The sequence below is a fragment of the Rana temporaria genome, chromosome 1 (assembly GCF_905171775.1).
Source record: "Rana temporaria chromosome 1, aRanTem1.1, whole genome shotgun sequence".
Classification (NCBI taxonomy): Eukaryota; Metazoa; Chordata; class Amphibia; order Anura; family Ranidae; genus Rana; species Rana temporaria.
In genome coordinates, this window is record NC_053489.1 from 16,460,347 (window position 1) to 16,532,435 (window position 72,089).

Sequence of the window (72,089 nt, forward strand, 5' to 3'; positions counted from 1 at the left end):
TTTTACAGTGCTGATGGATTCTGTGTATTTTAGGTTTGGCCTTTTTTTTTCCTGCTCTATAAGTAGATTCATATTCCAGTCTATAGTAATAAATAACAGAATTATTCTTTATAAGCCTGACACTCTCACAGCCTTCAGCTGAGCCATGAAGTCAGTGTCAGGATCCTGGGCTGCTGTCAGTGATGATGAGGGGGGAGAAGAGGAAGGATTCATTGGAGTCTATCAGAGACTCGGCCATGTTGTCTTCAGATATCCACTCAGAATATTGTGCTTGTTGTCTTTGTGTTTGACCCCCTGCACATCTGACACCCAGAACTCTGCTCACCGCTGTGATATGACTATGAGGAATGGGAGAAATCTAAAGTGTTAATTTGAAAGGCTAATATGCAAGTTATTGTCCTAAAAAGTGTTTGGGGACCTGGGTCCTGTCCCAGGAAACATGTATCAATGCAAAAAAAAAGTTTTAAAAACAGCCGTTTTTTCAGGAGCAGTGAATTTAATAATGCTAAAAGTGAAACAATAAAAGTGTAATATTACTTTAAATTTCGTACCTGGGGGGGGTGTAAAGTCAGCATGTGGAAAAGCACATGTTTCCCATACATAGAACTGTCCCTGCACAAAGTGTCATTTCTGAAAGAAAAAAAGGCATTTAAAACCGGCTTTGCGGCTCTAATGAATTGTCGGCTCTGGCAATTCAGAGATGATTCATTCATAAAAAATAAAAAAAAAAGCCTGGGGGTCCCCCCAAATTCCATTAACAGGCCCTTCAGGTCTGATATGGATGTTAATGGGAACCCCGCTGTCAATTTAAAAAAAAAAATGACGTGGGGTTCCCCCCAAATATCCATACCAGACCCTTCAGGTCTGGTGTGGATTTTAAGGGGAACTCCACCCCAAATTAAAAAAACAATGGCGTGGAGTTTCCCCAAAAATCCACACCAGACCCTTATTCGAGCACGTTAACCTGGCCGGCCGCAGAAAAGAGGGGGGGACAGAGTGCGGCCCCCCTCTCCTGAACCGCACCAGGCCACATGCCCTCAACATGCGGAGGATGTCCCCATGTTGATGGGGACAAGGGCCTCATCCCCACAACCCTTGCCCGGTGGTTGTGGGGGTCTGCGGGCGGGGGGCTTATCAGAATCGTACGTCACTGGGAAAGACCTTAATGAATGAATCATCTCTGAATTGCCAGAGCCGACAATTCATTAGAGCCACAAAGCCGGTTTTAAATGCCTTTTTTTCTTTTAGAAATGACACTTTGTGCAGAGACAGTTCTATGTACGGGAAACATGCACTTTTTGACATGCTGACTTTACACCCCCCCAGGTACAAAATTTAAAGGAATATTTCACTTTTATTGTTTCACTTTTAGCATTATTAAATTCACTGCTCCTGAAAAAACTGCAGTTTTTAAAACTTTTTTTGCATTGATACATGTCCCCTGGGACAGGACCCAGGTCCCCAAACACTTTTTAGGACAATAACTTGCATATTAGCCTTTAAAATTGACACTTTAGATTTCATATGTTCGAGTCCCATAGACTTTAACAGGGTTCTAAAGTTCACACAAACATTTGGTGTGTTCGCAAGTTCTGATGCAAACCAAACAGGGGGGTGTTCGGCTCATCCTTATGGGTCACCCTAACACCTTTTACTAGTTCCTCTACACCAAACTGGAGGCTGAATCCATTCTGGTTATCTATATTACCGGATACAGATAAATTGAATACAGAATGGAAGTTTTTCTTTAACTTTAAATCCGACACAGCAATCCCGCTGGAGGTATGGGAAGCATTTAAAAAATATGCCCGTCTTCTACTAACAGAGCATATCTCTAGATATAAGCAGTATTCTAAATCTTCCTATGTTCAGGCAGTAGCTCAGGTAACCTCTTTGGAGGTGCCATATGAAACTGTACCCTCTGCAGATTATCTTAGACTCAAAATTAAAGTTGTATACCAGATGTGTTATGAGTGGTCTAGCCATAAAACATTTTTCAATAAGCAAATAATTTTTAAACATGGAGCTCACCCAGGTAAATCGATAGCTCATCTGGCTCATATAGATTACAGACCCCCAGTGGTTTTTGATTAAGACCACCTCCGCATGGTTTCAATACAGACCCAGAAATTATTACAAGAGAGTTTGCCACTTTTTTGGAGTTGTTTGTACATTTAAATTCGATTACACTGCCCAAACTCTACATGACTTTTTGGATGCTCTTACCTTCTCTAAATTGACAGAGGCACAGGAAGTTATATTGGAGGCTCCTGTTTCAGTAGATGATACATAGCTTGCTATGGCTCACTTTGCCATGACCAAGGCTCCGGGATCAGATGGCTTGCCTATTAAGTTCTATACCCTCTTCTCTGACACATTAGTACCTAAATCATTGCCACTTTATCACGCTATATATGAGGCTTCTACCCTTGATGATTCCATACATGAAGCTCTTATAGTGCTAATACACAAGCCCGGAAAGGACCCCCTTCAACCTGAGTCACATAGGCCTATCTCAAAATACTAGCCAAGATCCTAGCCCTTTGTCTAAACAAGGTAATGTTTTCTTTAATTCATCAAGATCAGACAGGTTTTATGCAGGCCAAGAACACAGCATTTAACACCAGATGTCCATTTATGAATCTTCAGGCCTCTCACAATGAATTTGGCTCCATAGTGGTAGTCACACTTGATGCTGCCAAAGCTTTTGATTCAGTAGAATGGCTTTATTTTCTGTATGCCAATTGAACCCCAGACTATGTCATGTAGGTCCCACCCTGGAATTCAAGGTATGTGTTCTGGTTCCTTAGTGGAAAAAGTGGGGCTCAATGCTGATTATATGATTTTATATATTTTTTACTCAGGTCCCTGTTTATCATCAGCACTTCATATCATTGAACAATTTTCTAGGTTCTCAGGTCTTAAAATCAACTGGGGTAAATCCCAAATCCTCCCGACTGATGTTTTCCCTCCATCAAAGGCAAATGTACAGTAGGTGAATTGGATACTAAGCGCCCAGAGGCGATTCAGTTCGCATGTGTTGTGCTATATGAGTTTCTCACTCACTCATCACTGGATCAGGCAACCCTGCCCTCAGTGAGTCAATTCCTTTAAATATTTGGGTATCCGGGTCTCTAGGACCATATCAGACTTCATTTATCGAATGTGGAGCCCCTAATACTATTGCTTACATGTAAAACTTAGATATGGGCAAAATTGCCATTGGGTGTTATGGGTCGGATAAGCCTTGAAAAAAAATATCTTACTGCCTAAAATCTTATATGTCCTCTGGCACTCTCCAGTGTATATTCCACTAAAATACTTTAAAATTATGGCTATTTTGTTACAGTCCTTTTTCTGGGGTGCCAGTAGATACACGCTGTCATGGAAGGTCCTCAAAAACCCAATGTCTCTCAGTGGATTGGCAATCCCTGACTTTGGTTTATATTGCCTGGAGGCACAACTCTCCCACTTTTGCCATTTTGATAAATATGATAACCATAGATACCTCTCTCTGGTCTGTCAAGTTCCTGAGTCACATCTCTTGCAACCGTTCTGTGATTTGCTGAGGGGTCTGGGTTGCTCCCTTGTTTCTTCAAGCCACTCTGGCTTCCTTTTCCAGCACAGACGGATCTGGTACCTGGCTGTGTCTAAAATTAACTGCTCTATGTTACATAACAATACTCCATTGTGGGATATTAAACACCTGGGTGAAATTCCACAGATTCCCTACCCAAAGGTCTGGATCTCAAAGGGTATATATATGATTTCACATGTCTTTCATGATGGTAGACTCAAAGTTTTTGACCAACTAAAATCAGTCACTTTTCCGAACCACATGCTGTTTAGGTACCTCCAGCTGCATCATACATTGCATGTGCAGTTTAGAGGTAATTACCCAGTTCTGTCTACTCTAGATGCCTTGGCCATGATAAGCAGTGATGAGTCCCGTAAGTTGATATCAGAATTGTAAGATATGCTAATCACCCCATCTGCATCCCAATGTGCTTACTGCCTCAAACCTAGATGGGAAGCTGAGGCAGGGGAACTTGATAATGAAGATTGGAGTGATTTGTTGGAGGATGGTAAATGAGTGTCTCCTAAAATGTCAGATAGACTTACTTAAATATACATTAGTCCTAGATCATATCTTACCCCAGAACGTATGGTTAAATTTTGTCCCTCCCCAAGCCCCAAATGTCTAATCTCCACTGGTACCTTTGGGAATTTACTCTGGCATTGTCCTCATATTCAGGGATTTTGGGCGCAAGTTGTCCAATTCCTTCATGGTCAGATGGGCTCACCAGTGACAACGAATCCTAGACAATGCTTGTTGGGTCTATTCTTGGACTCCAATATGGATAAACACACTCCTGGATTAATGTAATAAATAACAATTTATCTTACAAAAAGGTTATTTATACCAATAGGGGCTGTCAGGGCAAATAAAACAAAATCTTATGCCGCGTACACACAATCTGAATTTCCGATGAAAAAAGTCAGATGGACTATTTCAATCTCCATTGACTTGTACTTCGTAGTGGTAACTTAGACTACTACTCCCTCCATTGTATAAATTAACACTTAGGTTGTCCCCAATATATCACTGAGGCTAATTGTGATATTGCTTCTTTAATAATTTATACTGCTGATTGTGACTCTGCCTCTTGCCCGAGAGGCCCCCCTCTGTGTCAATATTATTCTTTTCTGTTATTTTTCTTATTGTGTCACATTGTGAATTGGTGCTGCTGCATAAATCAATGTCTTCAATGTGTTCTTTGCTATTGGGTTTTATGTTAATGTCTAGTATCCTTCTTATACCTATATGTTGTATTTTGTGTGGAACTCAATAAAGCTTAGTTTGTTAAAAAAAATCATGTGGTAGTGATTTAAAATACTGTGGTCCACATTCAGATCATTCCCTTTTTTGTCATATAGAATTATTATTCACAGTTAAAAGGTTTTCATTTCCTGAGTATTTTTATAAAAAGTTCCTTTAGTAACCAAAATGTCCATGAAATGGTCGGGTTGTGGGAAATGATGTCCCACAGGTGCTCAGTAATCCTCTTCTTTATGTTCTTTTATTGTGTCTATAAAGATTCATTCTTTTGTTGTAACAACTGTCCTGGCTCACCAATGTATGACCCATGCTTGCACGGAATGAAGTACATCCCATTACTGGAGGCCAAGCTGTATGATCCTGTAACACTGAAGGCTCCTTTTGTTTGTGTGACAATGTTTAATACATTTATGTGGCTGCATAGTTTGCAACATTTGCAGCACTTGTTGTTGGTTTTGTTCCCTTACTTGATTCCCGGTCCTCAGAATGAAGCTTCCCGCTGATTAATTGATGTCTGAGGTTGGGTGGTTGCCTGAAGGTCAGCACTGGGGGTTGTTGGAATATTCCTTTCAGGGTTCTGTCCTCTGTTATGATGGGTTCCATCTATTTCATTATCTTTCTCATCCCTTCTAGTGCCGGATTGTATGTGATTACTAGAGGTACACGGCTATTTGTTTTCTTCTCTTTGTATTGTAGGAGATTTTCTCTTTGGGTTTCTAAGGCAGCGTTTATACTGTACTGATAGTTTTGTTGGTGTAACTTTTCTAATGAAAGGATTCTGCTAGTACTCCTAGATGTCTATTTCTGTCTTCTGGATCAGAACATATTCTGTGGTATCCAGACTAATGAAGGGCCACCTTTCATTAATGGTCCATGTGTTTCCACCAAGGTATGCATTCTACATCATTGTATACATCAGAAGTTTGGATTACTTATACTATTATATCTGGAGTTTTGCTCTTGAATAGATCATATCCTTCTATATTATCTCAGGTCCCAAGAGGTCAATGCTCCGAGGAATGTCTTCCGGGGTTCAGAAAATCTGTATGAGAAGGATATCACCCATGTTGTTATAATTGTGCTCTGTGTTCAGAAGGAGAAATATCAAACCAATCTGGTAAGATTTATGTTAATTTAAGTACATATATGTATAAATTCTGATATTAAATTAGAAACTAAAAACGTTTAACCACTAGCTGACCAGCCGGGGTCATTATACGGCGGCAGGTTGGCTCTCCTGTGCTAATCTTTGTAGCTGTACATTGGCTTGTGCAGGAGCGTGCCCGCGGGTTGGGTGGACTCGGTGTCTGACAGCGACCTGCGATCGCCTAGTACAAAGGCAGATTGGGGATCTGCCTTTGTAAACAGGGCGGATCCCCATTCTGATAGGAGACATGACAGAGATCTACTGTTCCCAGTGATCAAGAACAGTGATCGGGAACATTGATCTCTGTCATGTCCCTGGAAGTCCATCCACTACAATTAGAACACAAGAAAAGAATGAAAAATACAGTTAACCCTTTGAGTAACCCCTACTGTTAACCCCTTCCCTGCCAGTGTAATTTTTACATTGATCAGTGCATTTTTATAGCACTGATCAATGTAATACTGTCACTGGTCTTCAAATTCGGGGACAAATTTGGGGACAAATTTGTCCATAGCAATGTCACAGTCCCACTAAAAATTGCAGATTGTTGCCATTACCAGTAAAAACATTTAAAAAATAACAGTCTCTAAATCGACCCCATAGTTTGTAGGCGCAATATGTTTTGCACAAACCAATCAATATACGCCTATTGCATATTTTTTTTACCAAAACTATGTAGAAGAATTTAAATTGGCCTAAACTGTAATATTTTTTTAGATATATATTTGAATATGTATTATAGCAAAAAGTAAAAAAACAATTTTTCAAAATTGTCATTCTTTGTTTATAGCGCAAAAAATAAAAACCGCAGAGGTGATCAAATACCACCTAAAGAAAGCTCTATTTGTGGGAAAAAAGGACATATGATTACTAAAGAGTAATAGTCTGGAAAATGATTACACTGAAGAGGCTAAAACTGTCAAATAGTTGCATTCTCGGTATACCGTGCCTAATGTTATTTTCACTTCTTTTTACTCTACAGACAGTGAACTCTGCAAGAAGTGTCCTGAAAATGAATGGCCTAACAAAGCTAAAACTATTTGTAGTGACAAGGTCAATGAGTATTTATCATACGAGGAGGATATTCTAGTTTTATTTTTTTCTATAACTTCAGTCATATTTGCTACAACATCTCTCCTTATACTTGGACTATTTGTTTGGTTTCGGAGCACTCCCATAGTCAGAGCCAATAACCGGAACCTCAGCTTCATTCTGCTCCTCTCCCTCATACTGAGCTTCCTTTCTGTATTCCTGTTCCTTGGCCGTCCTGTGGATATTACCTGTATGCTGCAACAAGTCACTTTTGGAGTTACCTTAACCATCTCAGCATCTTCTATCCTCGCCAAAACCATCATGGTCTTCATTGCTTTTAAAGCCACCAGACCTGGAAGCTCCTGTAGAAAATGGGTGGGAGTCAAACTTCCCAATACAGTCATGTTATTCTGCTCATCCATTCAGGTTATGAATTGCATTCTCTGGTTGTCCATCTCGCCACCATTTCAGGAGTATGACATGGACTCCTATCCTGGGAAGATCCTCATTCAGTGTAATGAAGGGTCAGTTATCGGCTTCTACTCTATGTTGGGTTATATGGGGTTTCTGGCAGCTGTGAGTTTTCTTCTGGCTTTCATGGTGAGGACGTTACCAAACAGTTTTAATGATGCCAAGTACATCACCTTCAGCATGCTGGTGTTCTGCAGTGTCTGGATTGCCATGATCCCGGCCTATCTGAGCACCAGAGGGAAATACATGGTGGCTGTGGAGATATTTGCCATACTGACCTCCAGTGCTGGAATATTATTGTGTATGTTTTCTCCAAAACTCTACATTTTACTTTTCAAACCTGAACTGAATACAAGAGGGACAATGCTGGGGAAGAGAATGATGTAAATGTAACACATTGATTCAATGTATAATGCTGTAGATCAGATTAAACAAATTCAGTCATATTGTTACCATCATCATCATTATGAATGACATCATCATCAGAATTATGATTTTTGGGGACATTGACTGCCTTCTGTCTGCCTATTGTACATAAGTGGGTGGAAGGTGGATGTCACAGGATTGGATGATATTTTAGAGCTTAATTTTTTTCTTGCTCATACACGCCCCCCAGCATGCACAAGCAAAGTACTGTCACTGCATTGTCCATTGGACAAATAAAATACCCTGACCAATCAAAGCATCACACAATGTTACCAACACCTGAAGATATCAGCTTGCCCCCACTTTGCGTTCACACACTGATTGGAGAGTGACAGAAAAGAAAGATTCCAGATCACCAGCCAGTACAAGTGGAATCCAGTACCAGCAATACCAGAAACAGCTTCAGTCTTCCTTCTATTTTCATTCATCCCTCTACAGCACAGATATCAAACACAAGGCCCACGGGCTGAATACGGCTCGCCAGGCCCTGACATGTTATCCTCCAACCCAGTTTTGCAGCCAAATACAAATGATAATATAAATAATATATATAAATACATTCTGCTATAAAACACATCCAATAAAAACATTTAGAAAATCAAACTTCTTTATCGATTAAGGCCAATATGCATTCTGTTACAAATTTTTGATAAATAAAATCCCAATAAGTGCATATTGATTGGTTCGCGCAAAAATGTTATAGCGTCTACAAACTATGGGTTAGACTTATGATTTTTTTTTTCACTAGTTAGCAGGATTGCAACATTGGCATTGGACAAATCTGACACTAATTGAAACTTTATGGGTACCAGTGACACCAATACAAAAAAAGGCTCTGTCACTGTACTAATGACACTGGCAGGAAAGGAGTTAACATCAGGGGTGAGCAAAGAGTTAAATGTGTTCTCTGGGAGTGCTTTTTTACTGTGTGGGGGATGGTTTAACTGTACAAAGACAGAGATCTGTGTCTCTCACAAAATCTATGTTTTCCTTACTAGCAGAACGTCAGTCTGCCTTGTTTACATAGGCAGACTGTTGTTCTGCCTCTCTTAGAATTATTGCCAGACCCACTGATTGGCTCCCACTGTGTCCAATCACAGGGGAGCAGGTCTATGGTGGGGCACACGCACCCAAGACCTAAAGACAAAATTAATGTATGTGGTTTTGCGTTTAAGGGCCACCCTGGGTTCTTAGGCAGTTACACATATCTGTTGAATGTAATTTCCTGATGAATTTGCATTTCTGAATAATATTTCTGTAAACATTTCTACTTATATCACATTGTGCTGCTGGATTCCTTCCTTGTCTCTTTCACAAAGTTAGATTCATAATTTTTCAGTGTTGATCAGTATGTAGGGTGGCCCATACCCACTTAAATCTAGTGAATGGGCTCAGGATGTTCAGAAAAGCTCCCAGTCACCTCTGTAGGTGCAGACACTGTGGAGTATTTAATCATCAATGTTTCAAGCAGAAGTAGTTTCATTCAGATCCACCTTCCATGCTTCACAGCCTGCCAGACTTCTAATCTCTAATATAAAACACAGATCAGGTACACAGGAGGAGGGGAGAGCAGAGTGCTGAGCCCTGATTAATGGCTACATTGTTTCTATTAGGAAATCAAGGTTGAATTGCTCCCTGATGTTAGATTATATTGGGACAAAAACAGAGCCCCCCCACCCCAAAGCACCCCCCATGTTGAGGGCATGTGGTCTGGTATGGTTCAGGAGGTGTGGCACTTGCTCTTTCCTGACCTGCTGGGCTGCATGCTCAGAAAGGGGCCTGGTATGTTTTTTTGGGGGACCCCACACCATTTATTTTAAAACATTTTTGTTTTTCCGGCATTTTGTTGTTTACATTTCAGCTGTCGATGGGGAAGCCCGCTGACAGCTGATGAGTCATCGGTTGTTAAGGACGAGGTGGCCGGCTTCCCATGCCCGCTGCTTAATAACCAGCTATTCTTCACACAGAATTTTAATCGGTCGATCATTTTTCAACTGTTCCGAATTGTAATTGTTCTTAAAATGTACAAAGTGAATAAACAAAATTAAATTTAATGAATTTCAACAAAATTTGTTACTATTTGTTACAATTTTATTCAGAGATTCAGATACAACCGCATCTCTGAATAACCAAAAACTTCCCAGAATTTGTATTCACACCGAAACAAATCTCACATGTGTAATGAGCACTGCTTGGTTTCCTCCAGACATAACATTTAGAATTGAGGCCAAACATTTCCATTTTGGTTTCATCAGATGAGAGAATCTCGGTCCTCACAGTCTGAGATTTCTTCAGGGGATTGTTTTGTGATCTCCAAGAGAACCTTTATGTGTTTTGCACTGAGGAGAGTCTTCCATGTAGACACTAGACATGTGCAATTCATTTATTTACACATCAAGATTCAGACAATATTTTCATTAATTGGAGATTCGGATGTCTCTGAATTTACAGATCACAATCATAACAAATGTCAACTAATAAATTATAACAAAATGAATTATACAATTTTGCAAATAAATGTTAATTTGAAATAGAAACATATTACAATAACACTGGACTACAAAGAGTAGAAATGAAATGAAAGTAGCAAATGTTACCAGAATTGTGTCCAGAATTGGCTCCAGTTTCCAAGATACAACTTCAGGTCAAAATTGCATCAAAATAATTCTAAATTATGAGGGGGATGTGCGATTATACACCATGGGGTAAAAGACGCAGTGCGGAGGGAATGTTTGGATATTTATTTTTTAAGATCCCTTTTACAATTAGGGGAACCATGAAAAAATATCAGTCACTACTATGATTGGTGGGTTCCTCCACACCATTGGGACTGGGAAAGACATGGAGGGCCAGATTCAGGTACCTGCGCTGCGGAGTAACGTATCTCATTTACGTTACACCACCGCAAGTTTTCAGCCCAAGTGCTTGATTCACAAAGCACTTGCCTGTAAACTTGCGGTGGTGTAACGTAAATGCGTTTGGCGCAAGCCCACCTAATTCAAATGGGGCGTGTACCATTTAAATTAGGCGCGTTCCCACGCCGAATGTTCTGTGCACGCCCTGATGTGTTTTTTGAACGGCGACGTGCGTTACGTCCTTTCGTATTCCCGGACGTCTTACGCAAAAAAAAAATTGAAATTTGACGCGGGAACAACGGCCATACTTTAACATGGCTGGTCTAAATCTAAGCCATGAAACAGCAGCCGTAAGTTTGCGACAGGAAAAGCCAACTAGCGACGACATAAGAGAATGCGACGAACGCGCGTACCTTTGTGGATCGCCGTAAACAGCTAATTTGCATACCCGATGCAGAAAACGACGCAAACTCCACCCAGTGGGCGCCGGAGTATTACACCTACGATCCGAAGGCGTACGTAGCCGTACGCCTGTCGGATCGAAGCCTAAAGCCGTCGTAACTTGGATTTAAACGACGCGGCAAATTTGAAAATACACCGGAGTATCAGTAGATATGCCGGCGTATTACAACTGTGAATCTGCCCCGGAATTTTCTTTTCTTTTAGCCAAGGACTCAGATAAGTTGCACATGTATTGCAACAACAATGAGGGGCCCGACTCTTGTCCTGATCCCCTATTTTGCATCCAAAATAAAGGTGTTATGTCTTTTTTAGCACTGCTGTCACTTTTTGGGGTGCAAATGTAACATTCCACAAATGTATCAGAAGTTATCTGTGTTGTTTACACAGTTTGGAGGCATCTTGTCTAGACATGTGCTCTGCCGGAAAATCTGTTTGTTTTAGTTTTGGTTTTCAGATCGTTATGATCGCAATTCATAAATTCCAAAATTAGTAAATTCATAAATTCAAAAATTTGAAAATCTGAAAATCCAAAAATAAGAAAGAAAATCAGAAAATTCAAAAGAATAACTAACTACTAATAACTAATATTAAATTATAGATATTGAAATTTCCTTTCAAATCTGGCTGTTAGTGAACAGAACAAATAAAAATGTATCCAATAAATGCTGCATCTAAACAAATGGAACAGAACAATTTAATAATAACTAATAATAAAAAGTTATTATTATTATTATTATTATTATTATTATTAATTTGTCCTGTTATTTTTGTTTAGATGCGGCATTCGTTGTTTCGGATAATTTGTAACTTCAGATAAATTTGTATTTGTTGCGTTCACTAACTGCCAAATTTGAAAGGAAATTCCAATACCTATAATTGAATAGTTAGTAATAGCTAAGGGCTAGATTCACAGAAAAAGTACGCCGGAGTATCTGCTGATACTCCGGCGTACTTTTAAATTTGCAGCGGCGTATCTTTATTTGTAATTCACAAACAAAGATACGACGGCTTTTGGCAAAGATCCGACAGGCGTAAGGCTTCATACGCCTTTGGATCCTAGGTGTAATTTTCCGGCGGCCGCTGGGTAGAGTTTGCGTCGTTTTCCAGCGGCGTGTATGCAAATTAGCTGATTACGACGATCCACGAAGATACGCGCGTTCGTCGCAATCTCTTACGTCGTCGCTAGTCGTTTTTTCCCGTCGCAAACTTAGGCCTGCTTTTTCATGGCTTACATTTAGAACAGCCATGGGAAAGTATGGCCGTCGTTCCCGCGTCGAATTTCAATTTTTTTTTTGCGTAAGACGTCCGGGAATACGAAACGACGTAACGCACGTCGCCGTTCAAAAAATACGTTGGGGCGCGGTAATTTCGCGCAAAGCACGTCGGGAAATTTTCACACGGAGCATGCGCAGAACGTTCGGCGCAGGAACGCGCCTAATTTAAATGGTACATGCCCCATTTGAATTAGGCCGGCTTGCGCCGGACGGCTTTACGCTACGCCGCTGCAAGTTTACACATAAGTGATTTGTGATTCAGGCACTTACGACAAAAACTTGCAACGGCGTAACGTAAAGGGGATACGTTACGCCGCCGTAATTATTTGTGAATCTGGCCCTAAGTTATTATTAATTAGTTATTATTTTATATTTTCTAATTTTGGGGTTTTCGGATTTCAAATTTCAAACTACCGAATTTCCGAGTTTTCGATTTTACCAATTTATCAATTTTTTAATTTTAGAAATTCTTGATTTTCCAAATTTATGAATTTTCAAACATTCAAATTTACGAATATTCAGGAAAATGTGTTAAATGGGTTTTCATTCATTTTGGATATTTCTGGATTAACGCATTTCTCTAAATTTGTTAAAAAAAAACAATTTGCACATGTCTAATTTTGTCTTCTGAGGGAAAATATCACACAATTGTCCCTTGGAAATGTTCGGCAATGACACTTTCACAAGTCACCAGATGTAACTGTATGAGGCGTAGATCTGACCAAGACAAATGTACCTTGTAATAAAAGAAGAATAAATTACAGTCAGGTAATAATCTTTAGTGTCACAGTGAAGATACATTTATACTTCCATGTGGTGCCATTTTCATTGTTCTCCGTACTTTGTGGAGAAGTTACGAGACATCATGACCATCAGACTCCTCCCCCTTGTAGGGAAATATACTCCTCTGTGTATAAATCTTTATTGTGAAATATCTGGAAAACTTTAGCCAACCAGCACCTTTATCATCTGTTTTCTAATTCATCTAATCACAATATGTAAGAATTATCACATTTAATCTCAGAGGGTGATAATTTCCCAAAATATGTAGAGGTTTAAAAGAAAAATTACGATTACTACTTGGGCTGCTTTATAGAATAGAATAGAAAATAATAGGGTAACGCTGAATAAAATATAATATATTATAAACGAATAGAATAAAACTGGATGAGATAGAATATAAAAGAATTGATAAGAACAGAATAGAACAGAATAAAAAAGAATAAAACCGAATAGAATGGAAAATAAAATAATAGAATAGAATATGATAAGAGAGGATACAATAGAATTAAACATATTTAAGGAAATACATCTAATATAAAAGAATGTCAATATTTGAATTTCAAATTTCAAATATAATTTAATTAAATAAAAAGAACCATCTTCTGAAAATCAAAATTTGAATAATTTAAAATAGAATGGAGTAGAACAAAATAGAAAGAATATAGCCATCTTCCCAAATTGCAATTTTGAATAGAATAGAATAAAATAAAATTTCAAGTTAGAATAGAATGTAATAAAATAGAAAGAATATTGCTGTTGTCCGAAATTAAAATATTGAAATTTGAATCTTGAATAGAATAAAATAGAAAGGCTCTGACATCTTTTAAAGTTTAAAATTCGAATTTAGAATAAAATCGAATGAATATAATCATCTTTCAAAAATCATTTTATTTCTACTGTGTTCTATTCTATTTCATTTAATTTGAATTTGAATTTTTTTCACTCTGAGACATAATCAATTTTGCGTTCAAATGCAATTTGACTTTTAAAAGATGGTTATAGTATTCTATTTTATTCTAAGTTCAAATTTTAAACTTTAAAGATGTCAGAGCCCTTCTATTGTATTCTATTTTATTCAAAATTAAAATTTCAACATTTTCATTTCAGACAACAGTTATATTCTATTCTTTTTTATTCCATTCTAAAGTTGAAATTTTAATTTCAAAATTCAATTTTCGAAAGTTGTCTATATGTTTTTTCTATTCAATTCCATGTGAAATTAGCTATACTTTTTCTCTTGTATTCTATTATATTATATGAAAATTCTAAATTTTTATTTCAAAATTACATTTTCAAAGTCAGCTATTTATGTTTTCTATTTTATTTATTTATATTTGAATTTAAAATTTCAGAAGATGTCTTTATTCTTTCTATTCTATTCTATTATGTTTGGAATTTAAAATGTACATTTTTTTATTTTAATTTTACAGGACGGATATATGCTTTCTTTTTTATTCAAGATTCAAATTTTGGATGGCAGTTATGTTTTTTCTATTTTATTTCTATTTATTTCTTTGTTATTCTATGCAAAATTTTAACATTTCAATTTCAGAAGGGTGCCATAGTCTTTATATTTTATTCTATGTTATGCTATTATTTTCTATTCAACATTTGAATTTTGAAAGATGGCTGTATTCTTTCAAAATTCAAATTTCAAAATTTAAATTTCTGAAGACAGCTTTATTATTTCTATTTAACCTTGTTTTATTATATTCAAATTTTGAAGATAACATTTCACATGATGGCTTTCTATTTTATTATATTCTATTCTTTTGTATTCAAAATTCAAATTCTGAAATTTTAAATTTGAATGTTAAAAGACAGATATATATTTTCCTTTTTTTATTATTCTATTTGAAATACACTTTTGGAAACTAGCTACATTCTTTCTACTTTATTATTTTCTATTCAAAATTTTTACTTCAAAATTCTTATTTTGAAAGTTTGTTATGTATTTTATTTTATTCTATTTAAAAATAGAATTTAAGAAGATGGCTATTTTCCTTCTTTTTTACTTTATTCTATTTAATTCAAACTTTGAAATTCAAAATAAATTTTTTGGATGAAAGATATATTCTTCCTATATTATTCTATTCTATCCTAAGTTTGAAATAAATTTTTTTGGAAGATGGCTATATTATTTCTATATTATTCTATTTGTTTCTATTCAAAATTCATATTTCAAAATTACAATTTTCAAACATAGATATATATTTTTATATTTTATTTTATTGTATTTGAAATACACATTTTGGCTATATTCTTTATAGTTTATTTTATTCTATTGTTTTCAAATTTCAAATTTGGCAAGATGGCTATATTATTTATATTTTATTCAACTCCATTCTGTTTTAATCTATTCAACTTTTGATTTTTAGAAGACAGCTATATTCTTTTTATTTCTATTTTAGTAAATTCTTTCAAAATTAGAATTTTGATATTTCAAATAGATTTTGAATGACAGCTATATTCTTTTTATTTCATTCTATTCTATTCTATTCAAAATTTAAAATACAAATTTTGAACTTCAAATTTGGGAATTTGGTTATAGATTTTATTCTATGCTATTGTATTTAAAATTTAGGATTTTAGAAAGTGACTTTCTATTCCATTGTATTCCATTGTATTCAACATTTGAAATTCATCTCAAACTTTGAACTTCAGAAGAATGCTATATTCTTTTTATTTTATTAAATGATATTCTTTTCTATTCTATTTGTTTCTGTTCAAAATTAGCATTTCAGAAGTGGGCTATATGCTTTATATTTTATTCTGTTCTATTTTATTCAAAATTTGAAATTCAAATTTCAGAAAACAGCTAGATTCTTTCTATTTTAGCCTATTCTATTATTTTCTTTTTAAAAATCAATTTTTGAAATTTAAATTAGAATTTTGGAAGACATATTTTTATTCTATTTTTTAAATTCTATATGAAATGCTAATTTTGGAAACCATCTACATTATTTCTATTTTATTCTATTCTATTCTATTCTATTCTGTTTTATTATATTCAAAAATTTGTAAATTCAAATCGTGAAAATCACCTATATATTTTTATATTTTATTTTATTCTATTTGAAATTTGAATTTCGGAAGAAGGCCATATTCTGTTGATTCTATTCAAAATCTGATTTTATAAATTATATTTTTGGAAGTTGGCTATATGTTTTCTCTTTTACTCTATTCTATTCAATTCAAAATCCAAACTTTGAAATTCAAAATTCAAATTTTGAACGAAAGCTATATTATTTCTATTTTATTCTGGTCAATTATTTTTTACATTTGAAATTCAAAATTCGGAAGATGGTTATATTCTTTCTATGTTATTCAGTTCTATTATTTACTATTCAAAATTCATATTTCAAAATGTGAATTTTTGAAGACAGCTTGTATTTATAATTTTATAATTGAAATATAAATTTAAGAAAATGGCTATATATTCTGTTTATTTTTCTATGCTATACAAAATTCTACTTTGGGAAGATGGCTGTATTCTTTCTATTTTGTTCTACTCGATTCTATTTGAATCTATTCAAATTTAGATTTTCGGAGAACGGCTATATTCTGTCTATATGATTAAATTATATTCTAAATTTGAAATTAAAATATTGGAAGACAGTTATGTTCTTTTATTGTATTGTATTGTATTCTATTCTTAACTAGTGTCTTTTATTTTCGATTCTAATCAGTTTTTTTTATTTTTTTATTTTCTATTATATTCTTTTTATGCAATTCTTTTATATTCTATTTGATTCTTTAAATACATTCTATGGGCCAGATTCACAAAAGAGATACAATGGCGTATCTCCTGATACGCCGTCGTATCTCTGGGATCCGCCCGTCGTAACTATGCGGCTGATTCATAGAATCAGTTACGCATAGATAGCCCTAAGATCTGACAGGTGTAATTGACTTACACTGTCGGATCTTAAATAGATGGATTATAGGGTGATGGCGCTGCTTATGCTTGTTATATAGGTGTATACACTATGTTGTGTGTATAATAAAATATTACATTTGTAGGGGAGCTCCAATTACTAGGAGAGACCAATGGAAGTGGGTCTCCTAGACCTGCGTATCGTTTATCCAAACGTCCAGGTGCTACCCCCTATTATTGCTTATAATCAACACTGGTGACCCAATGATCTGTTGGTTTTTCCAGTGGAGTTGATAACCGTGTTCCAAAGGAGTGTATGGACAGCCAGTAGATTATATTTCAATCCTATGTACCTATATCTGCTTCAGATAGATGTATCCTAAAAAGGTGTCTCAGGTGATTCCTAAGTGTAACCTCAAAGTGATAATGTGTGCTAAGGTGCACAAATCCAGTGTTCCGTGAAAACCAAGTTAAAAAATATATATATAAAGCACTAAAGATATAATTATGAAGTGTCCCCTAGGACACTAAGTGTGATATTCAGGGTTAGCACCCTAAAATAACTGTGAATATAGGGTGATAAACAAACTTTGTATGAATTTAGTGCCTTTTCCAGGACACTGTGCCAGCAAAAAGTAAAATATTATTGCTGTGGGCCTGGGTGTAGATTAACTACATCAAGCGTATTGATGAAAGTGTAAAGAAAAAATAATAAAAAGTTACACTGCAAAGTGATATGGACCACCGACAATAAATGTCAGATCTGGAACCAAAACATTAAATAAAACAAGGCAACAATTAGTTGTGATTATATACCATCCCTCGATAGGGTGCACAGAGGAGAATGTTACAAATTAATATATAAGTTTGCAGTTGTTTGAGATTGAAAAAAACAGCAACAGTGATAAGTGAACATGTGAGGAGTGAAGTTGAACGTCCAGGCTCAATTATATAAAATAAACAGACAACCCTCAGTGGGTAAAGGCACTTAATTGCTAGAAAGATCTCTCGATTGAACGTGAACTCAAAGACCAAACATAAGTTCAGTTTGGAAACAATGTATCACTGGTGACAAAGTGCATATTAAAGAAAAAAACTGTCGGATCTTAGGATGCAATTCTATGCCGGCCGCTAGGTGGCGAGGCCATTGCGGTCGGTGTAGAATATGCAAATGACTAGTTACGGCGATCCACGAACGTCCACGTTACCCGTCGCTCTAACTTTACGTCGTTTCCGTCGAGATACGCATCGTAAAATTAGGGCTGAGCCCTAGTTGTTCTAAGCCATGTTAAGTATGGCCGTGGTTCCCGCGTCGAAATTTTTAAAATCACGTTGTTTGCATAAGTCGTCCGTGAATGGCGCTGGTAATTTTCCCGACGGAGCATGCGCAGTATGTTCGGCGCAGGAACGCGCCTAATTTAAATGGTGCCCGCCCCATTTGAATTAGGCAGGCTTGCGCCAAGCGAATTTACGTTACACCGCTGCAAGTTTACAGGTAAGAGCTTTGTGAATCAGGCACTTACGCTGTAAACCTGCGGCGGTGTAACGTAAATGGGATACGTTACGCTGCCGTGGAGCAACGTAAATGTATCTGAATCTGGCCCTATATTATCATATTATATTCTATTATTTTATTGTTTATTCTATTTGGTTTTATTATTATTTATTCTGTTCGATTCTGTTCTTTTCTATTATTATCTATTCTATTTTATCCAGTTTTATTCTAGTCTATTCTTTTATAATATATTATATTTCATTCAGCTTAACAATATTATTTTCTATTCTATTCTATAAAGCAGCCCAAGTAGGAATCATCATCATTAATTATTACATTGGTCTACATATTTTGGGTAAATGATCACCCTCTGAGATGAAATGTGATAATTCTTACATATTGTGATTAGATGAATTAGAAAACAGATGATAAAGGTGCTGGTTGGCTAAAGTTTTCCAGATATTTCACAATAAATATTTATACACAGAGGAGTATATTTCCCTACAAGGGGGAGGAGTCTGATGGTCATGATGTCTCGTAACTTCTCCACAAAGTACGGAGAACAATGAAAATGGCACCACATGGAAGTATAAATGTATCTTCACTGTGACACTAAAGATTATTACCTGACTGTAATTTATTCTTCTTTTATTACAAGGTACATTTGTCTTGGTCAGATCTACACCTCATACAGTTACATCTGGTGACTTGTGAAAGTGTCATTGCCGAACATTTCCAAGGGACAGTTGTGTGATATTTTCCCTCAGAAGACAATTTCGAGAAATTTGTTAATCCGGAAATATCCAAACAAATAAAAACACATTTAACATTTTTTTTCAGAATATTGGTAAATATGAATGTTTGAAAAATCAGAAGCCAAAATTAGACTTGTGCAATTTGTTTTGATCCAAATTTGTTCTTTAACAAATTTTGAGAAATGTGTTAATCCGAAAATATCCAAATGAATGAAAACCCATTTAACAATGTTTTCTGAATATTTGGAAACTTGAAAATGAATAAAATCATAAACTACACCGCCGTACCTTACCTGGCAGAATTTCGAATCCACAACGATTTTGTGCCGTAAGTTACGGCGGAGTAGTGTATTTCTGGCGGCGGAATTCAAATCAGCGATCAGGGGGCGGGTTTTATTTAAATGAAGCGCGTCCCCACGCCGAATGAACTGCGCATGCATCGTCCAGAAATTTCCTGCCGTGCTTTGCACGAAATGACGTCGCAACAACGTCATTTTTTGAACTTAGACGTGAGTTACGTCCATCTCTATTCACGGACGACTTACGCAAAAATGTTTTTTTTCAAATTTTGACGGCCATACTTAACATGGCAAGTCTATCTATACGCCACAAAATACCAGCTTTAACTATACGCCGGAAAAAGCCGACTACTGACGACGTTAGAAAATGCGACGGCCGCATTTCGTAAATCGCTAATTTGCATACCCAACGTGGAAAACGACGCAAACTCCACCCAGCGGGTGCTGAAATATTGCATCTAAGATCCGAAGGCGTACGAAGCTGTACACCTGTCGGATCTTACCCAGATGCCGTCGTATCTTGGTTTGAGGATTCAAACTAAAGATACGACGCAGGAAATTTGAAAGTACGCCGCTGTATCAGTAGATACGCCGGCGTACTTGCTCTGAGAATCTGGCCCTTAGTTATTCTTTCAAATTTTTGAAAATCTTTTCGTATTTTCAAATTTTCAAATTTTCAAATTTTCACATTTTCAAATTTTCAAATTTTAAAACTTACAAATGTTTGAACTTACAAATTTATGAATTTTCAAAATCACAAATTTACAAATTGTGATTATAACGATTGACCCAGAAATACAAATTTATAGAATGAAAAGAAAATATTTTTTTTTCAGCACTGCACATGTTTAGCCAAACTGTGTAAACAACACAGATAACTTCTGATACATTTGTGACGATGTTACATTTGCACCCCAAAAGTGACAGCAGTGGTAAATCAGGGGATCAGGACAAGAGTCGGGCCCCTCATTGTTTTTGCATTACATGTGCAACTTATCTGAGTCATTGGCTAAACAAGTAAAACAAGTTCATGTCTTTCCCAGTCCCAATGGTGTGGAGGAACCCACCAATCATAGTAGTGACTGATATTTTTTCATGGTTCCCCCAATTGTAAAAGAGATCTAAAAAGAATATCCAAACATGGGCTAGCACAAAGGTATGTAAATACTAAATAATAAATAAATAATTAAATACATAAATAAAAAACATAACACCAAATATAATCCAACACCTTTATTAGTGGTATAAATCGGCCACGGTGCTATCCATAAACGGGGGGTTACAACTTTAATAAAATAATAAATAAATAAATAATTAAATATATAAATAATTAAATAAGCCATCTTGGCTAAGATATGTTTTAACAGGAATTAAATGGTGTCCATCCAGCAAAGCTGGACGACTATTCCCCTAAGGATAACCTCGTGACTTAGGAAGAAAATAGGGGCGGGAGGGTGGGCGCTGCTCCTCTGACTGGAGCTGACTGAAAAAGCCGCCGCGCTTGGATCCTTATATAGCCTCACAGCGCGGGAGGCTCGGCGGTCTTCTGGCCAATCAGCAGCTCCTCTCGTCGGCCAATCACAAGGCTGTTGCTGCCCGCGGATGGCTTGTAAATCTGCAATACAAAACACACAACAGGGATACTGTCCTTTCTTCTCCCTTTGAGCTCGCCCACGTTGGTCCAGCTTATTGCTGTGACCTGTCATGGGCTAGCACAAAGGTATGTAAATACTAAATAATAAATAAATAATTAAATACATAAATAAAAAACATAACACCAAATATAATCCAACACCTTTATTAGTGGTATAAATCGGCCACGGTGCTATCCATAAACGGGGGGTTACAACTTTAATAAAATAATAAATAAATAAATAATTAAATATATAAATAATTAAATAAGCCAAATAAGATATGTTTTAACAGGAATTAAATGGTGTCCATCCAGCAAAGCTGGACGACTATTCCCCACCGGCCGAGACCCGCAGAGCATCTGCCGGTTGAGGCCCCCCCAACACCGTGGCTGATTCAATCAAACTTTGCAGGCCCATGTTGAAAATATCTAGGCCTATTGGAGACAAATGCACCTTATCCTTTCTAAACAGACCTGGGATAAAGCCCTCTAACTCTGAATGGCGGAAGGACACTCCGCCAGCCGTGGTCAAAAAACTGTGCATAGTTCTATTTAGTCTCCTCCGAATCCTGTCCAAATAGAACAGACCACTCAGAGGAGACCACAGCAACCTAGGAATCATCTCTGAAAATGCCAAAACCGCAGAGGGAAACATGAGCTTTATCAGATTAAGGTCCCTCTTCATTTCGCACAAAAGGTCCCATGTCCCGAATTTGCCAAGGTCATTAGCGCCGGCATGCATAACTAAAATTTGAGGGGAAGGCCAAATAGTAGACAAATAGGACAAATGATCCCTGACTTGGCGCCAACGAAGGCCCCTAACACCTGACCATAGAACTAAAAAGGAATTAGAGTCGAGACCTAGATTGGTTGAATAGGATCTGGACTCCGAATGCTTGGCGGCCCAAAACACGTATGAGTGGCCTATAACCCACACCACTTTCTTGGCTCGATCTGAAAGAGAAAAATTACAATGTTAACAGTTCCGGACGTACATACAATTTGTATCTAGAACTATCCCATCGACCAATATGTTTTAATCTATCCTCTGAAAGGCCCAGGGAGCTTGCTGTGGTGGCCGCCCCAATTCTAAAAGAGTGGGACGAAAAGCGAAAACCTGATAAATTCAACTGCTTGAGACAGGAGGAGAAAACCGCCGAAAATTGGAACCTAGTTAAAGGGGACAAATCATTATGGATGAAGAAAGAAGCAGTTGCCGAGGGCCTAACGAGCATGTATTCTCTCACGAGCCGCACTGGGCACAACGCTCCGATAGGAGAACTGGATAGCGAGAACCACCGGCCTCTACCGATAGGAAACGTCTTGGACCTACACAGGAAAATAAACAAACAATCATTTCTAACGCAGACGTGATCCGCTCTAAGGAAAGACAAGGAGCTTTTGTTAGCGGCAGTAAACTCGCCAACTCTGAGAGCTCCAAAGAAGGCGACCGAAAAAGCCGCCTTAAACAGAAGAGACTCAAACCTGGAAGCACATACCTTGTCGAGGGCACCAATGAGATCAACCAACAATGAGACCGAGATGGGACGCCTCACATCGCTAGAAGGCCTGGATCTTCTAAAACCTTTAAGGACTTGTGACACCTGAAAAAAGGAATTTAAAGCCGGCAGGCCTGCAAATTTCAAGAAAAAAGAGACTCCGGCCAATATCTTGCTCACTGATGCCGGACTCAGGCCTGACTGTATAAGGGATGATAAAAAGGTTAGCGCTACATAAGAAGTGACATTCAAAGGGTCCACACCGCCTTCATGACAAAAGGCACACCATCTTGACCATGAACTCGTGTAGTCTAGCCAAGTCTTGCTTGATACCGAATTCCTAAGATTGCGGAGGATTATTCCCATATTAAGCCCCAGAGGAAATCTGGGCAAGGGGTCCCCTGCTGCTCTGCCGACGGTGCCAACTCCCGAAATTTTTCCAGCTGTAGGCGAGATAAGGCATCGGCGATGTTATTATGTATGCCTGCTATGTGTTCAGCTTTTAGCCATATATTAAAACGCATACAGTGTAATACTAAAAACCGCAATAATTTAAGTACCGGTACAGACTTGGAAGATAACGAGTTCACTGCAAAGAAGACACCTTTATTATCCGTGTGCACAAGTATTCTTTTGTTTGAAAAGGAATCCTTCCAAATTACCACCGCTACTATGACTGGGAATAGTTCCAAGAGAACTAAATTCTGCAGAATTTCTTCTTGCAACCATCTTTCATGCCACCTGGCAGCACACCATCGTCCATTTAGAAAGGCACCAAAGCCCACTGACCCGGCGGCGTCCGTAAAAAATTCTAACTGACTGCTAGTTTCAAAATCCTGTTGCCACACTGTGGCACCATTGAAATTGCTTAAAAAAGCATCCCAAATCCTCAGATCCTCTTTAATACTTTTGGACAAACGGATGTGCGCATGTGGATTACTCAACCCCCGAATGGACAAAGAAAATCTGCGGGAGAACACCCTGGCCATGGGAATGACTCTGGCTGCAAAGGCAAACAGCCCCAGCAAAGACTGGGCTTCTCTCAGGAGAACTTTCCTCCTAGCCAGAAAAGAGACAATCAACAACCTCATTTTTTGTAATTTTTGAACAGGTAGTCTAAACTCCATGTTCACGGAATCTATCATTATGCCAAGGAACTCTATTGATGTGGTAGGGAAACAAGTCTTCTCGTGTGCCAGGGGCACACCAAAATCCTTGCAAATTTCGCAGAACGCCTGTAAGGCCTCCAAGCATTCGTCAGTTCCCTTAGTCCCGATGAAAAGGTAGTCATCCAAGTAGTGGAGGGAAGCCCCATGGGGGAATCTTGTGGACAAGACCCAGTGTAAGAAGGTGGAGAAAACTTCAAAATAGAAACAGGATAGGGAGAACCCCATGGGCATGCACTTGTCAAAGAAATATTCGCCATGGAAATGAAAACCTAGCGAATTAAAACCTTGCGGATGTACTGGGAGAAGGCGAAAAGCCGACTTGATATCCGCTTTTGCCATCAAGGAACCTTGTCCCATTTGCCGTAGCATTACCAGGGCTTCGTCAAAAGATGAGTAGCAAACTGGGGCAACCACATCTGCCACCTCGTCATTCAACGAGGATTTCGGAGGGTACGATAAGTGGTGGATCATTCTGTAAGTACCTGCTTCCTTCTTAGGGACTATCCCTAGCGGGGATAAACGGAAATTAACGAATGGGGGAACCGAGAAGGGGCCGGCAATCCTGCCCTCCACCAATTCCTTGGCGATTTTCTCTTGCACCACACTCTCATGCGTGCGAACCGAAAGTAAATTAGAAAATATTTTACAGCCTGACCCTTGGAAGGAAGGCACTAAAAAACCGTCCTTGAAACCGTTAATTAAGAGAGCCGCCCTCCTGCGGTCTGGGTAAAGCTCTAACCACGGGCGCATTCTTATTAGGCTCACTGGTGTCGATGCCCTTTCCATGCAATGACTGGTGAGCAGTTGCGGATGACTTGCGAAAACACCTGCAAGCTGGGTGAGTACCATTGCAATAGGAGCACTCATGTCTATACCTGCAATTCGCCAGATATTTGCACTGGCCTTCATTAAAGGCAAAGCAAAAACCTTTGCGCAGGGTATTCTGCGCCGGGTTGGATAATGGCCTAGGCGCGAACTGTGGTTTAGTGGGCAACATCAGGTTGAGCCACAAGCCCACGTCCTTTGACCCCCAATTAAGTGAAGGGTGGACCGCCAGCTTCTGCCGGAAGTTTTCATCATACACGAACCAAGCTGATCCGCCAAAATGGCGAAAAGCTTCAGCTATTATGTCGACATGCTGGAAAAGACCGGAACATTTTTCCGGAAACCGTTCCCCCAGCACTGCTGCATAGATGCAAAATGCTTGCAGCCAATTCTGAAATGTCTTTGGAATAGCTCTCCTCCTATCCTCCTCAGTCCTGTCACCAGATTGCTTCTCTGATTTAGCTAAGAATTCTTTGGAAGCGGGTAGCAGTGACAATAAATCCAGAAACTCACCCTTCCAGATCTTGTCTTTAACCGCTTTAGGCAGATGGAAACCTAGCGGGGACAGAACGCATGGAAGAGGTTCCTTAAATGAGGACTCGCCAACCGTTGCAGCTGACAACCTGAGAGGGACCGTGGGATTCACCATGTCAGGATGGTTGACACCTTTAACTGACATCAATTTTTTGGTATCCTGACTAGCAGGCATACACCAGTCCTGCCACACAGCACTGATGTCATCTGTACAATGTATGTCATCATTATCTATAACCTCTCTGTCAGAATGCAAACCATAATCAGCACCAGACACCTGTGCACACTGATAACTTTTAGCTGTCTTACCCCGCAGCTGCGGACTCTGCCCAGCACCAATATTCATTTGTGCCCCTGAGGAAAAATCCATCATATGTTGTATAGCATTCCCTGCACCAGACACCTGTGCCCTCTGTGTAGCCTCCCCAGCACCACTAGCATGTGCCCCTTTGAACTGATTTAAAACATTGGATAAGGAGTCTACTAACACAGCAAACTGTGACATTTCAGGTAACATACCTTTCCCATCTTCCAATGACTGCTCACTCGCCTCCACAGCTGATGGGGGAGAAGCGCTGCACCCCCTCTTCTGAGGTGCACCCTTTGTAACAGGCCTGCCAACCTTCCTCGGACCTGCTGGCTGAGGGGAGGCAGCTGCACTCTTGCCCTTTTTCTTTCTCAAGGGCTGTTTTCTAGTCCCGCTCCCAGAGGCAGCGGAGTCCGTCATTGGCAGTGAGGGAGTGGGCGCAGGGGAAGCTGGAACATTCTCCCCTTCCAGACACTGGCGCAGCCACTCCTCACCCCCCATGCCTTCTGCTTTCTCCAGCAGTCGGCATAAGAGTGCCTCACGGTCTCCTGTTGCGCGGCGCTTCATGACAGAAGCCATGCAGCGCTGCTCCTCTGACTGGAGCTGACTGAAAAAGCCGCCGCGCTTGGATCCTTATATAGCCTCACAGCGCGGGAGGCTCGGCGGTCTTCTGGCCAATCAGCAGCTCCTCTCGTCGGCCAATCACAAGGCTGTTGCTGCCCGCGGATGGCTTGTAAATCTGCAATACAAAACACACAACAGGGATACTGTCCTTTCTTCTCCCTTTGAGCTCGCCCACGTTGGTCCAGCTTATTGCTGTGACCTGTCATTCCCTCCGCACTGCGTCTTTTACCCCATGGTGTATAATCGCACATCCCCCTCATCATTTAGAATTATTTTGATGCAATTTTGACCTGAAGTTGTATCTTGGAAACTGGAGCCAATGAATACTCAGGACTTCGTTTTCCTTTATTAGTGACACAATTCTGGTAACATTTTGCTACTTTCATTTCATTTCATTTCTACTCTTTGTAGTCCAGTGTTATTGTAATATGTTTCTAATTCAAATTCTAATTCATTTGCAAATTTGTATAATTCATTTTGTTATAATTTATTTCCGATTAGCTGACATTTGTTATGATTGTGATTTGGAAATTCAGAGACATCCGAATCTCCAATTAATGAAAATTTTGTCTGAATTTTGATGGGTAAATAAATGAATTGCACATGTCTAGTGTCTACATGGAAGACTCTCCTCAGTGCAAAACACATAAAGGTTCTCTTGGAGTTCACAAAACAATCCCCTGAAGAAATCTCAGACTGTGAGGACCGAGATTCTCTCATCTGATGAAACCAAAATGGAAATGTTTGGCCTCAATTCTAAATGTTATGTCTGGAGGAAACCAAGCCGTGCTCATTACACATGTGTGATTTGTTTCGGTGTGAATACAAATTCTGACAAGTTTTTGGTTATTCAGAGATTTGGTTGTATCTGAATCTCTGAATAAAATTGTAACAAATAGTAACAAATTTAGTTTAAATTCATTAAATGTAATTTTGTTTATTCATTTTGTAATGAATTCCAACTTTCCAGAACGATTACATGTCGGAACAGTGGAAAAATGATCGACCGATTTAAATTCTGTGTGAAGAATAGCTGGTTGTTAAGCAGCGGGCACGGGAAGCCGGCCACCTCGTCCTTAACAACCGATGACTCATCATCTGTCAGCGGGCTTCCCCACCGACAGCTGAAATGTAAACAACAAAATGTCGTAAAAAGAAAAACGTTTTAAAAAATGGCGTGGGGTCCCCAAAAAAACATACCAGGCCCTTATCCGAGCATGCAGCCCAGCAGGTCAGGAAAGAGCAAGTACCACACCTCCTGAACCATACCAGACCACATGCCCTCAATATGGGGGGTGCTTTGGGGTGGGGGGTGCTCTGTTTTTGTCCCAATATAATCTAACATCAGGAAGCAATTCATCCTTAATTTCCTAATAGAAGCAATGTAGCCATTAATCAGGGCTCAGCACTCTGCTCTCCCCTCTTCCTGTGTACCTGATCTGTGTTTACATTAGAGATTAGAAGTCTGGCAGGCTGTCAAGCATGGAAGGTGGATCAGAATGAAACTGCTGGAAACATTGAAGATTAATTACTCCACAGTGTCTGCACCTACAGAGATGACTAGGAGCTTATCTGAACATCCTGCGCCCATTCACTAGAATTAAGTGGGTATGGGCCCCACGACATACTGATCAACACTGAAAAAGTATGAATCTAATTTTGTGAAAGAGACAAGGAAGGAATCCAGCAGCACAATGAGATATAAGTAGAAATGTTCACAGAAATAATATTCAGATATGCAAATTCATCAGGAAATTACATTCATCAGATATGTGTAACTGCTTAAGACCGCCCCAAATACATATACTGCAGCAGGGCGGCCCTTAAACGCAAAACCACATAACTGTACATTAATTTTGTCTTTAGGCCTCGGGTGTGTGCGCGCCGCCATAGACCTGCTCCCCTGTGATTGGACACAGCGGGAGCCAATCAGCGGGTATGGCAAAAATTCTGAGAGAGACAGAACGACAGTCTGCCTATGTAAACAAGGCAGACTGCCGTTCTGTTAGTAAGGAAGACATAGATTTTGTGAGAGACACAGATCTCTGTCTTTGTACAGTTAAACCATCCCCCACACAGTAAAAAAAACACTCCCAGAGAACACATTTAACCCTTTGCTCCCCCCTGATGTTAACTCCTTTCCTGCCAGTGTCATTAGTACAGTGACAGTGCATTGTTTTATCACTGATCACTGTATTGGTGTCACTGGTCTCCAAAAAGTGTCAATTAATGTCAGATTTTTTTCTGCCGCAATGTCGCAGTCCCGCTAATAATCGCTGATTGCCACCATTACAAGTGAAAAAAAGATTCCATAAATCCATCCCATAGTTTGTAGACACTATAAAGTTTGTGCAAACCAATCAATATATGGTTATTGGGATTAATTACCAAAAACAGAATACATGTTGGCCTAAATTGATGAAGACATTTGATTGTATAATCAATTTTTTTTTGGATGTGTTTATAGAAGAATGTAAAAATATATATACTTTTCAGAATTATTGGTTTTTTTAGCGAAAAAAATAAAAACTGCAGAGGTGATCAAATATCACCAAAAGAAAGTTCTATTTGTGGGGGAAAAATAGGAAACATTTTTTTATTTGGGTACAGTGTCGCACGACCTCACAATTGTCAGCTAAAGAAACACAGTGCAGTATTGCAAAAAATTGGCTGTTTAGGAAGGGAGGTGAACCTTCCAGAGCTGAAGTGGTTAATGGCCAAATATGTGTAGTCACCTGACCCTCACACCTATATGGGCTGATCTGTGACAGTGACAAGTGACAGTGAGGAGCGGAGGGTGAGAACTAGAATGGAGTTCCACATTCCGGCTACAAAACTGAGTTGGAGGGTCACATGTCAAGGCCTGGCGATCCGTATTCCGCCCGTGGGCCTTGTGTTTGATATTTGTGCTGTAGAGGGATGAATGATAATAGATAGAAGACTGAAGCTGTTTCTGTTACTGCTGGTACTGGATTGCACTTGTACTGGCTGGTGATCTGGAATCTTTCTTTTCTATCACTCTCCAATCAGTGTGTGAGGGCAAAGTGATATCTTCAGGTGTTGGTTACATTGTGTGAGGCTTTGATTGGTCACGGCATTTTATTTGTGATCAGCACTGTCCAATGGACAATGCAGTGACAGTACTTTGCTTGTGCATGCTGGGGAGCATGTAAGAGCAAGAAAAAAATGAAGCTCTAAAATATCATTCAATCCTGTGACATCCACCTTCCACCCACTTATGTACAATAGGCAGACAGAAGGCAGTCAATGTCCCCAAAAATCATAATTCTGATGATGATGTCATTCATAATGATGATGATGGAAACAATATGACTGAATTTGTTTAATCTGATCTACAGCATTATACATTGAATCAATGTGTTACATTTACATCATTCTCTTCCCCAGCATTGTCCCTCTTGTGTTCAGTTCAGGTTTGAAAAGTAAAATGTAGAGTTTTGGAGAAAACATACACAATAATATTCCAGCACTGGAGGTCAGTATGGCGAATACCTCCACAGCCACCATGTATTTCCCTCTGGTGCTCAGATAGGCCGGGATCATGGCAATCCAGACACTGCAGAACACCAGCATGCTGAAGGTGATGTACTTGGCCTCATTAAAACTGTCCGGTAATGTCCTCACCATGAAAGCCAGAAGAAAACTCACAGCTGCCAGAAACCCCATATAACCCAACATAGAGTAGAAGCCGATAACTGACCCTTCATTACACTGAATGAGGATCTTCCCAGGATAGGAGTCCATGTCATACTCCTGAAATGGTGGAGAGATGGACAACCAGAGAATGCAATTCATAACCTGAATGGATGAGCAGAATAACATGACTGTATTGGGAAGTTTGACTCCCACCCATTTTCTACAAGAGCTTCCAGGTCTAATGGCTTTAAAAGCAATGAAGACCATGATGGTTTTGGCGAGGATAGAAGATGCTGAGATGGTGAAGGGAACTCCAAAAGTGACTTGTTGCATCATACAGGTAATATCCACAGGACGGCCAAGGAACAGGAATACAGAAAGGAAGCTCAGTATGAGGGAGAGGAGCAGAATGAAGCTGAGGTTCCGGTTATTGGCTCTGACTATGGGAGTGCTCCGAAACCAAACAAATAGTCCAAGTATAAGGAGAGATGTTGTAGCAAATATGACTGAAGTTATAGAAAAAAATAAAACTAGAATGTCCTCCTTGTATGATAAATACTCATTGACCTTGTCAATACAAATAGTTTTAGCTTTGTTAGGCCATTCATTTTCAGGACACTTCTTGCAGAGTTCACTGTCTGTAGAGTAAAAAGAAGTGAAAATAACATTAGGCACGGTAGCTATTTCACAGTATTAAAAACATTTTTCTGTATTTTTCCATAACCATTTGACCTCCAGAAGATTTAACCCCTTCATGACCTGGCCATTTTTCATTCACCTCTGCATTTTGTGTGCTATAAACAAAAAAAGACCAACAATCTTGAAAATATAAAATAAAAATGTACTTTCTGCTATAAAACACATTCAATGGGGCGCATGCGCAGCGCAAAGCTGGACGGTCACAACTGAGAAGAGCTCTGAGCACAGCGGGGACTTCAGCGCCTTCCCTGGGGCTATTTACTGTGATACACGCACCCAATCCTACCTGCACCCCCGGGGGAATGAGCGGTGCATGCCGTCCTCCAAGTCTCGTTGCAGGAAACCAGCGCAAAAGACCCTCACAAACTACCTCCTTAGAGTCTTGGAGATGGCTGGGAAGCCTCAAGACGGCGCTGGGTCACAACGTGCTCAGACCTCTGCACACACCCTGGCGGCCTCCCCTGCACACTCGTCTGTTGAAAGTGAGTACAATCTGCAGCTCACTAAGGCAGACCTTGAGGACAGCCTAGCAGCCATGTATACAAAGCTGGCTGAAAATTTTCAGACTGAGCTCCACAAATCAACTAACACTCTGCAGCAGGAGATGGCTGTTCTGGGCGGCAGAACGGATCTTTTGGAAACAAAGCACGATGAGCTGCAACTAGCTTATTCTGACCTCCGCAGGGATCATGATTCTCTCACTGAATCTGTGTCCCAGCTCCAGTCCCATTTAGAGGACTTGGACAACAGAAACAGGAGGAGCAATTTGAGGATCAGAGAGGGTCCCAGAGGCGGTCACAGAGCTTATCCGTGCCATACACAAGTTGTTCCAGTCCCTAATTCCTGCTTCTCCTGTGGATGCTTTTGCTTGTGATAGGATTCATACAGCCCTTTGCCTTAACCCCCAGTGGATAAACCACCCAGGGACATAGTCCTATGCCTTAAGGACTACCTGGTGAAGGAAGAGATCCTAAGGGCTTCCCGCAATACCCTCAATATTGTGATGGATGGTACCAGGATTCAAATTTTTCCGGATATTTCCCTGGCCACTTTGGATAAGCAATGCAGATTTAAGAAGATCACCACACCTCTCCAAGAGGCTAGAATCAGGTACAGATGGGGATTTCCTTTTAAACTCCAGGTCCAAGAGGGGAAGGAACACCTCATCAAGCTTGGGCTCATGGCAAAAGAGGATCTGCCTAGTATGCCTTCCACCCCCCGACCGTATGCCATCTGGTCCACCCCATCCTCGCAGAGAGACCGCAGAAGACAGAGGCAGGATCTCAGGGAGCGCTTGAATTGATCGGATACTTCTTCCTGCTTATCCCGGACCCACCACGTGTTTTCCCTCTTCTGGATGAGGATCTTTCCCTGACGGCTGAGGAGAACTGACATTATTTACAGGGGGGAGGTGTTCGCGGGTTTGAATCCTTCCTGCATCAGGGTCTCCTCCCTCCCCCCTGGAAATCAGCTTACTCCTCTTTGCACCATTTTTCACCCCAACTGTTTCCCGCTGTGCTGACGTACAGCGGTGCCCATTTGGTTGCCCCCCCACTCTTGTGGATACCCTCAAGACAGAGGAAGAGAAGTTTGAAGATACTCTAAGTTTGCCTCATTCTTTTCTTTTTTTTTCTTTCTTTGTCATTTTTGTCCTCCAACGGGTTGCCAAGAGTGTTGGACAGTTACATAGTTACATAGTTAGTCAGGTTGAAAAAAGACACAAGTCCATCCAGTTCAACCACAAAAAAATAAACAAACAAAATAAAAAACACAATACAATCCCATACACCCAACTCCATACCCACAGTTGATCCAGAGGAAGGCAAAAAACCCCACCAGAGCATGATCCAATTTGCTACAGCAGGGGGAAAAATTCCCTCCTGATCCCCCGAGAGGCAATCGGATTTACCCTGGATCAACTTTACCTACAAATCTTAGTACTCAGTTATTTTATGTACATTTAGGAAAGAATCCAGGCCTTTCTTAAAGCAATCTACTGAGCTGGCCAGAACCACCTCTGGAGGGAGTCTGTTCCACATTTTCACAGCTCTTACTGTGAAAAAACCTTTCCGTATTTGGAGGTGAAATCTCTTTTCCTCTAAACGTAAAGAGTGCCCCATTGTCCTCAGTGTTGACCGTAAAGTGAATAACTCAACACCAAGTACACTGTATGGACCCTTTATATATTTGTACATGTTGATCATATCCCCCCTAATTCTCCTCTTCTCAAGAGTGAATAGATTTAGTTCTTCTAATCTTTCCTCATAGCTGAGCTCCTCCATGCCTCTTATCAGTTTGGTTGCCCTTCTCTGCACTTTCTCCAGTTCTCCGATATCCTTTTTGAGAACTGGTGCCCAAAACTGAACTGCATATTCCAGATGAGGTCTTACTAATGATTTGTACAGGGGCAAAATTATATCTCTGTCTCTGGAGTCCATACCTCTCTTAATACAAGAAAGGACTTTGCTCGCTTTGGAAACCGCAGCTTGGCATTGCATGCCATTATTGAGCTTATGATCAACTAAAACCCCCAGATCCTTCTCCACTACAGATCCCCCCAGTTGTACTCCCCCTAGCATGTATGATGCATGCATATTCTTAGTCCCTAAGTGCATAACTTTACATTTATCAACATTAAACCTCATCTGCCACTCAGTCGCCCAATTAGACAGAGCATTGAGGTCGGCTTGTAAATTGGCGACATCCTGCAAGGACGTTATTCCACTGCATAGCTTGGTGTCATCTGCAAAGACAGAAATGTTACTTTTGATCTCAGACCCAATATCATTTATAAATATATTGAAAAGTAAGGGTCCCAGCACTGAACCTTGGGGTACACCACTGATAACCTTGGACCATTCAGAGTAAGAATCATTAACCACGACTCTCTGAATTCTGTCTTTCAGCCAGTTTTCTATCCATTTACAAACTGATATATCCAATCCTGTAGACCTTACCTTACACATGAGCCGTGTGTGCGGAACTGTATCGAACGCTTTTGCAAAATCCAAATTTATCACGTCCACAGCCACCCCTCTGTCCAAGGTTTTACTTACCTCTTCATAAAAGGAAATCAGGTTTGTCTGACAACTTCTGTCTTTCATGAATCCATGTTGTCTGCTGCTTAAATAGTTTTTTTCCAGCAAGAACTCATCCATGTGGTCTTTTATTAAACGTTCCAGTATCTTCCCAACTATAGAAGTTAGACTAACAGGTTTATAGTTACTTGGTAAAGACTTTGTTCCCTTTTTAAATACAGGCACCACATTGGCTCTATGCCAATCCAGTGGTACTATTCCTGTCATTAATAAGTCCCTAAATATTAGATACAGTGGCTTTGAAATGACAGAGCTCAACTCACCTAGGATCCGTGGATGGATGCCATCAGGTCCAGGTGCTTTATCCACCTTTATTCTGTCTAAATATTTCTGGACCATATCACTTTTGAGCCATTTGGATCATTTGAGGCTGTGTCACTCCCACCCCCATTTTGGACATGAGCTCCTCCCCCTTGCTCCATTGTATACACAGAGCTGAAGAAAGCATTTAATAAATTTGCCTTCTCTTTGTCCCCAGTCACCCACTCTAAATTATTTTGTAAGGGGCCTACATGCTCAGACTTCACCTTTTTACTATTAATACATTTAAATATTTTTTTGGGGTTTGTCCTACTATCTTTTGCAATCTGTCGTTCATTTTGAATTTTTGCATCCTTGATTTCCATTTTACATATTCTGTTATATTCTTTGTAACATTTAAACAACACTAGTGTTCCTTCATTTTTTTATTTTTTAAAAGCTACTTTCTTATTGTTTATAGCTTTTTTAACTTTGACCGTGAGCCACATAGGTTTTATTTTTAGCCTTTTAAACGTATTGCCCATGGGAACATACTTTGCAGTGAGGTTCCACACAGTCTTTTTGAAGAATTCCCATTTCTGTTCTGTGTTCATCGGTGCCAATAGTCCCTCCCAGTCCAAGTCCTGGAGAGCAGCCCTCATCCTTGGAAAATTTGCTCTCTTAAAATTTAGTGTTTTAATATTTCCTGTATGTATTTCTTGCTTATAGTTAACATTAAATTAAATCATGTTATGATCACTGCTACCCAGGTGTTCCTTTATCTGAACATTAGTAATAAGATCTGCATGGTTTGAGATTATCAGGTCCAACAGAGCATTATTCCTAGTTGGGGCCTCAATAAACTGCACCATAAAATTGTCCTGCAATAGGTTTTTAAATTGTTGTCCTTTAACTGTCCCAGAAGTGCCATTAATCCAGTCAAATTCTGGGTAGTTAAAATCCCCCATTATAATCACCGTCCCAGCCCTTGCAGCCCTTTCCATCTGTGCAAGGAGCTGAGTCTCCACCTCCTCATTAACATTGGGTGGTTTATAACAAACTCCAATGATTAATTTTGAACTACGCACATCTGTATGCAGTTCCACCCATAATGCTTCAGCCTCATCACACTCTCCATCAACCAGGTTCTCTTTCACGCTTGCTTTGAGGTCACTTCTTACATAGAGACAGACCCCTCCACATTTCCTTTTTACCCTGTCTTTCCGAAAGAGAGCATAGCCAGGAATATTAATAGCCCAGTCATGTGAGGATTGAAGCCAAGTTTCAGCAATACCGATTACATCATAGCTATCCTCATGCACCAGAGCTTCCAACTCACCTGTTCAGTCCTATTGGTCAGGAAGTTTAACGCCTGACAGGTTACTACCTTTGCCTATTGTTGGGATGGTCTTTCCCCTCCCGACCCCACTAGTTTTCATGTCATTTGTTTTCTTTTACTGTTTTATTGCTTTAGGTTGCAGGACTCTTTTTGCAGATGTCGCAAATCGTGATGTGTTTGGTATGATTGCCTTTATGGCTTATGCTAGACCCTTTAACATATTGGTATATGCTCGTCTACAGACCTTCCTGATTGTCCCCACCATACCGGGGTGCGGGACACCGGTAGCCTACTCCTTGGGACTCCCCCCCAATTATATATGGACATATCTGTCTTACAAATTTAAAATGGGCATTAAATTAATCTCCCATACCGTTAGGGGGTTTAATTCACCTCAAAAGAGAAAAAAAGCATTTTCCTTCTACAAGCGCCTGTGGGCAGACATCATTCTATTACAGGAGACTCACTTCTCCGAAAATAACCATATTTTGATAGATCTTTTGGCCCGGGATATTTTATAACATTTGGGGCTAGGTCCCGAGGAGTGGCAATATTTATTAAAAAAAGTTTGATGTTTGAAGTTGAGAATATCTATAAAAGATCCAGCTAGTAGATTTATTGTCATGCAGGGCTCCTTACAAGGGAAGAGGGTCATGATAGCTAATGGTCATGATAGATAATGTTTTATGCCCCTAATGATTCCCAAGCAACCTTCTTTAAGAATTCTTTTTGGATCTTAGACAAATACAGTTCTCCGCACTTGTTGCTGGGAGGGGACTTCAATTTGGTGGCGCACTCTGCTCTTGACAGGAGCAGGGTTGGCAGCGCCTCTAATGCGTTCCCCAAAACTTTAAAGACACTGTTGCACTCACATAATCTAGTGGACTCCTGGAGGGCTCACAATGTAGGTGCCCATGAGCAGTGTTATAAGTAACAGCGTTTAAATAAACGCCGTTACCTAACAATGGGCCTCTATCAGATTACTCTTCCCCTCTCGGCAACGCCGTTCCCATTACTTGGGCGGCGTTACCAAAATTACATCTACCACGGCGTGCGGGGGGGCAGAGGGGGTCATGTGGCCACAGGCTGGCCTGTGATTCGGTCACGGCCGGTCATGTGGCCACAGGCCTGACCTGGCCTGTGATTCGGTCACGGCCGGTCATGTGGCCACAGGCCTGAACTGGCCTGTGATTCGGTCACGGCCAGTCATGTGGCCACAGAGCTGGCCTGGATGTGATGATCGCGGCTGCTCCGCCCCCTCGCCTCACCTCACTGTGTGGATGCCCTGGCGCCGCTGCTATTACATGTAATAGCAGATCACAGCTGGCCGCCCCCTCCCATCCTCTCCGCGGCTCCCCCTTTTGCTGCTGACACTGAGAGAAAGTAAGTGCCAGCACCACTAATCTCCACCTGCCTCTGTATAACTCCCATACCATCCCTGCCTGTGTATAACACCCATACCCCCTCCCTACCACCCCTGCCTGGGTGTCTAACCCCCCTTCCTACCACCCCTGCCTGTGTATAACCCCCCTTCCTACCACCCCTGCCTGTGTCTAAACTCCTTCCTACCACCCCTGCCTGTGTCTAACCCCCCTACCTACCACCCCTGCCTGTGTGTCTAACCCCCCTTCCTACCACCCCTGCCTGTGTCTAACCCCCCTTCCTACCACCCCTGCCTGTGTGTCTAACCCCCCTTTCTACCACCCCTGCCTGTGTCTAACCCCCCTTCCTACCACCCCTGCCTGTGTCTAACCCCCCTTCCTACCACCCCTGCCTGTGTGTCTAACCCCCCTTCCTACCACCCCTGCCTGTGTCTAACCCACCTTCCTACCACCCCTGCCTGTGTCTAACCCCCCTTCCTACCACCCCTGCCTGTGTCTAACCCCCCTTCCTACCACCCCTGCCTGTGTCTAACCCCCCTTCCTACCACCCCTGCCTGTGTCTAACCCCCCTTCCTACCACCCCTGCCTGTGTGTCTAACCCCCCTTCCTACCACCCCTGCCTGTGTCTAACCCCCTTCCTACCACCCCTGCCTGTGTCTAACCCCCCTTCCTACCACCCCTGCCTGTGTCTAAACACCCATACCATCCCTTCCCGAGTCTAAACCCCCCAACCACCCCTGCTGCCTTTTTTAGAGGGAGGGGCAACACTTCATTCCTGGGCCCAGGCAGCACAATGTCTTGGGCCGGCCCTGCTGTCGCATGCATGCGCCTGGAGTCTCCCGCCCGCCTGTCATGAGAGAGTCAGCTCAGCCGCCGACATCTCCCCCGCGGAGGATCAAAGAGACTCAGCTCAGCACCGACCGTGGCCCTGCGACGTGGTGAGACTCAGACTGCAGCGCAGGTGAGGACCAGCATGTGTGGACTGGATTGGAAGTGTCTGGGACTGGGGGGGGGGGGAGCGGCCTAGTCTGGGGCTGGGGCTGGGCTGGACATGTGGAGGTGGAATATGATATTGTACAGTATTGCATTTGCTGGGCATGTGGAGGTGATGGTGAATCATCATCATCACCTCCACATGCCCAGCAAATGCAATACTGTACAATATCATCATCATCACCTCCACATGCCCAGCAAATGCAATACTGTACAATATCATCATCATCACCTCCACATGCCCAGCAAATGCAATACTGTACAATATCATCATCACCTCCACATGCCCAGCAAATGCAATACTGTACAATATCATCATTGATGCATGTGGAGGTGATGATGATGATATTGTACACACAGTTACTTTGCTGAGTAACTAATTACTTTGCCAATGTAGTAACTGAGTCACTAACTCAATTACCGTATTTTCCGGCGTATAAGACGACCCGGCGTATAAGACGACCCCCTAATTTTCCAGGAAAATTTTTGATTTTGGGATATACTCACTGTATAAGACTACCCCTTCCTACAAGTCTTTCTGGAAGCTGAGGGGGAGCCAGAACCGCTGACAGAAACAGGCTTTTTCAAATCTCACTGTGCCATTACATTACATTCCTCACTGTGCCATTACATTACATGCCCAGACTGTGCCACTGTGCCATTACATGCCCCCACATTGCCATCACTTGCCCCTCACATTGCCATTGTGCCATTACATGCCCCCACATTGCCATCACTTGCCCCTCACATTGCCATTGTGCCATTACATGCCCCCACATTGCCATCACTTGCCCCTCACATTGCCATTGTGCCATTACATGCCCCCACATTGCCATCACTTTCCCCCACTGTGCCTGCACTTGTTGCCCCCCCCAGTGCAATAACACTCACTTTTTTCCCCAGAGCTGACAGTCTCCATACGGCGATCGCGAGCGTGTGTTGATTTCAAAGCCGCGCCTTCACTGCAGAGTGTTCTGTGATAGGAGGAACAAAAATCTTCCCAGCAGAGCCTCTGTTATGTTTTCCGCCTATCACGGACGTCTTCTCATCTCGTCCGAGGATGAGAAGGCATCTGTGATAGGAGGAACAAAGAACAGAGGCGCTGCTGGGAAGATTTTTGTTCCTCCTATCACAGAACACTCTGCAGTGAAGGCGCGGCTTTGAAATCAACACACGCTCGCGATCGCCGTATGGAGACTGTCAGCTCTGGGGAAAAAAAGTGAGTGCTGAGACTGTACCCGGCGTATAAGACGACCCCCGACTTTGGATGCATGTTTTTGCATCCAGAAAGTCGTCTTATACGCCGGAAAATACGGTACTTTTTTCAGACAAGTAATTTACAAGCCTCCCCTACAGCCCAGCCGAATGACGCAGCGCGGGCCACCCGTCATGTGACCCCACCCCTCTGACGCAAGGGGAATGTCTGGGCTTTCCCAGTGACGTAGCAGAGTGTGCGTCAGAGGGGGGTGGGGTCACATGACGGGTGGCCCCGCCTCCGCTATATAAGAAATGTCAAAACTCTGGCCGCGTCATTCGGCTGGGATGTTTCCAGCGGAGAGAGAAGGCCGGCGGTACTGCTCTGGATGGATGGATTTCTCATCGCTGGACCGGAAAGATCACCCATCGCTGGATACAGACAACGTTGGACCGGGGAGCCGGATCGAGAGTGGATTTTTTTTTTAATTAATAAAGGACTTTTTTCTACGGTGTGTGTGTGTTTTTTTTACAAGAATTTACACTTCCTTCATGAAATGGTAGGGGTACAGTGTACCCCATTACCAATTCACATAGGGGGTGGGCCAGGATCTGGGGGTCCCCTTTGTTAAAGGGGTCTTCCAGATTCTGATAAGCCCGCAGACCCCCACATCCGGCCGGGCAAGGGTTGTGGGGATGAGGCCCTTGTACCCATCAACATGGGGACATCCTCCCCATGTTGAGGGCATGTGGCCTGGTACGGTTCAGGCGAGGGAGGGCTGCACTCTGTCCCCCCCTCTTTTCTGCGGCTAGCCAGGTTAACGTGCTCGGATAAGGGGTCTGTTGTGGCTTTTTGGGGGAACTCCACGCCATTTTTTTTTAAATTTAGGGGGGAATTCCCCTTAAAATCAACACCAGACCTGAAGGGTCTGGAATGGATATTTGGGGGGAACCACACATATTTTTTTTTTAAATTGATGGCGGGGTTCCCCTTAATATCCATTCCAGACCTGAAGGGCCTGGTAATTGAATTTGGGGGGGACCCCCACACAATTTTTTTTTTTTATTAATGAATCCTCTCTGAATTGCCGAAGCCGACAATTAATTATAGCCGCAAAGCCGACAATTCATTATAGCCGCAAAGCCGGTTTTAAATTACTTTTTTTCCTTTCAGAAATGACACTTTGTGCAGTGCCATTACATAGCCGTACTCCGAACCCGAACCTGAACTTTCAGCAAATTATTTGGGTTCGGGTTCGGGTCCAAAAAAAACAAAATTCGGTACGAACCCGAACTTCACAGTTCGGGTTCGCTCAACCCTACTCATCAGTAATCATTAATTTCATACAATTTAGGGAGATGTTCAGCCTTCAAAGTGTAAAGTGTGTACAGAATGGGGTAGATTCACGTACAGCGGCGCATATTACCGCCGGGCGTAGCGTATCTAAGATACACTACGCCGCCGTAACTTACTTTTTTTTTTTCGAATCCTCAAAGAATTTGCGCCATAAGTTACAGCGGCGTAGTGTATCTTTGGAGTCGTAAGGGCGCGGAATTCAAATGGATGTGATGGGGGCGTGTTTTATACGTTGTGACCCGACGTAAACAACGTTTTTTTTAACGCCGCATGCGCCGTCCGTGGGGGTATCCCAGTGCGCATGCTCCAAATAAAACCGGAACAAGCCAATGCTTACGACGGTGACGTGATTCTACGCAAATCCCTATTCGCTAACGACTTACGCAAACGATGTAAAAAATTCAAAAGGCGAGGCGGGAACGACGTCCATACATAACATTGGTACGCCTCATATAGCAGGGGTAACTATACGCCAGAAAAAGCCGAACGCAAACGTTGTAAAAAAATGCGCCGGCTGGACGTACGTCCGTGGATCGCCGTAACTAGCTCATTTGCATACTCGACGCGGAAATCAACGGAAATACCACCTAGCGGCCGCCGAAAAAATGCACCTGAGATCCGACGGCGTACTAAGACGTACGCCTGTCGGATCGATCCCAGATGCCGTCGTATCTTGTTTTGTGGATACAAAACAAAGATACAACGCGGGAACTTTGAAATTACGCGGCGTATCAATACATACGCCGGCGTAATTCTTTCGTGAATCTCACCCAATCACTTTAAAGGACTTTAAATGTTTATTTTTCTAATTCAATATCAGAATTTATACTTATAGAAATATAAAACTTACCAAATTGGTTTGATATTTCTCCTTCTGAACACGGAGCACAATTATAACAACATGGGTGATATCCTTCTCTTACAGATTTTCTGAACCCCGGAAGACATTCCTCGGAGCATTGACCTCTTGGGACCTGAGATAATATAGAGCTATATGATCTATTCAAGAGCAAAAGTACAGATATAATAGTGTAGGGAAGCCGAGCTTCTGATGTTTACAATGATGCAGCATGTACAGTATACCTTGGTGGAAACACATGGACCATTCCAGAAGGTGGCCCTTCAATAGTCTGGATACCACAGAATATGTTCTGAACCAGAAGACAGAAATAGACATCTAGGAGTGCTAGCAGAATCCTTTCATTAGAAAGGTTACAGCAACAAAACTATCAGTACAAACATAAACACTCAAAAATATGTATATGTGCTAAACATCTAGGGCCAGATCCACATACAATTGCACTTGCGCCGCGTATCAGAGATACGCTACGCCGCCGTACCTTACCTGGCGGAATTTCGAATCCACAACAATTTTGCACCGTAAGTTACGGCGGCGTGGTGTATTTCTGGCGGCGGAATTCAAATCGGCGATCAGGGGGCGGGTTTCATTTAAATGAAGCGCATCCCCGCGCCGAATGATCTGCGCATGTGTCGTCCAGAAATTTCCCGCCGTGCTTTGCGCAAAATGATGTCGCAACAGCGTCATTTTTTGAACTTAGACGTGAGTTACGTCCATCCCTATTCACGGACGACTTCCGCAAAAAAAAAAAAAAAATTTGACGCGGGAACAACGGCCATACTTAACATGGCAAGTCTATCTATAGCTTTAACTATACCCCGGAAAAAGCCGACTACAGACGACGTTAGAAAATGCGACGGCCACGCGTACTTTCGTGGATCGTCGTAAATCGCTAATTTGTATACCCAACGCGGAAAACGATGCAAACTCCACCCAGCGGGCGCCGAAGTATTGCATCTAAGATCCGAAGCCGTACGCCTGTCGGATCTTACCCAGATGCCGTCGTATCTTGGTTTGAGGATTCAAACTAAAGATACGACGCGGGAAATTTGAAAGTACGCCGGCGTATCAGTAGATACGCCAGCGTACTCGCTTTGTGGATCTGGCCCCTAGTTCCTGCATCCCCGCGCCGAATGATCTGCGCATGCGTCGTCCAGAAATTTCCCGCCGTGCTTTGCGCAAAATGACGTCGCAACAACGTCATTTTTTGAACTTAGACGTGAGTTACGTCCATCCCTATTCACGGACGACTTCCGCAAAAAAAAAAAAAATTTGACGCGGGAATAACGGCCATACTTAACATGGCAAGTCTATCTATACGCCGCAAAATACCAGCTTTAACTATACCCCGGAAAAAGCCGACTACAGACGACGTTAGAAAATGCGACGGCCACGCGTACTTTCGTGGATCGTCGTAAATCGCTAATTTGTATACCCGACGCGGAAAACGACGCGAACTCCACCCAGCGGGCGCCGAAGTATTGCATCTAAGATCCGAAGGCGTACGAAGCCGTACGCCTGTCGGATCTTACCCAGATGCCGTCGTATCTTGGTTTGAGGATTCAAACTAAAGATACGACGCAGGAAATTTGAAAGTACGCCGGCGTATCAGTAGATACACCAGCGTACTCGCTTTGTGGATCTGGCCCCTAGTTCCTGCACCTCGATTACTAAAAATAGTTAAATTATAAATGTTGTGTTAAATGCAGCTTCTGTAACAACTGATAGTATGGTGGAAAATTCAACAACACTGGATAGACTCCGTGTTATACAACGCTTGCTGGGATGAAGTGACACCGGGCAATCAGTGATATCTACAAGAAACGATATATATATATGAAGTGACAAAGTATTAGAGGTTACGGGAAATTACTGAGGAAACAATGTTAAAGGGGAATTGGATAACAAACTTCATGTGGTGGAAACAATAGTGTCAACATCAAAATTCTCAATGTGAACTCAAATCTGAAGCCTCGTACACACGATCAGTCCATCCGATGAGAACAGTCTGATGGACCGCTGTCGTTGGTTAACCGATGAAGCTGACTGATGGTCCGTTGGGCCTACACACCATTGGTTAAAAAAACGATCGTGTCAGAACGCGGTGACGTAAAACACAACGTGCTGAAAAAAATTAAGTTCAATGCTTCCAAGCATGCGTCGACTTGATTCTGAGCATGTGTAGATTTTTAACAGATGGTTGTGCCTACTAACGATTGTTTTTTTCCCATCGGTTAGGAATCCATCGGTTAAAATTAAAATAAGATTGCTTTTTTTTAACCTTTGGATAAATAAAATATGGGGCCCACACACGATCGATTTTGACCGATGAAAACGGTCCATCAGACCGTTGTCCTCTGGTTAACCGATCGTGTGTACGAGGCCTAAAAGTCCAAAATTAATACAAATTGTTTTCCTGTCCAAGAATTACGACTGTGACGTTTCTTCCCACAGGCAAAAAAACAAGGTAAATGGGATATGGATCCTGACTCACCAGACGGTGTTGATCCTCTCTATCACATGACAGGGGGAGTCAAATCAGGCTTGTGTGGTCACCGTGACCAAATGACACGTCTACAACCAAGCTTCCCATCCACTCCGTCCGATCGTACTAGGTATCCTAGACTCGGGTCCTCACAGACACCTTCTCTGATCGAACTTGTGTGGCCAGAGAATTTTGATGTTGACACTATTGTTTCCACCACATGAAGTTTGTTATCCAATTGCCCTTTAACATTTTTTTCTCAGTGATTTCACGTAACCTCTAATAATTTGTCCCAAGAAGGGATGAGCTTCGAGTTCGAGTCGAACTCATGTTCGACCCGAACATTGCCTGTTCACCTGTTCGGCAAACAACAAACAATTTGAGGTGTTCGCGGCAAATTCGAAAAGCCGCAGAACACCCTGTTAAAGTCTATGGGAGAAATCTAAAGTACTAATTTTAAAGGCTAATATGCAAGTTATTGTCCTAAAAAGTGTTTGAGGACCTGGGTCCTGCCCCAGGGGACATATATCAATGCAAAAAAAAGTTTTAAAAATGGCCGTTTTTTCGGGAGAAGTGAATTTAATAATGCTAAAAGTGAAACAATAAAAGTGAAATATTCCTTTATATTTCGTACCTAGGGGGGGTGTAAAGTAAGCATGTGAAATAGCGCATGTTTCCAGTACATAGAACTGTCCCTGCACAAAGTGTCATTTCTGAAAGGAAAAAAAGTATTTTAAAACTGGACTTGCGGCTATAATGAATAAAAAAAGCGTGGGGGTCCCCCCAAATTCAATTACCAGGCCCTTCAGGTCTGGTATGGATATTAAGGGGAACCCCGCCGTCAAATAAAAAAAAAAATTACGTGGGGTTCCCCCCAAATATCAATTCCAGACCCTTCAGGTCTGGTGTGGATTTTAAGGGGAACTCCACTCAAAATAAAAAAAAAATGGCGTGGAGTTCTCCCAAAAATCCACACCAGACCCCTTATCCGAGCACATTAACCTGGCCGGCCGCAGAAAAGAGGGGGGGACAGAGTGCGGTCCCCCCCTCCTGAACCGTACCAGGCCACATGCCCTCAACATGGACCGGAGAGGAGATCACCCGTCGCTGGATACAGACAAAGTTGGAAAAGGGAGGCGGGACCGAGTGGATTACCATCACTGTATTTTTTTTTTCTAATTAATAAAGGACTTTTTTTTCTACTGTGTGTGTGTGTGTTTTTACAACTATTTACACTTCCTTTGTGAAATGGTAGGGGTACAATGTACCCCATTACCAATTCACATAGGGGGGGAAGGATCTGGGGATCCCCTATGTTAAAGGGGTCTTCCAGATTCTGATAAGCCCCCCGCCTGCAGGCCCACACAACCAAAGGGTTGTGGGGATGAGGCCCTTGTCCCCATCAACATGGGGAAATCCTCCCCATGTTGAGGGCATGTGGCCTGGTACGGTTCAGGAGAGGGGGGGCCGCACTCTGTCCCCCCTCTTTTCTTTGGCCGGCCAGGTTAAGGGGTCTGGTGTGGATTTTTTGCGGGAACTCCACGCCATTTAAAAAAAAAAAGTTTTTTAAATTGATGTCGGGGTTCCCCTTAATATCCATACCAGACCTGAAGGGCCTGGTAATTGAATTTGGGGGGACCCCCACGCTATTGTTTTTTTATGAATGAATCTTCTCTGAATTGCAGGAGCCGACAATTCATTATAGCCGCAAGTCTGGTTTTAAATTATTTTTTTTTCTTTCAGAAATGACACTTTGTGCAGGGACAGTTCTAAGTATGGGAAACATGCGCTATTTCACATGCTAACTTTACACCCCCCCCCCTAGGTACACAATTTAAAGGAATATTTCACTTTTATTGTTTCACTTTTAGCATTATTAACCACTTAACGACCGCCACATGTACATATATGTACACAGAATGGCACGTACAGGCAGATGGGCGTACATGTACCTCCCTGCCTTTCCGCGGGTCGGGGGTCCGATCGGGACCCCCCCGGTACATGCGGCAGTCAGAAATCGTGTGGGAGCGATTTCGGGATGAGGGCGCAGCTATTCTTTTCTAGCCGCCCCCTCGCGATCGCTCCCCGGAGCTGAAGAACAGGGAGAGCCGTATGTAAACACGGCTTGCCCGTGCTTCACTGTGGCGGCTGCATCGATCGTGTGATCCCTTTTATAGGGAGACACAATCGATGACATCAGTCCTACAGCCACACCCCCCTACAGTTGTAAACGCACACTAGGTGAAACATAACTCCTTCAGCGCCCCCTGTGGTTAACTCCCAAACTGCAACTGTCATTTTCACAATAAACAATGCAATTTAAATGCATTTTTTGCTGTGAAAATGACAATGGTCCCAAAAATATGTCAAAATTGTCCGAAGTGTCCACCATAATGTCGCAGTCACGAAAAAAATCGCTGATCGCCGCCATTAGTAGTAAAAAAAATGTTTTTATAAAAATGCAATAAAACTATCCCCTATTTTGTAAACACTATGAATTTTGTGCAAACCAATCGATAAACGCTTATTGTGATTTTTTTTACCAAAAATAGGTAGAAGAATACATATCGGCCTAAACAGAGGAAAAAAATTTATATATGTTTTTGGGGGATATTTATTATAGCAAAAAGTGAAAAATATTGCATTTTTTTCAAAATTGTCGCTCTATTTTTGTTTATAGCAAAAAATAAAAACCGCAGAGGTGATCAAATACCACCAAAAGAAAGCTCTGTTTGTGGGGAAAAAAGGATGTCAATTTTGTTTGGGAGCCACGTCGCACGACCGCGCAATTGTCTGTTAAAGCGACGCAGTGCGGAATCGCAAAACCTGGCCTGGGCCTTTAGCTGCATTTTGGTCCGGGGCTTAAGTGGTTAAATTCACTGCTCCCGAAAAAACAGCCGTTTGAAAAACTTTTTTTGCATTGATACATGTCCTCTGGGACAGGACCCAGGTCTCCAAACACTTTTTAGGACAATAACTTGCATATTAGCCTTTAAAATTAGCACTTTAGATTTCAAATGTTCGAGTCCCATAGACTTTAACAGGGTTCTAAAGTTCACACGAACATTTGGTGTGTTTGCAAGTTCTGGTGCGAACCGATCGGGTGGGTGTTCGGCTCATCCCTAGTCCCAAGCATAAATGCTGCTTTAAAACATCAACTGCATTTGACCACATTTTAGGAGTCACTCGTACAGAAATCCAGGTAGCTCCATGTTTTTTTTTTTTTAATGTATATGCAGTAACTGCAAATTTCTGATCGGGAGAATTACTACTCTAAACTGTTTTTTTTTCTTCTGTTTACAACCTGATGAATTCAGAAGGTCTGGGTAGAATCTGGCCATAGATAATACTGGTAGTCATTCCACTCCAAAGTCTTTCATCTTCTGCACAGGAGTCGGGGTCCTTCTATGAGTGTCTATGTCCCGGGCTGTGTGATGAGGAGGGGGGAGGTAATAGTAGTCAGTCACATTCAGCTGGACTTGTTCTGTAATGTAGAAGATGTTTTGTAGTTCATCCACTTCTTCAGGTATAGTGAGTGATGGGAACATATCCCAGCATTTATATCCACACATCTAGACCTGACACCTTCATCCAATCACCATGGAATGGGTCAGGGAAGATGTTGGTCGTCTATGAACAGGATGGGGGAGGGGGTTAGGTTTTGTATGGAGATGGGTTTAGGGTCAAAACTAGAATGTTTCTTGTATAAGTTGTGGATCAGCTTCCCCAGTGTAACTCACCTTGTCTCCTTTCCATGATATTCGCTCTGGTTCTAGTGTAAGTTGCTGACCCTCTGAAAGGGACCCATCAAAGTGACCCACAATCATCCAATCAGTGAGATTTGTATCTGTAATCCAATTTGAAATAAACATTGTGCTGGGCAATTCTCCTTTATCATTAAAAATCATGACCTCGCCATTCGGATCCTTGTACTGGACTTCTTTTACATAGCGGGACAGCTTAAATAATGACAGAAATTATTGTAGGTAACAAGTACCGTATTTATCGGCGTATAACGCGCGCCGGCGTATAACTCGCGCCCCAATTTTAAGAGGGAATTTTCTGGAAAAACTATATTTTTTTAAGATAAGCAGCAATGTACAGTAAAAACAGTAAATTATGTGAAATATATGCAATATTAAATAGGATGCATACCAAATAATTCATGCAATAGTGTGCACCAAGTGAATATATGACAAGTGCTCCTCCACAACAATGAATAAAATAAAATAGGTCCAATCACATTTGTCTTGGACCCGAGCCAAGTGCACGGAGTGTCTGATATCTGCTTCCTGAGCCAAATTAGATAAGAAGCGTTTGTACAAACTGAAGAACTAAAGTAAATAATCTACACTCAGACTTGTGTCTCAGGGTGAAGACCGTTACTTCTGCTTTTTTATTGCAAGCCGTGTGTTTTTATATGGATTACAAGTACATTCAAGAGCGCATGACCGAACACACGATCATGCTCATTAATATTCATTAATATTCAACATTCTCATTAATATGTAATATTATTCTTGTGACGTCCTGGCGTCTGGCATCTGTCTGGTTCTGTGGTTCTTAGGGACTTTCAGCTGTCCTAAAATAGTTGTTTTTTGCAGACTGAGTTCCTGTTCTGATAAACCATGTGATGCATCTCTGAAATACAACATTATATTAGCAAAGGGGTAAATTATGCATTACGATTATATGTGATTATTCCTATAGCAATCAATAACCTATTTGCATACGTTATATATATATATATGTGATATAAAGCATGTGTTTGTGCATTGAAATAGGCATTTCATTATCTTAGTTTGACTATTTTTATCACATCCACTACAGCACCCCCCTTGAAATGTCTATTTTAATCTATTTTAATCTGTCCCTGTTTTTTAATCTAAGTTTCCCCACCCCAAGGCGCGCGGAGTCTAAGGTCCAGCAGGTTTTCCCCAGAGCCTCTAGTGGTGAGGATGGCTTTCGCTGCAGCTGGACCCAGGTCGCGGCCTCAAGGCTCCTACCCTATCTGTCCCTGTCATCCTGCCTATTCATGATGTGAGACTGGGAATGTCTGTAGTGGAATGTGCGGTTCTTCGTACTCATCTTCCTCGAGCCCTATGTCTTGGTTCACGAACGTAGGGATTCCTTGTTCTACTGCTTTCTCTATACATTTCTTTAAACAAGGGAGTATGCAACAAATTATCAGAGCGAGGAGAAATAGAAAGATTAGTATGGTTACTCCTATTTGGGTTAAAATTCTCTGCCACCCGTTCATCCAACTGAAGTATTGGTCCCATGGATCTGTGATGCCTGAATTTTTCTTTAGTTCAACTGACAGATTCTTCAACTTTTTAAGGGCTACAGTGACTTGGCCATTCGGGCCGGTGTTGTCTGGAATATATGTACAGCAAGTGGTGCTGGTCATCTTGTCTATCACAGTACAAACCCCTCCTTTCTCTGCAAATATCATATCCAGAGCCATCCGGTTCTGGAAAGTCATTTGAGAGTCGGCCTCCAACTGTTCGGCTATTCCCTGGAATGCGTCTCTCGTGTAATTGACAAACCTTTGCTGATTGTAATATATATAATTTATCCAGTCTACATTTTTGCTAACAGTTATTATGGGGATTAGGGCCTCTAAACCTGCTTTTACCTGGTCTCGGGCCTTGAATTCATCAGGGACCCCCCTCGGAACTCCAATGGCATCTAAATACACATGAGGGTCAAAACTTCCCGGAAGGGCTTCCCTTTTTGTCCTCTTACCCTGTGTGTTGTGAATACCTTCCGTTAGGGTTAGGATGTGCAGAGGCATGATGGCCTTTGCAAGGGCACATTCTCCCCTCCATTGTCCTTCCAATCTGGACCTCACTTGCATGTCTCCACATATCCAATACACATCCCCCAAGGATTGACTTTGATTCTGTATTAAGTTGGCCGGGACATGACTGTAAGAAGCACAGTAACCTTTGGAGAAGTTACCTAGGTTTTTACCCCTCCCTTCATGGTGAGCATAACAAGTGTAGTTTCCAGGGTATAAGGTGATAGCTATCTTAGGTATTGAAGCACTGGTGTCTATGGGATATTCCTTTTTCCATTTTTCACATGTTAATTGGTTGGTGGAAATGTTAGCGTAGAGGCTTAGGAAGCACTCTTCCTCTTTTTTTAGGTATAACTAATGGGACTGTACCCAAATGTGGCCTAGCACTACCACAGACATAGCAGTTGGTTTTATTATGTCTGCTGGCGCTATATCTCATCCATTCTAGCCAGAGATTGATTTCTGAAAGGCCGGTCTCAACCTCCATTGTATCCTTGAAGGTAGGATCTGCTATTGCAACCATGTCCTCCAGGGTCTGTACATGGGGCTTTAAGGGGTTTGGTGGGGGCGGCAGGTTCTTGATTGGCTGCCATTCATTGTTGTTGTACATATCTTCTAGGCGGAAAGACCCTCTATGACCCCAGTGACCACCTCCGAACCACCACCCCAACACATACTCTCCCTTATCGGATGGGCTCGGATTCCGTATGTTTAGGACAAGTGTCATACTGGGCCCTGGCTTGGTGAGGGTAAGACGGGTTAGCAAGGGCTCCCCCTGGCTGTCTTTACTGTCATAGGCTGGCAGAGGGTTATATCCCCAGGGTGTCCCTGTGTTCCAAGCTGCTGCTCCCCAACTGTCACAATTTTTTCCCCATGACCCTTTAGTGACACATATATATCCCTCTCCGTCACCTTTTTCATACCGTTCTGACCTGCTGTCATGCTCAGGACATGGGAGTATCTTACACGGGTGGAAGTCAAACGTGGCTATATGGGTATCAGATGAATTATACCAAAAAATGACCTTCCCATCTTTCTTAGTAATGGCTGCATGCTGTGCCCCAGTCAACCCACACAGACAAAGGATATATATGATCATGATTTATCTTTATCCGTTTCCTTGGGTATGGTGACCTTCTTGCAGTGGGAGGCGTGTATCCAGGTATTCTTCCCTGCAACTTTCACAGATGTAGCTGTTATTAGGAGGACCTGGAAGGGACCGTCATATCTTGGTTCAAGAGGGTGTTTTCGCACAAATTTCTTCACCAGAACCCAATCACCGGGGACCAGCTTGTGTGTTCCTGTATCTAACTCAGGATCTGGAATGGAAGAGAAAACCTTTGCATGGATTCGGGTTAATTCACGAGATAAAGCAGTCACATAATCAGTTAATACATCGGATTGTAACTGTAACTGTTGTGGATAATAACACCCTAATCTCGGGGCTGAACCAAACAGTATTTCATAAGGTGATAAACCATGGCTCTCTTTAGGAGTGTATCTCACACTGAACAGGGCGATGGGTAGACTATCTGGCCAGCTCATCCCTGTCTCCTGAGACATTTTCAACATTCGGGATTTTATTGTGCCATTAAATCTTTCTACCTTCCCACTGCTCTGAGGGTGATACGGGGTGTGGAAAGCAAGTGTGACCCCTAGGGCTGTCCATATTTCTTTGGTTAACGAGGCCGTGAAAGCCGGCCCCTGATCACTCTCTATGACCTCTGGGACACCATATCTGCACACTATTTCCGTTAGAAGCTTCTTGGCTGTGGTCTTCGCTGTCATGTTGGTCACAGGGAACGCTTCGGGCCAGGAACTGAACATATCAACGATTACTAGAGCGTATTCATACCGGCCACTCTTCGGCATCTGAATATGATCAATCTGTATTCGTTGAAAGGGATATTGAGCTTTAGCTAGATGTTTCATGGGTGTCTTTTCCGTTCTGCCTGGGTTGCACTTGGCACAAATGACGCATGACTTACAGAAGTTGTTGGTAAGTGGGGTAATTCCTGGGGCCAGGTAGTATTTATTGATCAAAGCATTCATCAAGGTCTTCGACAGGTGAGAAGCACCATGAGCCCACTGCACCACAGCTGGGAACATGGACCGTGGTAAACATGGTCTCTTATTCACTTCCATGAGTCCATCCTTCAATATGGCTCCCTTCTTCGTCCATGTTCCTTTTTCCTCTTCACTTGCTGCCTCTTGCATTTCCTTCAAGCGTGCCCAATCCACAGGAGGGTTCTGCAAGATCATGGTGGCTTGTACTGTCTCTTGTGTTGGAATGTTTTGGACGTCCACTCTGCGTACAACTTCTCGCACACCTTTCGCGGCATGTTTTGCTGCAGTGTCCGCCAAGTGATTACCTTGTGCTTCTTGAGTGTTCAGTCTGCCATGTGCCTTTACCTTGAGAACTGCCACTTGGGTAGGAAGTAGCAGAGCATTAATCAGGTCCCTGACTGCTGCGCTGTGTTTTATAGGTGTACCCACTGCTGTCAGAAAACCCCTATTCTTCCACAGGACACCATAGTCACAGGCCACTCCAAGAGCGTATCTTGAGTCCGTATAAATGTTAGCCTTCTTCCCTTCCGCCAGCTTGCATGCCATGATTAGGGCCTGAAGTTCTGCTTCTTGTGCGGACTTAGAGGGGGGCAATGCAGAGGCATGGAGGATTGTATCTCTGGTAGTGACAGCATATCCGGTGTGGTACCTCCCTTCATGATCTGCATATCTTGATCCATCAACATAGATAGTCAGGTCAGGGTCGTCCAGAGGCACTCTGCTAACTGTTGGCAGGTGTGTAGTTTCCATCTTCATGATTTCAAGACAGTCGTGAGAGATATCGTAAGGGTCGTATCCCCCCTCGAAAAGCAGGAGCAGAGTGGACGGGTTGAGGGTGTTACATCTGAGGAGGGATATATTGTCCGGGAGGAGCAAAGTGCATTGTAGTCTGAGATGTCTTGCTGCTGACATATGTTTTGGTTGTACTTGGTTTAGCACGGCAGATATGTCATGCGGAGCTAGAAGGATGAGGAAGTGGCCCAGCACAAGATCTGCAGTTTTGTCCAGAAGGGCTTGGGCTGCGAAAACAGCTCTGAGGCAGGAGGGTGCCCCCCTAGCTACTGGATCCAATCGACAGGAATAGTACCCGATAGGTCTAAGTCTGTTGTCACAAGATTGGGCCAGTACTCCTGTGGCGTGTCCTTCTCTCTCTGAGACAAATAGCTTGAAGCTCTTTTCATAGTCTGGTATGCCAAGGGCAGGGGCCGACGACAGGATCTGTTTCAGAATTTCAAAGTTTGTAAGGGCCTCTGGTGGCAGAGTGAAAGGATCAGTCTTTAGAGCATCATAGAGTGGTTGCATTAGCAGAGATGCTTCTGGAATCCATGAACGACAATAAGATATTAGGCCCAGAAAAGCATGGAGAGACTTGTGGCCAACTGGCACCGGAATTGCTTTGATCACAGCTATTCGTTCTTGAGTAAGATGTCTTACGCCTTGTGAGATACAATGTCCAAGGAAGACCACTGTTTGCTTGCACCACTGGATCTTCTGTTTTGATGCTTTACAGCCTTGTTCAGCCAGGTAACAAAGAAGGTCTTCAGAGTGGGTGGCAGCCTCATTTTGGGTATCTGCGCAAAGCAAGAGGTCATCCACATATTCGAGAAGCACAACGTCTGGGTGGAGTTTGATCCACGTGTCCAGAATGAATTTCATTGCCTTGGAGAATTGGGACGGGGAGTTCTGGGCACCTTGCGGCATTACAGTCCAGGTGTAGCTTTTCCTTTCGTGGATGAAACTGAATAAGAATTGACAACGCGGGTCTAGGGGGACACTGAAGTAGGCGTTCGCTAGGTCCACCACAGTAAAGTACTTGGCCGTGGGTGGTATTCCTGCCAGCAAGGTGTGTGGGTTGGGTACGATGGGTGTCTCCAGTATGGTGGCTTCATTCACTGCTCGCAGGTCCTGCACCATGCGATATTTCACAGGTTCTCCTTTTGGGGTTTTCTTCTTGATTGGGAAGAGTGGGGTGTTGCAGGGGCTTGTGCAGGGTATAAGAGCCCCATTCTGGAGGAGGGCCTCTATCTGGCGAGTGATTGCTGCTGACACGGAGGGCTTGAGGGGGTATTGGGGTTTTCTGGGGAAAGGGGCACCAGGCTTCATTCTGACCATGACAGGCGGGACTTTTAGATGACCGATGTCTTCTGGGCCTGTAGACCACAGGCAGGAAGGTATTCGGGTTAAAACCTCTTCCGGAATTCCAGTCTTGTCTTCTACGTTTAGGGACAGCAAGAGCGGAATGGAGCATAATGCTGACGTGTCTTCATCAGTCAGTGGTGAGGTTACTCAGATACCACCATCAGGTTGGAAGGAGATTGAGGCCTGGAGTCTGGATAAGACGTCAGCCCCTAGTAAGTTCAAGGGACAGGTGTCGGAAACCACAAATCTTGTTAGCAGGTCAGGGATGTTGCCAACTTGTAGGGGGCGGGTTAGAGGACTTTTTCGGGGTGTTCCATCCACTCCAACGCACGTGATGTCATTGTCAGATAGGAAGGAGATATCGGGTAATTCTCTCGTTCGAATAACAGACCGGGCAGCACCTGTGTCGCAAATGAACTGTGTGGGCCGGCCCTCGATGCTGAGTGTTATCTTGGCTAGAGGTCCCCCTGAATCTTTGTGTGTTGCGATCATGGTTGGAGTGTATGACACAGGCTTGCCGAATTCCTATGGATCCATATGGCCAAACAGAGGAGGAGGAGGCCAATCATTGGGTGCTGAGTTGGGATTCCCCTGGACGTTTTGTCCTTGGTGTTGAGCATCTCCTCTTCTTTGGTCCCCATGATCGGGCTGTCTTCGATCGGATCTCCACGGGCTTCGGCATTGTCTCCGAAAATGTCCGGGCTTTCCACAGTTGTAACAGCAGGCTCGCGGGTTTCGTGTTTGTGGTGGCGGGTATGGTGCGTCAGAAGTCAACATGAGAGGGACTGCCTTCCTATTACCCTGTGAGGACTCTATGCCCTTTGCTACCAGTAGTAGAGTGTCAAGAGGTAACACTCTGTACTCTGGCCGAGATAGTAGCAGGCCTTTCCGGATTGTGTCCCTGAGGCCTGTTACAAATGCAGAGGATAGCATCTGCGTATGTGCCTTGTTTTGTGTGCTGAATCCCAAATCGGTGAACACCTGTAACATCCTAGTATGGAATTTCTCAACTGATTCAGCCTTATCTTGTGTAATGTCTTGGATGTTTGTTGCTTGGTCTGCCAGGCGGTCACGTGCCCACTGTTGTAACTGCGTCACAAACTCACATCCCGAACCATATGTATTGTCAGGGATGCCACTGTCCACTTTGAAACACCTTAGCATTACTGGCCAGTAAGCATCCCCTGCTTTGATTTCACAGAGACTTACCAGGTCCCGCCAGGCACAGGAATATGCCTTCTGGATCTGGGCAACTCTTCTGTAAAATGGCATGGGCTGTTTTTCAGGATCTGGTAGACTGGTTACAAGGGATGATGCTTGTTGAGGGCTAAAGGTCACATACATCAGGGGTGCGCCTAGTGGTGCAGGTGACATCTCCCCCCTTGGTATGTGAGGTTGTGACCCACTGGGTGGAAGTCTCCAGTAATTTCCCTGTTGTGGTGGTTGGAGAGGTAGTCCCCTGTTTTGTGGGGGGGGGCCATACTGTATGGTGTCATGTGAATCACCTGTGGGTCCTCCTGAGACATTCGCCGTGTCCTCAGAGAACGGTTGTGAATGAGGAGGGGAATACAATGGGAGTGAGTACCTAGCACCAACCCTGGTTGTTTGCGCTGCTCCCCACAGGCCTGCGGATGTAGGCCGTGCTGCTGTGGAAGTGGGATTGGGATGTGAGGATGTCACTCGGTCAGATTCTATACAGGATTCCTGCAGCGCCCTGTGAGGTGACTGAAGGGGGGGATGTACTGGTTCATGGCCCTGGTATGGAAGTGTAGTTGTCCTGGTGTTCACATCCGACAGGCCTCCAGACACTATAATCTGAGCTGGGCCCTGGTCTTCATGACTGGCTGAACTGGGAGTGGTACCAGTTGGAGCGACGCCCCCCTTGGTCACTGACACTTCTTGGTGCTCAGGTGAGTGGCAGTGACTATCAATGCTTTCCTCTGCCTCATCCTCATCATCTTCTAACATCATTAATGGGTTAACACCTTCCTTGTAATATGCTCCGGTCTGATCTAACACTGGGCATATAGGTATGGGTGTACCAACATGGCCGTCACAGGAAGCAGTCATAGGGAGTCTTCCTGTGTCACCAGTGTTGGGTGTTGCAAGATGGCCACTGCCCTTGGGAGGTGCCATGGCTGCTGAAGGAGGTGGTACCTTGGGACGGTGTCTGGTGGGAGGATCAAGTGAGGGGGCGGTTGCTGAGGGGCAGGGTTTCCTGTCCTGTGCTCGGACGCCATTATAGGGTGGTGGCCGTCCAGACTCAAATGTACATTCTGGTTTATGATACACATATACAATATATCCATGTTGGTTTGTCTCTTGCTCTGACCACCCCTCTACTTGGACAGCTTGCGATACTCTGTACCAGGCTTCAGCTGTAGCTAATAAGCCATGATCAGACAATAGACCTTTTTTCCGTTTTAACAACACCCTCCATTCTTCTGCCTGCAACCTCCCACCCATGTGCATGTTGATGTCACATACTTTTGCAAGTTCATTTATCCTCTTAACTGCTGTTTTTCCCTCCCTCTCTAAAACCAAGCTGTAAGCTAAGCTGCCTTCCCTCGGCTTTTCTAACTTCTGTCCCATTGCTATTTAATGGAGGGATACACGTTCAGATCTCTGGATTTTGTATTACAAGGCTGTCTAGGACACAAGTTTGAAGTTTTGGCTGCGTGCTCTTTTGAGATCTTTCTGCGCTGTCACTTCCTCTTTTTTAAAAGTACACTTTCTCCTTTTTTTTTTTTTTTTGAAATCGAAAGTGTCAGCCTGCTACAGACAGACGAGCTTAAACAATACAGCAGTTAAATACAGTGCGTTCCTTTAAATGTCATTTACGTCTCCCAGAGGCAAACCCAAACTTCTGATTCTGTCCTTTTCACCCTCCTCACACTTTTCTGGCTGTTCTGGCTGGAGTGGGCACCTAATAGGTAAGTATCCCCTCTCTCTAGCTTCACCTTCTATTGCTGGTAATGATGCACCGACTACAATTCTGACTGGGTAGTGCACGTTTAATCTGAACACCAACACATCTGGAAAATCTACCAACAAAGGTTTCAGGCCAAGAATTTCTTCCCTGTATCCTGGGGTTATCACTTTCACCAGCCCCCAGCCCTCTGAATGAATTCCTAACAGTAGCCCACAGACACATTCAGGACATGACATCCCTGGCTCATGTGATTAAAAGATGAGACCTCAGAACAACGTCACAGGATTTTCCCTGCACACCTTTGTGCACACCTGTGCAGTAGTACCTGATACCCTGAGCTGTGCGCACCTTCTCAGGTATACCTTACAACAACCCTGAGAGAAGTTTGACCACGTTATCACAGCCAGTTATCGCATCTGTGACTCTATTCCTTTCTGCCTGTCTCATCCAAACATCAGAGGCCAGCACATATAACAAAACACCAAGATATGTGACAACCGCAGTGAAATATAGGATTATTAGTCCTCACGGGATCCCCACGCAACTATGCGTTCTCCTGACGCCCCCTCCTGGTCATCCGTGCTTCACAGCACAATTATTTATTCCCCCAGGAGGAGTTTGACCACGTCAATTCTCATCCGTGATTATATAATTAATCCCCTTATTCCCAACAGCCGTCACAAGCTTGACAGAACAAAACAAAAACAACAGGAAACAAAATACAGGCTGCAGATACCAATGCAGGTTCCTATAAATGACCCTCGGGCAAGCTATATTATCTGCCTGCTTTGCTGATCGAGGGCAAGCCGACACGGGAACAGGAACTAACCAACCACGGGCAGGATGAACAGTAGACAAAATTAAAAGTGTCTTACCGTTCTCAGAGGTGATCAGTCTCTGCACCCGTCCGCATTGGTCTCCGTCCCAGTCCCCTCTCGATCGGCTTGGCCCGAATCAGGAAGCCCGAAGCCCCACGTTGGGCGCCAATTGTCTTGGACCCGAGCCAAGTGCACGGAGTGTCTGATATCTGCTTCCTGAGCCAAATTAGATAAGAAGCGTTTGTACAAACTGAAGAACTAAAGTAAATAATCTACACTCAGACTTGTGTCTCAGGGTGAAGACCGTTACTTCTGCTTTTTTATTGCAAGCCGTGTGTTTTTATATGGATTACAAGTACATTCAAGAGCGCATGACCGAACACACGATCATGCTCATTAATATTCATTAATATTCAACATTCTCATTAATATGTAATATTATTCTTGTGACGTCCTGGCGTCTGGCATCTGTCTGGTTCTGTGGTTCTTAGGGACTTTCAGCTGTCCTAAAATAGTTGTTTTTTGCAGACTGAGTTCCTGTTCTGATAAACCATGTGATGCATCTCTGAAATACAACATTATATTAGCAAAGGGGTAAATTATGCATTACGATTATATGTGATTATTCCTATAGCAATCAATAACCTATTTGCATACGTTATATATATATATATGTGATATAAAGCATGTGTTTGTGCATTGAAATAGGCATTTCATTATCTTAGTTTGACTATTTTTATCACATCCACTACACATTCACAAATGAAAAAAATGGACAGTACCTGAGGGCTTCCAAGCAGGCTTCAGCAGTCTGTTCTATATTCCTTTTTTTTCTGGAAGTAGGTGCTGCATCTATTGGTGGGTGCAATCTGTTCCAAGCTCATAACAAGGTTTACAATCCATGTATTGAGTTGTTTTAAAGGATAAGTGTGTTACTAGCCGTAAAAAATAAATATGTTCCCTCTTGGCATTTTCTATTATTTTTTGAGTAAAAAATACTTGCCTTGCCTGGTGCAGAAGCCCGACAAGTTAATGATGGGATACTCCTCTGGAGAGAAACTACCTATGGCATACCTCGGAGGGGAAGGAGGAGGACGAGCGCCCGCCAAAAATCACCGCCGGAAATCACAGAGCCATCATCTCCCCTCGGCTCTCACTCGGCTGTCACGTCACACACGCACATTCCCACCTCCGCCGTCGGCATTGGACCATCTCCTGTGACAGACAGAACACTGGTCCATTGCTGGTGGCAGAGGCGGACTGTGCGTGTGTGACATGACAGCCGAGTGAGAGCCGAGAGAAGATGACGGCTCTGTGATTTTCGGCAGGCGCTCGTCCCCCTCCTTCCCCTCTGAGGTATGCTATCGGCATATAGTGCGCACCCCGTGATTTTCCCCCTATTTTCAGGGGAAGAAAGTGCGCATTATACACCGATAAATACGGTATATAGAAGGTTTAGTAATTTTGTTGAGTTTAGATTGTTTATCTAGTTATATCTCAATCAGAGAATGTCATCGGGATCAGATGACCTGTTCGCTGATCTTTTATAATAAGATACATTTTATTGGGACTATTTATAAATAATTTGCTCTGTGAATGTGAACGCTCCAGAGATAAATCATTAATTCTTCCCCATTTACAATACACTGGCTCAGCCTCATCTTGGATATACAGTTCAGTTTTGGTCACCAATCCTCAGGAAAGATGTCGATGAATTAGAGAGAGTTCAGTAAAGGGCAACACAATGAACAAGGAGGACAGAGGACCTCAGCTATGAGGACTGATAGATTACAGGTATTCACTCTGGAGAAGAGGCACTTAACCTTTTTGCCGCCGGGTGCATATGTCGTACGGACCTGATGGCGGGGGTATTGCACACAATCCAGTGATTGCAGCCACTGGGATTGTATGTGAAACTGACAGGCAGTGAGATCAATAATTGTTATACAAGACCTCCTTATTAACGTTAACCTGATACCTATAGGAGGCTTCTGAAGTGTCACCTATATAAAATATAGGGTACTGAGAGTTGACGCCATTTCATGGGTGCACAAAAATTTAAGGTTTGGCATGTTGGGTATCAATTTACTCGGTGCAACCTCATCTTTTATATGTATTGCATTTGTTTGGCCTAAAGTTCACATTAGTGCGATTTTTACTGAAATGTTGCACTTACTTAACCACTAGTCAACCGCACGCCGTCAAATGACAGCGGGCGGAAGACTCCATTGTTCTGACAGGACGTCATATGACGTCCTGTCATTTAAAGCTGCTAGGGGGCGCGCGCATCCATCGCATTACTGGGAACACAATGCGCGTACCCAGCGGCCGCGATGGCCGCCGGGCACCCGCGATTGCCCAGTAACTGTGCAGGACCGTGGATCTCTGTGTGTAATGATGGGGTGTAAACACAGAGATCCATGTCCTGTCAGGGAGAGGAGACCGATGCTGTGTCCCTAATCGGCTAATCGGAATGCATTGTATAAGGTACAAAAGGTGTGGCAAAACTATCATTTTCAGGAGGGCTGAGCGGCCAAACCATGAGACATTGAGGTTCCCCCAATCTTTTAAATCCTGTTGGGCTTTTTTTCAAGGCAATTAGGAAATTCTCATTGTATAGATGAGCTATCTCTGCCGTAATTTGAATACCAAGAGATGTAATGGCTTTCTTGTTCCAATGGAATGGAAAGGAGTTCTGGCAGCAATCTACATCATTCATTGTGAGTGACACATTTAGGGCATGAGATTTCGAATAATTGATCTACCCACTGGTATGGGGGGGGGGGGGGTTTGGGGGTGAGGGAACATGTGCTGGAACATTTTACACCCTAAACACTCATGTGCCATGTAACATGTTCCAAAAGCATTACCCATGGAAAAGTGAAGGTACTAAAGTTTGTCACCATGTCAGGGGCGCCGGTCATTGTTTGAAATGACATACTGGCTATCTATTTATTCAGTGCAAACTCATCTTTTATATTTTACCAAATAAGTGGGTAATATATTACATGTATAAACAAAGAATCAATCAAATAAAACCAGTATATAAAGGTTATATAATGATAAAACAGCGCTATGCATAAACATATAGATAAAAGATGTTGGAAAAAAAGTCCATAGATCAGTGAGTCAGGTAAAGTTCAAGATAATAACGGAAATGTTTTTCAAGGAATGGTAGTACACCCTCCACCGATTTCCAATCTTCACCAAACGTGAGACACACTTCCCCTCTGGGGTTTACACTCACCAGAAGATCAATACAAAATAGCCTTGAAATAAATCATCCTGATCGGACCTCCAACCTCATTCCAGAAGCAGCAAAGGATTTTTTAACAACTCCAAAAAAAAAAAAAAAAACGCATTGGACGCTCTCACCTTATACTTTAGTGTGTGTGGATTTATTTCAGATTTTTTGTTATTTATTTTAAAAGAGAAATCCATGTCATGTAATGCTTGAGCCAAAATGTAGACTGCAATATACACTCTATAGGATGTTTTCTCACCAGGAAAATATAAATTAAGTTGAAGTGTCTCCAAACTGCAGTTCCTAAGAGGTACTTCATGTATGAGTGGAATAAGGTAATTTTTTATTTGTTTTTTTGAAAAGCATCCATATTGAGTTATGAGAATATCCTCCATCAGGGGGTCATTTGGGCGTCTGGATGGATAAATACTATAAAAATATTCCAGCATATCCTTTATGTGGAGATGGGGGAGTGTAAACACCAAGCTGCAGTTACTGAGAGCATAAAATATTTCACTCATTGACCAAGAATCTGGTAGAATAAATGTTTTCTCCTTGTGATAAGGGATATTATTATACAAAAAACGGTAATAAATCATACTAACTGAGCCACAAATAATAAGAACTTCGGTGGTTGAGATCCGCAGCTCTGGAGGAATTTTATCACAATTCTCTTTAGACACCAGAATCTTGAATTCAATACAAATTCCATGATTAGATAAATGTTTGCTGAGTTGTCGGATCTCCCTCTCTCCGTATTCATCATCAGATGTAAGGATCCCGACCCAGTTCCACTTCAACCTTTCCAGTAACTTTGCTATGGCCACATATTGCATCTCATCATCCGGAACTGTCCGGAAAAAGTTTGGATACATCTTTCTATCACTCAGCAAAGTATCTCTGGCTCCATAACTAATCTAGAAAGGAAGAAAACTGTCTGTATAAATAATGTGGAACGCTTAATATCCAAATGGATAGAAGAAAACCTTAACAGCTTCAACTCTTCTGGGAAGGCTGTCATCAAGATTTAGGAGTGTGTCTATGGGAATGTTTGACAATTGTTCGGAAGTGCATTTGAGAGGCCTGGCTCAAGTCTCAACTTTAATTCATTCCAAAGGTGTTCTTTTGGGTTTCGGGTCAGGACTCTGTGCAGGCCAGTCAAGTTCCTCCACCCCAAACACACTCATCCATGTCTTTATTGACCTTGCTTTGTGCACTGGTCCAAATAATTTGGTGGAGGGGGGATTATGGGATGGGGTTGTTTTTCAGGGGTTAGGCTTGGCCCCTTAGTTCCAGTGAAGGGAACTCTTAAGATGTCCGCATACCAAGACATTTTGGACAATTTCATGCTCCCAACTTTGTGGGAACAGTTTGGGGACGGCCCCTTCCTCTACCAACATGACTGCACACCAATGAGCAAAGCAAGGTCCATAAAGACATTGATGAGTGTATTTGGGGTGGAGGAACTTAACTGGCCTACACAGAGTCCAGACCTCAACCTCGATAGAACACCTTTGGAATGAATTAGAGTGCAGACTGTGAGCCAGGCCTCCTCATCCAACATCAGTGCCTGACCTCACAAATGCTCTTCTGGAAGAATGGTCAAACATTCCCATAGGCACCCTCCTAAACCTTCTGGACAGCCTTCCCAGAAGAGTTGAAACTGTTAAATCTGCAAAGGCCAACTCAATATTGAACCCTACAGACTAAGACTGGGATTCCATTAAAGTTCATGTGCATGTAACTGCAGGTGTCCCAATACTTTTGGTAATATAGGGTATGATCATCAGGGGACTAAATGGGCAAAAGTTCAGGCATTTTTCCAAATGCCATAAAAGCCAAAGATTAGACTGAACCATTGGCCCATCCCTACACAGCACTGCCTTCTTTTTTTAGAACAATGTTATATTTTATGACGCTTTGCCACAAAAGTTATTTGCACCCTTTTGACCCACCTCACCATAAGACGACTCGCTGTCCTAACGTTACATAATATAAGACATTCTTCTTTTCTTACCTGGGTGTAACCATATAGATTCAGCAGCTGGGCCATTTGGAGAGTGGTGTCAGAATTGAGATCTCCAATGAAACCAGCCAGGGCACCCCGCTCCATACAGGAATAATTTGGAGCTTCCTTTGTATGTCCAGACAATATCTGTAGAACGTCTTTTATAGCTTTATTCACATGTCCACAAGAATCATACACATGATATCCCAGAGTTATGTTGGGAAGAATATCTGGACTGCGGTTTATCTCATCAATAGCAAATATAAAAGCCAGGAGATGTCTGTATTCTCTCATGTAAACCCTGCAGAAAATGGAGAGTTTTTCATTGGTCTACAGGACAAGGATTCAAGCCGAAATTATTTATGGCAAAATGTAGAACACATTTCAACTGAAGATCTATGGTGGGATTGGTGGCCGTGTGTATTGCTCCATAGGACCAGCAACTTCAAAAAATGTAAACATATTTATTATCATCAAAACATGACATGGCATGTAGCAATTGATACATAACTAGATAGTAAAAAAAATAATATATATATATATAAATTTAGTCAAGGAAAAAAGACGGGACACGCACTCCGATGCAATCCATTTACTGGTAAATCAGTGAAAAATACAAACATGTAATGCCAGTATGCTACTGTACAGTTACGAGCATCGCTGCCCTTTGTCAGGCTTATCAGGCTGTGTGTAACATTCTGCCACAAAACATCATACCGTTATCCCACCCCAGGGTGTAACCCCACGGGTGTATATCCCAATTCCCTGATCACTTCAACCTTGCATGCATTAACCCCATATAGACAAATCAGCTACATGGCTAAAAACCAATATCTAAAGTCCTTTACACACAATCGGAATTTCCGATGGGATAAAATCCAATGGAATTTTCTGTCGGAATTCCGTTCAGGCTGTCTTGCATACACACTGTCAGACCAAATTCCAACCGTCCAAAACGCGGTGACGTACAACATGTACGACGGCACTATAAAGGGGAAGTTCAAATCAAGCGGTGCCACCCTTTGGCCTGCTTTTGCTGATTTTGTGTTACCGCATGTTAGTAAAAGTTTGGTGAGAGACGATTTGCGCTTTTCAGTCTCCGTGCTTTTCAGATCGTTTTCTGGTGTTCAGTTGGTGTTTGTGGGTATGTATCTGTCTTTCAGGGTGTGTAGTCAGGTTGTATCTGTTTCCCAGTGCACTCTTGTCCACTTGTTTCTGTTTTTAAGGCACTGTCAGCTCCGCACCCATCTGCGGAATCAGTGACCCACTCCCCACCTGACACAGGGTCCTGGTGTCTCCACTTCGACTCCACAACACTGGAAGTGACACCATGGTTCCCGAAAAAGCACTGCCTAGTTGTCCTCCGGGCCCGGCCAATTAAAATAAAGGACACGAGCCAAAGACAAATGAGTGGGGAGTGGGAGTGTTTGCTGGCCCAGAGCTTTAACCCCCCCCCTCCCCCCGAACATGCCCTGAACATGGGAAAATCAGCTTCTCAGCTTGCAATCAGCTGATTGCAAGCTGGGAAGCTTCCCATAGACAGCTGTGTGTCTGGCACCTGGTCACTCTAAACCACTTAAGGACCGAGCCTCTGTCTGAGATTTGGTGCTTATAAGTTAAAAACAAGTGACCATTTAAAAAATAAATAATAATTAAGAACAGTTTGGGGGGCAGTGCCCCTGCACCCGCTATCGATGGGCTGACACTGCTTCCTGTCCTGCACATAACAGTTTTACGGGCAGAAAGAGAGGAAATATATACAATAGGGACATGGACAGAAATACAAGACTGACAGGGATTCCAGACTTCCAGGACTTTAATAAAAAAACAAGTTTATTTTTGTGCTGAAATTGAAGAGATTCCCTCACTTTCTATGGTAGAATGTTATCTGCAGGACAGGAAGTGAGGGGAAATCTCTCTAATGGAACCCTGGACAGTGTCTGTGCAAAAGAAAAAAAAAAGGTTTTGGTTGGATGTGCATTTTAACCACTTCAGTCCCGGACCATATTGCTGGTCAATAGGGATGAGCTTCGAGTTCGAGTCAAACTCATGTTCGACTCGAACATTGCCTGTTCGCCTGTTCGGCGAACAACAAACAATTTGGGGTGTTCGCAGCAAATTAAAGGGTGCAGGGTCACGTGACAGGTGGCCCCGCCTCCCCTATATAAGAAATGTCAAAGCTTCACCCGCGTCATTCGCTGGGCTGTGTCCAGCAGTGAGAGGAGGTCGGCGATGCTGCGCTCTGGATGGATGGATCTTCTCATCGCTGGACCGGAGATCCCCGCATCCGTCGCTGGATACAGACAACGTTGGAGCAGGAAGCCGGGAACGAGTGAATTATAATCGCTGGATTTTTTTCTTTTTGTTTTTATTAATAAAGGACTTTTTTCTACGGTGTGTGTGTGTGTTTTTCCAACTATTTACACTTCCTTCGTGAAATGGTAGGTGTACAATGTACCCCATTACCAATTCACATAGGGGGGGCAGGATCTGGGGGTCCCCTTTGTTAAAGCGGTCTTTCAGATTCTGATAACCCCCCCTGCTTGCAGACCCCCACAACCACAGGGCAAGGGTTGTGGGGATGAGGCCCTTGTCCCCATCAACATGGGGACATCCTCCCCATGTTGAGGGCATGTGGCCTGGTACGGTTCAGGAGAGGGGGGGCCGCACTTTTCCCCCCCTGTTTTCTGTGGCCGGCCAGGTTAACGTGCTCGGATAAGGGGTCTGGTGTGGATTTTTGGGGGAACTCCACGTCATTTTTTTTTTAATTTAAGTTCCCCTTAAAATCCACACCAGACCTGAAGGGTCTGGAATGGATATTTGGGGGGAACCCCACGTCATTTTTTTTAAATTGATGGCGGGGTTCCCCATAATATCAATTCCAGAACTAAAGGGACTGGTAATTGAATTTGGGGGGACCCCCACATTTATTTTTTTATTTTTTTATGAATGAATTTGCTCTGAATTGCCAGAGCCGACAATTCATTATAGCCGCAAGTCCGGTTTTAAATGTCTTTTTTTCTTTCAGAAATTACACTTTGTGCAGGGACAGTTCTATGTACAGGAAACATGCGCTATTTCACATGCTAACTTTACACCCCCCTAGGTACGAAATTTAAAGGAAAATTTGACTTTTATTGTTTCACTTTTAGCATTATTAAATTCACTGCTTCAGAAAAAACGGCTATTTTTAAAACTGATACATGTCCCCTGGGGCAGGACCCGGGTCCCCAAACACTTTTTAGGACAATAACTTGCATATTAGCCTTAAAAAATAACACTTTAGATTTTAAACGTTCGAGTCCCATAGACTTTAATAGGGTTCTAAAGTTCACATGAACATTTGGTGTGTTCGCAAGTTCTGGTCCGAACTGAACAGGGGGGTGTTCGACTCATCCAAACTGGTCAAAGAACAGGCCACTTTTTGCGATTCAGCACTGCGTCGCTTTAACTGACAATTGTGCGGTCGTGCGACGTGGCTCCCATACAAAATTGGCGTCCTTTTTTTCCCACAAATAGAGATTTCGTTTGGTGGTATTTGATCACCTCCAGTTTTTACTTTTTGCGCTATAAGCAATAATAGAGCGACAATTTCGAAAAAAATTCAATATTTTTTACTTTTTGCTGTAATAAATATCCCCCAAAAATATATTAAAAAATATTTTTTTCCTCAGTTTAGGGTGATACGTATTCTTCTACATATTTTTCGTAAAAAAAATCGCAATAAGCTTTTGTTGATTTTTTTGCGCAAAAGTTATAGCGTTTTCCAAATAGGGGTAGTTTTATGGCATTTTTATTAATATTTTTTTTTACTAGTAATGGCGACGATCAGCGATTTTTATCGGTACTGCAACATTATGGCGGACACTTCGGACACTTTTGACACATTTTTGGGACCATTGGCATTTTTATAGCGATCAGTGCTATAAAAATGCATTGATTACTAGAAAAATGCCACTGGCAGGGAAGAGGTTAACACTAGGGGGCGAGGAAGGGGTTAAGTATGGTCCCTGGGTGTGTTCTAACTGAAGCGGGGTGGACTGACATGGGGAAATGACTGATCGCTGTTCATACATTGTATGAACAGACAATCAGGCATTTCTCCCCCTGACAGGACCGGGAGCTGTGTGTTTACACACACAGCTCCCGGTTCTCACTCTGTAACGAGCGATCGCGGGTGCCCAGCGGTGATCGCGCCCGCCGGGCACGCGTGTTGGCGTCAGGGGCGAGCGCACTTCCGGCAGCGTGCGCGCCCCTATTGGCTGCTCGGCGAGATGACGTAGATCTACGTGATCTCGCGGTGGCTGGTTGGCAAGCGGTTAAGGCACCACATATATTATATAGTATTTCTGTGAGGGAAATCTATTTTATGGAGCCCCAGATAGCAGTAAAAACCTGACAAAGATTCTTTATCCTTCCCAACTCTATTCAAAAGTGAAAAAAAGATATGGAGTCATTAAGGGCTATACACATTGAAGGTCCCATTCACACTTGTACATTGTGGTAACACATAACAATTCATGGCAAAGCCCCTTCTCTATGGGCAGTGCAATGCGATGTCATTCGTTGTGAATTGCCCCCCAATGCATTGTACAGAAGATCCCAACACACAACTTACCTCTAGGCTCCATAATATACATACCATGCTCTGGGGTGTGCTGCCTTATTAACAAACAGGTATTGTGTGTTTTTTCATCCATTGTGGTACATTGGCAGCTATTCATAATGAATGAATGTGACCATTAACACCCGGCAATGGAACACCTAAATGTGAAGCTAACATATTGAAGGATATACTTTGATTTTATATAAATGCCGTGTAACAGACTGAATGAGTCCTGCACATTATCACACATCTCTCCTAAAGACACAGCTCTGTAGATCAGATTGGAAGATTTACACTTCATATTTCACTTACATTAAACACAGGAGATTATAAATAAGACTTCCTTCCTCTCTCCACAGTGACACTACAGAATGTACAGAGAATATCCCTCCTATAATGATGTCTCCATCCTGAGAATACTTGTACTCAAATGTATAATTCCTCATAGTCATATCACAGCGGTGAGCAGAGTTCTGGCTGTCAGATGTGCAGGGGGTCACACACAAAGACAACAACCACAATATTCTAAGTAGATATCTGAAGACAACATGGCCGAGTCTCTGATAGACTCCAATGAGTTCTTCCTCTTCTCCCGACCTCATCATCACTGACAGCAGCCCAGGATCCTGACACTGACTTCATGGATCAGCTGAAGGCTGTGATAGTGTCAGGTTTATAAAGAATAATTCTGTTATTTATTACTGATAGACTGGAATATGAATCTGCTTATAGAGCAGGAAAAAAAAAGGCCGAACATAAAATACACAGAATCCATCTTTGTCAGCACCGTAGAAAGTGAAGGTTATAAAATTACCATTATGATATATTGTACATGAAACAGTAAAAATTAGTTTTATGGCCAATAATTTTGTGCTTATTATTATTATTATTATTATTATTATTATTATTATTAATAATTATAATATTATTATTGTTATATAAATACAGGTGTAGGGGGGCGTGGCTTGGCAGGCGACGGGGATGGCAGCACATTGAGCGAGCTCCTCCACACACACAGCCCTATCTAGCTGAATACCCGGCACAAAGCATCCCAATGCCTGGCAAAAAGACCTGCTTCACACCGCGATCTCGCCCGAGACGTGCCTCGGTGTCCTATTCCGCCCAGAACATAGCGGAACTTTTCAAACCCAGGACCGCAGGACGCGGCGCTGCAACTAGGCCCAAGATGGCGCCGACTAGCCACGACGAGGACTACAGTGATGATTCACAATCAGCTCCTGAAAGCCTGGCTCGGGGTAAGTCAGCATCGGACCAACCCTTAACGTTCGCTGACATGTCCATGATCGCTGCGGACATAAAGGCCACGTTCTCAGCCGCCATAACGGACCTTAAGACTAGCATGTTAGTACTTAATGAAAAGATGGCCGCGGCAGAGTCTCAAGGGAAGCGCAGAGACAAGGCTATACTGCGGGTAGAAAAAGCAACCTTGGTGCACGCACAACACTTTATTGAAATGAACAGACACATCGAAGACCTCGATAATAGAGGAAGGAGGTGCAATGTGCGGGTCAGGGGGATCCCGGAATCCGTAGACGCAGACCAGATAGCAACGACATTGAGCAGCGTATTCAACAGCCTACTAGAGAGACAAGAGGACGCACCGATCGGCTTTGTCCACGCCCACAGAGCTCTCAGACCCAGAGGACCTGACGGGGCCCCCCCGAGGGACATTATCTGCTGTATGGAAAGTTTCAGCCTGAAAGAGGAGATTATGCACAGAGCTAGAAGGAATGACCACATAGTTTATAATGGAGCGACCATTTTACTGTTCCAGGACCTATCTCCCATAACTCTGAGGAACAGAAGAGCTCTGCGCCCCCTTCTGGACAAACTGAGAGAGAAAGATATGCGCTATACTTGGCGCTTCCCTTTCGCGCTAGTGGTCACCTTTAATGGACACCAGCACATGCTCCGCACGCCCGCTGATTTACCGGAGTTCTGCAACGCCCTAGGTCTGGATTTGGTCGAATTACCAGAATGGTATGCGGAATTCCTACACCCTCTACCAGACCGGAGCCCTCCGGATTCGCCCCTCTCCACCCCAGATGCACGGCTGACAAAGAGAGCTAAACATGGCAGAGGCGGTGGATCAAAGACCGGCACCCCGAGAAGGCAAGCAGACGGTCCGAGGGAGCTGAACATGATCTGAGCTGGTGAATGGTAATGTGATGATTCCCTGAGCCACACTTGTGGTTCACCCTTGAGGCCCTTCCTGGATTTCTCCGGTGCCCCTTCCCCCCCTTCCCCAGGTCGGCTCTGTTGTTGGATGCTGTTGCCGACCTTCTCCTTAGCTGACTTTGAACCAGGCCCCCTTACAACCCTGCTTTATCTCCCTTTTACACGCTGAGGTTGGGCGAGATAAAAGGTTCTGCTCCCTACATGCACGGTTGTTAGAGTGATTCTCCTGGGGGACGCAACATTATATTCTGCATTATGCCCTGCCCTGGACGTGGCTCTTTGTATGGCATACACTCAGATGTGTGACCCAGGCACTGGACTGTATGTAGTTTGCACGTAGGTTATACCACCCAGCGGGGCATTACCTAGCCATAATGGGAGAACTGTTGCTGGGACACGGTGGCGGCAACCTGTGGCCGCGGGCCATTGTTGGGGCTATTTGGCTGCGGCTTCCACCTGATAATGGGAAGTTGCCTTGGGCCTTATTGATGCGGAAGCACCTTGGTACTTTTTGTTTGCTGATCCTGGATGTCATTTCCTTGGCTGTTGTGGGGACCTGGCGGGGGTGGGGGGGGTACCCGAGAGGGGGGAAACTGATCATCTGCACGCTCCTGCAAGTGTATATATGTGTATTGCGGCAGTTAGTCTTAATTGAAGTACGCGTCCATACCCCATGTCCCATGGTGATTTCACCATGGGCACATGGGGATGGGCTGGGTATTCTTAGTACGCACTACGATAGCTTGAGCCCTACTTAATAGGGCTGTGTGTGTATTCATTTGGTTGTATTTTACTCGTTCATAACTGTTTGGCAGCTGGTTCGGTGTTGACATTTGTTGTCGCTGCCTCCCTTCTGCCCCACAAGGCTTCTGGTGACCCGGCTGGGTCACTAGTTGCACCTTACTACATAGGTGGTCTTCTCCAGCCGGGGATAGTGTTCATTTTTGTCCCTGGTGGAGATACACCGTAGATACTCACAGCTTCTTCTTTCTGTACTTCTCGTTCTCTCCTATCTTTCATACTACCTCCCCTTCTCTGTCCTTCTCTTTTTCTTTAGCAGAAATTTACTTCATTGCACTAACCTATTGGGAGATAAGAGTCATCACAGTGCCATAGTGGTTGATCATTTGTGTGCAGCATTAGTGTCATTGTTCTTTTTTTTTTTTTTGTTTGACTTGCCCTTCTTTTTGTCTCTCTCCTCCCTGTGTGCAGTCACAGCGGCCGGGCCCGGTCCTCTGAGCGTCTCCTCCTCCGTCCGAAGCCCCAATCATGGCTTACTCATCGCTGGGGACCCACCCATTGGTGGTGTCGCACAATGTGAGGGGTTTAAACATACCTGAACGTCGCACATCCCTGCTGAGGGAACTTAAAAAGGGTAAGCCACATTTTGTGTTCTTACAAGAAACTCATTTCAAGACACACCACATCCCCAAACTTTCCAGCCCGTCCTACACTAGAGTATTCCATTCCACAAACAGCGAGGCAAAATCGAAGGGGGTGGCGATTATGGTACACAGAGACGCCCCATTTGAAATTTCAGAGCAACTTTGCGATCCGGGGGGTCGGTATATTTTCATTAAGGGTTCATATGGGCCTACACAGGTGACCTTGGCGAATGTGTATTTTCCTAACAAGGCCCACATAACATTCTGCCAAAAGGTCATCAAGGAGCTTAGTGGGTTTGCCAGAGGTTGTGTTATAATGGGGGGGGACTTTAATGTGCCCCTATGTCCCCTTGCCGACACATCAAATGGGAAATCGTGCATCAAGTACAAAGTTCTGAAACGTCTTAAGCTTCTTCTACAGTCCCTACATTTGGTTGATTCTTGGCGCTTTCTCAACCCAGAGGGACGCGACTATACACACTATTCTGTTCCGCACTCTAAATATGCTAGGTTAGACTACCTATTTGTTTCACAACGCGATCTAGAGATGGTAACCGGAGCGCACATAGGCACCCAAACATTCTCAGATCATGCTCCAATATCACTAACCATGAACCTGACAGACCCCTCCAGAAAAAAACCCTCCTGGAGGCTTAACGCCTCGCTGTTGACTGACCCTGCGACTCTTCCTGTGGTAACAGAGGGCCTGAAAGAGTTTTTCAGACTCAATATCACTGAGGGTTCCGACCCGCTATCTGTCTGGGAGGCACACAAATGCTCCATTCGGGGGATCCTGATGGGCTTGGGTGCAAAGAAAAAAAGAGAAAGGGAAGCAGTAATCCAACAACTAGTCACTAAAATTGCCACTTTAGAAACCTTACACAAACAATCCCTCTCTGTATCTTCGGCTGCCTCACTACTTGAGGCGCGGAAGAACTTACAACAAGTACTTGACTCCACGGCCAAACGCATGCTTTTCTTTAAGAAGAGACTCTACTATGAGTCGGGTAACAAGGCTGGCAAGTTCTTGGCAAGAGCACTCAGAGAATGTTCCTCTGTGAACAACATAGCAGGCATCAAGGGGGAGGACGGTAGTTTGGTGGTAACAGCAGAGGCGATAGCAGACAGGTTCCATGAGTTTTACACCAAGCTATACAACTTACCACCACAACATAGACAACAAGACATGACTGGGGATAGAACACAGATTATAAATGACTACCTCATTAAGAGTGGACTGCCTACCTTGCCAGACTCGGATGCCACCCTTCTCGAGGA

General features: G+C 42.8%; 3 protein-coding genes across 3 annotated transcripts; 1 reads left to right on the forward strand and 2 right to left on the reverse strand.

Annotated features, from left to right (window-relative positions):
- The first annotated feature begins 5,712 nt into the window (after positions 1–5,712).
- On the forward strand, positions 5,713–7,934 carry LOC120924785 (vomeronasal type-2 receptor 26-like). The gene is made up of 2 exons (XM_040335801.1): positions 5,713–5,957; positions 6,970–7,934. Exon 2 carries the CDS (start codon positions 7,272–7,274, stop codon positions 7,875–7,877), a length of 606 nt encoding a protein of 201 aa, XP_040191735.1. The 5' UTR covers positions 5,713–5,957; positions 6,970–7,271; the 3' UTR covers positions 7,878–7,934.
- Positions 7,935–29,637: 21,703 nt separating this feature from the next.
- On the reverse strand, positions 29,638–35,995 carry LOC120922118 (vomeronasal type-2 receptor 26-like). The gene is made up of 2 exons (XM_040334702.1): positions 35,980–35,995; positions 29,638–30,644 (listed from the first exon to the last, which is right to left on the reverse strand). The coding sequence occupies exons 1-2, from the start codon at positions 35,993–35,995 to the stop codon at positions 29,695–29,697; spliced, it is 966 nt and encodes a 321-aa protein (XP_040190636.1). The 3' UTR covers positions 29,638–29,694.
- A 20,450-nt stretch (positions 35,996–56,445) lies between these two features.
- On the reverse strand, positions 56,446–62,941 carry LOC120923459 (extracellular calcium-sensing receptor-like). Its single transcript, XM_040335049.1, has 3 exons — positions 62,631–62,941; positions 61,110–61,530; positions 56,446–56,750 (listed from the first exon to the last, which is right to left on the reverse strand). The coding sequence occupies exons 1-3, from the start codon at positions 62,913–62,915 to the stop codon at positions 56,446–56,448; spliced, it is 1,011 nt and encodes a 336-aa protein (XP_040190983.1). The 5' UTR covers positions 62,916–62,941.
- Positions 62,942–72,089: the final 9,148 nt, after the last annotated feature.

Bases quoted from the DNA above. Each gene is read 5' to 3' on its own strand.
- LOC120923459 (XM_040335049.1), bottom strand. From the start codon at position 62,915: ATGAGAGAATACAGACATCTCCTGGCTTTTATATTTGCTATTGATGAG. The intron at 61,531-62,630 runs GTAAGAAAAGAA...CTTCCTTTCTAG, and splicing joins ATCTATATGGTTACACCCAG to ATTAGTTATGGAGCCAGAGA. The intron at 56,751-61,109 runs GTAACTGCAGCT...GGCTACTGTTAG, and splicing joins TGAAATATTTTATGCTCTCA to GAATTCATTCAGAGGGCTGG.
- LOC120924785 (XM_040335801.1), top strand. From the start codon at position 7,272: ATGCTGCAACAAGTCACTTTTGGAGTTACCTTAACCATCTCAGCATCT.